General features: G+C 36.5%; 1 protein-coding gene across 1 annotated transcript; it reads right to left on the bottom strand.

Annotated features, from left to right (window-relative positions):
* Positions 1-18,107: 18,107 nt before the first annotated feature.
* BCHE (butyrylcholinesterase) lies at positions 18,108-68,331 on the bottom strand. The gene is made up of 4 exons (XM_081329515.1): positions 68,231-68,331; positions 59,407-60,934; positions 24,528-24,694; positions 18,108-22,125 (listed from the first exon to the last, which is right to left on the bottom strand). The coding sequence occupies exons 2-4, from the start codon at positions 60,927-60,929 to the stop codon at positions 22,001-22,003; spliced, it is 1,815 nt and encodes a 604-aa protein (XP_081185641.1). The 5' UTR covers positions 60,930-60,934; positions 68,231-68,331; the 3' UTR covers positions 18,108-22,000.
* Between the last annotated feature and the right edge of the window lie 3,758 nt (positions 68,332-72,089).

The raw sequence follows: 72,089 nt of genomic DNA, 5'->3' as shown, positions 1-72,089 counted from the left end.
GAGCCATTCCCCTCTTTCAGACCTTCTCTCTTTTTCCAGTATCTTGGATATTAGATTGCTGGAGACTGAATACTGGGGCAAACTGTCAATCTTTGGAATTTTCTGAAAGGCTAATAAGGTCAGAACTATCTGTATCTCCACAGAGATTTTATTCCACAAGGCAGACTCTACCACAGAGAAGGCATGGACATGGGTTTAACAAGATGATACTATTTAATGGAAGTGTTCTGAAATATGCTCTTTGCTAGGCTTGGTGAGGCAGCTGGAGAAAGATGGTCCCACATGCAGCCTGCCTTATAACATAGAGCAGGGGTCTTCAAACCTGGCCCTTTTGTGACTTGTGCATGGCTGAGGAATTCTGGGAGTTGAAGTCCACAAGTCATAAAAGGGTCAGGTTTGAAGACCCCTGACATAGAGGGTTTTAAAAGTAACAGCCAGCATCTTGAATTACATTCAGAAGCCTACTGATAGCCAATGCAGCTTGTGAAACAGTAATGCTACATAGGCAAAATGCTGATGCATGTTGGATTAGCTGCAACTTTTAAGCAGTCTTCAAGGGGAGTCCAATGTACAGCATGTAATAGTAATTCAAATAAGCTCCTTGGTATTTGCTAGTTTGGTTGTTTTCTTGCAGACATTTCATTATCAATCTTGATAACATCATCAGTGCTAGTAGAAATTGGAGTTTTGTTTCATTTTATATATTAATGGCTTGCTTTGTCAGTGTTGCTGGGAATAGTCTTGGTGGTTCTTTCATTGGGCTATTCTTTACTGTTAGCTTGTTTGTCAGTTTCTTGATTGGGGTATTGTTTGCTTCTTGATTGTTGGTCTAATGTTACTCTTGGTATTAATCTCTGTCATCTGGATATTGCTATTGAAATGTTTTGGTGTTTTTGTTTCGTTTTTTGCTTTTTGATTGTCTCAATGGAATGGTATGTGAATATTATTCATCTCTATGTGCCTGTTGTTGGCTGATTTGATCAGTCATCTAATCCAACCTTGCACAAGGCAAGCTATGTAATAACACTATGTAGACAAGCACAAACACACTGCAGCAACCCTGAACAGCAGAAAAAGGAAACAGATCATTTTCCAACAAAATGCAAATCCACGCAATTTCATAAAAAAGTGCCTGACCACTCAACCCATTATAGTACAACCAACACAAGCTGTGAAAAGATAACATTGCCATACATAGAAAACAACTCAGAAACCACAGACTATTGCAACCACATGACATTACCATAGCATATAAACCATCCTAACTAAACCAAAAGACCCAGCAACCCCAGAATAAAAAACAGGAGGCACTCACAATGTATAGTGTTTCACAATATATAGTGTTAAGGTGTGCCACTGTCACTATACAGGACTAATAGGCAGAATGCCTATATAATCACCGACCAGCAGTCAGAAGACCTAATGAAAACTACTTAATTTCAGAAGACAAGGACAGACATAATCATATTCTATTCTGTTCTGTTCTGTTCTGTTAATTTTCAGATGAGAAACTATGAGCATCCTAGACCAAGCCAAGTCCAAAAGCTCTAGAGAATTGCTCAAACCACAAACAATCTAACAATGAACAACAGCCCAAGGAACAACCAAGATCACTTCCACCAACACTAACAGGGCAAGCCACTAATATGTAAAATGAGAGCAAACCCCACTCCCTACTTGCACTGATGTTAACTAGTTTGGTAATGAAACATCTGCAAGAAAGCCATCAAGAACACAAAGGACCCACAGTTCACCCCTAAGCTACAAATATTCTCTTCTATTAGTTATTCTAACAGAAGGTGAATAAGACAAAATCACCATGATTAAGGCTCCCAAGTCCAATATCAAATGCAGTTGGTACTGTGACCTGACTTCACACACACACACACACACACACACACACACACACATACACGAGCACACACACACAGAGAGAGATGCACACAGCAAGAGGGAGTGAGTGTGTGTGTGAGAGAGAAATCAAACAACTATAGCATTTTCTACCTGCCTCCATAAGCTTACTTTTCAAAGGAGCTGATTATCTCTTATTAGTATGTAGGGTTTTACAGAAAAGTAAATGTCTCAAGGTTGGCAAGAGAGTAGAATTTACTCTTAATTTGTGTGATGAATTGTCTCTCAGTTCAACTTAATAGTCAGGAGAGTTAATTATAGGCTTTCATACTTATCAAGAGCATGCTGTTTCTTTTTAAAGTCAAATAGTAAACTTTCATTTGTTTAAAGGGTATATAGAAAGCATGACATGAGTTGATTTGCTATTATTTCTTCAACAAATAATATTTATTTTAACAAATACCTCTCAGTTATTATAATTATATTACAATTATATATGGAGGAAAAAACTATATTTCTTTTGTCTTCATTATTCAGGACATTTTATACCTGAACTTCAGAAATACAAGACACCATATAGCAGACATGCCAAACTCGCAACGTGACGTGACGTCATGTGACATATTGGAACCTTTCCCCATTGCCAGCAATGGGGTGGGCACAGTTTCCTTGTGACATGTCCAGTTTGACACCCCTTCCATATAGGATATAGATAGATAGATGATAGATAGATAGATAGATAGATAGATAGATAGATAGATAGATAGATAGACAGACAGACAGACAGACAGACAGACAGACAGACAGACAGACAGATAGATTAGATGAGTCTGATAAAAAGCAATGAGTCTTCTTGAAGAAATAGGGATGATAGCAGTTATGGTAAGAAATTTACCAGAAGAAAATAACTTTTAATAAATCACATTTTTCTTCAGATACAGTTGGCTTATTGAACTGGAGCAAAAGCAGTTTTTTCTGCTTCAGGTTGTCAAATGCAAAGGATCAGGACCGTACATCATGATGCAATTAAAAAAAAGATTTATTTCTCAAACCTATACACAGGAATCTAGTTATTAAACTTCAATAATAAATTGGCACCAAATAAGGGTCAATAGAATTAGAATAGAATAGAGCTGGAAGTGATCTTGGAGGTCTTCTACTCCAGCCCCCTGCTCAAGCAAGAGAACCGATACCATTTCAGATAAGTGACTGTCTAGCCCAGTGATGGCGAACCTTTTAGAGACCAAGTGCTCAAACTGCAACCCAAAACCCACTTATGTATCATCAGGTGTCGGGTGGGCATGGCCATTTGGTGGCCGTGGCCAATTGGGTGGGTGTGGCTGCAGTGGTAACGGCAGACTGGGTGAGACTACAAAGTTCAATCAATCAATTTGAACTTTGCGAGATCTTTTTTTCCCCACGAGAAGTTGAAATTGATTGATTGAAGTTTTCTTTTTTTTTTGCATACGGCAGCGGAGGCCTAAAGTGAAAAGGTTTTATAAAACCCAGCTGAAGGCCTAGGACTGGGGCGATGGTGCACGTGCCCACAGAGAGGGCTCTGCATGCCACCTCTGGCACACGTGCCATAGGTTCACCACCAGGGGTCTAGCCTCTTCTTTAAAATATCCAGTGATGGAATACCCATGATTTCTGAAGGCAAACTGTTCCACTGTTTAATTGAACTTACTGTTAGGAAGTTTATCCTTAATTCCAGGTTGCTTCTCTCTTTGATCAGTTTCCAACCATTGTTTCTTGTCCTGCCCTCTGGTGCTTTAGAGAATAATTTGACCCCCTCTTCTTTGTGACAGCCCCTCAAATACTGGAATACTGCTATCATGTCACCCCTATTTCCTCTTTTCTTTGGACTAGCCAAACCCAAGTCCTGCAGCCGTTCTTCATATGTTTTAGTCTCCAGGCTTTTGATCATCTTAGTTGGAATTCAAGAGGAATTGGAGTTGGACCGCAAAGTAATGACTCTAAACTGAGACATGCTTTACACTGCTCTCCAACTTTGCCAGCACTTGTCCTTCACATGTTTTTTTATTATTATTATTATTTCAACATCATCAACTTGCTCCTCTGTCCTAGTCCTATTAGACCTCTCAGTGGCTTTTGATACCATCGACCATGGTATCTTACTGCGGCGCCTCAGGGGGTTGGGAGTGGGTGGCACTGTTTTACAGTGGTTCTCCTCCTACCTTCTGGGTCGTTCGCAGTCGGTGTTGACAGGGGGACAGAGGTCGGCCTCGAGGCCTCTCGTTTGTGGAGTCCCTCAGGGGTCAGTCCTCTCGCCTCTCCTGTTCAACATCTATATGAAGCCGCTGGGCAAGATCATTTGTGGTTTTAGGGTGGGGTATCATCAGTACGCTGATGACACCCAGCTTTTTATTTCCACCCCAGATCAACTCAGTGATGCCCTCTCCGTGATGTCCCGTTGCCTGGAGGCGGTGAGGATCTGGATGGGGAGGAACAGGCTTCGTCTAAATCCCGACAAGACCGAGTGGCTGTGCGTACCGGCATCTCGGGTTGTCCATTCTATTCCATCTTTATCTATAGGGGGTGAGGTGTTACCCCCTGTAGATAGGGCTCACAACTTGGGCGTCCTCCTTGATTCACAGCTCAATTTTGAAGATCATATAGGAGCTGTGACCAGGGGGGCTTTTGCCCAGGTTCGCCTGGTGCGCCAGTTGCGGCCCTATTTGGACCGGGACGCCTTACGCACAGTCACTCATGCGCTTGTGACCTCACGGATAGACTACTGCAACGCTCTCTACATGGGGCTGCCCTTGAATACCACTCGGAGGCTCCAGCTGGTGCAGAATGCAGCCGTGCGAGTTGTGATGGGGGTTTCCTGATACTCCCATGTAACACCTCTGCTCTGCGAGCTGCATTGGCTTCCAGTTGTCTTCCGAGTGAGATTCAAGGTGCTGGTGATGACCTATAAAGCCCTAAATGGCATGGGTCCGGGTTATTTACGGGAGCACCTTTTGCCGGTGTTAACCTCCCATCGTCCTGTGCGCTCCCACAGAGAGGGCCTCCTCAGGGTGCCATTGGTCAAGGAATGTCGACTGGTGGCCCCCAGGGGAAGAGCATTCTCTGTGGGCGCGCCTGCCCTCTGGAATCAGCTGCCGGTTGAGCTCCGGATGGCTCCCGACCTTCGCTCATTTCTCCGCGACCTGAAGACTTGGTTGTTTGAACAGGCCGGCCTGGACTGAGGGATTGGATTTTAGTGTTTAAATTTAAAAAAAAAATAAATTTTAGATTGTATTTATTACTTAGGGCTATTGATTTAATCTTATTTTAATTTTTATACCTTGCGTGTTGTTAGCGTTTTAATTGCCCTGTACACCACCCCGAGTCCTTGGAGAGGGGCGGTATATAAATCCAATAAAATAAATAAATAAATAAACTCATGTGGATAAACCTCTTTGTGGATGAGCTGACCTCACCTTTTCATAGGTTTTCATTTTCATGTGATTTTGATTAAAAATGTGAGAGTTGACATATCTACAGACGGGTTTATCCACAGGTATATGTGGGTACTTTTAAAAAAAATACTAATTCATATATTCAAATATACTGTAAGCCCATCTTCAAATAAACTGAAACTGATTTTTTTTTAGTATGTTGTGAATCTAAAATTCTTGACTTAGCCGTGAGTATATACAGCAATTAAAAGAAAGATGGCACCTGGGATGGTTTGATCTAAGCTCCACCTTTTTAATGGATGGAGCTTCACAATATTGTGGGGTTTTTTTTAACCATACCCTGCAAAGCACCATGAACTTGGTGGAGCAGTGGGCTAATGCCTCCTTAAGTAACACCAGCTGCCTGCAATTAGTGCAGGTTCGAGTCCCACCAGGCTCAAGGTTGACTCAGCCTTCCATCCTTCCGAGGTAGGTAAAATGAGGACCCAGATTGTTGGGGGCAATAAGCTGACTTTGTAATAATGCCGCTTGGGGGGGGCGAAAGCCCTAATAAGCAGGCATATACATAGAATGAATGCTACTGCTAAGCTTGTAAGCCGCCCTGAGTCTTCGGAGAAGGGCGGGATATAAATGGAATTAAAATAAAATAAATAAAAAAATAAACTGAAATTTATTTTCCCTTATATCTGCTTAGACTTGTCACCAAAGAAAGAAATGAAATGATTTTAATAGCCAATCTGAAAGAAAACTAACCATTGTTTCTTCCTCCCAAAAGGCATTCAGTAGGTTTTTGCTCAATTCTGACTCATTGAAACAAATGCTTGAGTAGCCATGTAGATACACAGGCTGTCCAACCAGCCATGAGCATAAAATGTATAATTTTTCAATTAAGGATTGTGAGAAGGTTTAATATGTCAGAAATATCATTTTGGATGTTTAATTTTAATGGTTCCCTGCATTATTGGATTTTTAAAAATCTGTATGAATTAGTTTCTAAACAATATCTGATAGTCACATTTCTCAGTGACTAGGTTAATCTCTACTGTTCTTCTGAGTTCAGATAATATAATCAGATCATTCTAGGCCTCCCCTGGTATATTCTATTTATTTTTGAACCAAAAGGGGGAGTGGGTTGGAGTGGGAGAAGGGCGATAATGAGAAAGAGAGAATTGATAATAAAGACATGGATGATGAGGTGCTCTAAAAATGATTAGGCATGCAGCAAGAATAGATTTAATTTGGAAGATTGAGAACGGTGGATATATTTGCTTTCTGCCTACACACTTTCACTATTGCTCAGTATAACTAAAGCCTTCAAATACTTTATAAATTGAAGAAATTAACCACAAAATGCCTGATCTGAAGGAACCACCTAGTATACATAATTTGTATATTTCATCTATTAATGGAAGAAAAGTCTCACACCTTTGCTTTTCAAACAATTGAATAAATGAGAAGAGAGGTTTTTTTTAAAAAAAACAGTACTGGTCTACTTATACTTTTCTGAATGGTAAATCAGAAAGACAAAAGATAGGATAGATTGAGTACTGACACCTATTTTTTCTTTCATCTTTCTGATTTACCAACCCACCCACCCATCCACCCACACAAACAAACTAAGATCAAGTTTGCTTCTTTCCTTCTGAATTTCAAAACAGTTAAGTTCTGTGCATCAAGTGCAGGAGGAGGGCATGTTGTATATGAAGAACTGAATTTGAGGATGCATGTTTTTGTACATTTTTGTGTGATTTTGATACTCTAGTCCAGCGTTTCCCAACCTTAGGAACTTGAAGATGCGTGGACTTCAACTCCCAGAATTCCTATGCTATGCTGGCTGGGGAATTCTGGGAGTTGAAGTCCACGCATCTTCAAGTTCCTAAAGGTTGGGAAACGCTGCTCTAGTCTATATCATTTATTTATAGGAAAAAAATATTATTTCCTTTTGTTACTGCTTAGAGCCTTCAAGAATGTGTAGCATACAAATAAAGTAAGTAAATAAATAAATGAAATAAACTAGATTCATCAGTCAATTAAAAAGGAATGTTTAAACAAAATCTGTGACTTAATGAAATAAAAAAAAACTTTTCATCCAAAATTGGAAAGATAAAATGGATTAAGTGCAAGATAGTGAAAAATACTTTGTTCAAAATATATCTTATTTAAACCAAACTAAATTTATAGGCTACTCACTAGGAACTGAATGTTGCTAAAATGAAATCTGAATGGATAAAAAAATTGCAAACTTTATACTGGTAAAAGTATAAAGCATATTTGTCATAAAATGTTTTGGATGGGTAAATTAAGAGGAGGGAAAATATTGGCATTTCATAATCTGGTTATAAATTTAAGAAATGCTGCTTAATAGTTATCCATATCAATCAAATATTCCTTAATATATTTGCCTGAAAAAATTTGGTCTTCTACCTGAAGACAATGTTCAGTGAATGACTCCAGTGGCTCCAGATAAAGAATGCTTAAATTGCCTATTTAGCTAAAATGATAAAAAGTAAAAAAAAAATTGTAGAAACTCAATTTTTAGTTAGATCAATATTCTGCCTTCTTTCTGTGTTGCCAGTTTAAAGTGACGTTCATTGAATTCCCAGGCAACTTCCAAGCCAAGTTCAAATCTGCTTACTTTCAGCAAAACTGCCCTTAGCTTTTTGCTTTTCTGGAAACAAATAAAAGCTGAGCAATTTGGGATTATTGATATTGTATTTTCTAGTTCATTGGCAGCCCAGCCTCTTGGAATTGCAGGATTCCTGTGGAGATGAAATTGCAGTTAAATTCATTTGAGGTAGCACAAGAAAGACACATTCTTTACAGCTGGAATGGTAATAACCAATTATCAAGCAAAAAGAAAAAGAAAGATTGAAGAAAAGTAATGCAAGTCACAGGTAAAACTGGGTTTTATTCGTTTTTATCAGCAGTTAAGAACAACTATAGCCTATTCTTTCCCAAAGTACAAGAATACATGTTAAGGATTTAATAGACTTTTATTTTATTTTTTAGAAAAGATCTTGCATAAAAGAAGATATGTGCTGAAAGGAAGGGAAGAGGAAAGATAGCAAGCATTTCCTTTAATGGATTAATGTTCCCAGTCTTCCCATCACAAATCTATTATCATATGCCCTTTACTATCAATAGATCTCTCTTACTAAATATATCTAAGTGTAAATACCAAAAGTGTTTGATTTTGTAACTAAACACAATTTGGTCAGGGAAGATTTATTGGCTATTTGGCTGCTATTCATCAGACATGTAATGGCAACATGTTAGTAGAAATTGACATATCTTCCTGCTTGACATGAGTATCTCTATATCAGACATGTCAAACTTGTGATGTCACGTGTATTGGGACAGTTTTGCCATTGCTGGCAATGGGGTGGGTGCGGCCGGCAGTTTGACACCCCTGCTCTATATCAAAGGTGGGGAAAAATGGCCCTTTCATGACTAGTGGACTTCAACTCCCAGAATTCCTAAGCCAGAATTCTGGGAGTTGAAGTCCACAAGTCATAAAAGGGCCATCGTTCCCCAACCCTGCTCTATATGTTGAGAAGGACTCTGTGTAGGTAAAAATGACCCCAGATAAAGCTCTGCAGACAGTACTTGAATTGGGTTTAATTAAACCTGGTAGGACCATATCAGCATCTTGGCAGAAAAGTTAGGGATAAATAATAAAACCATAGTTGTTAATAATAATAATGGTTCATATTTTATATTTCCACCAGTCAGGGAATATTAACATGTCTTACAGATACCAATCACCATGAAGTATGTAATGATGGTGCTGATGATGAAATTTATTTGCCACCTATCTTACCACGGGCTACTGTAACCAGCTCACAACCAAAAAAAATGACGAAATGGAAGTTTAAACAAAGTGAAAGTAAAATAGAACAATAAAATAAGCAAGGAAAAAGAAAACAAAGAAAATACATCAACATGAGAATGAGGAAAAAATGCAGAGTCATAAAATAAAATAAATAATAAATAAATAATAAATTTGCCCTTTTGAACTTTTGCTAGATACGCATGGGAAATGTAAGCTGGAAAAATCTGAAATAAAAGAAAAATGAATAGTTTCATTTCAATTATTATTCATCCTTGATTTTTTCTCACTTATATGCCTTTTATGCCTATTTTAGGAACTGTACTGCATTATTTTTTGTTTCTGTACTCAAAATGAGTAACTGATATTAAACTGCTATGGTACTGACATTCAGGTCTTCGTGGAACATCAACAGGTTTAAAATGTTTCTAAACTTGGAAAAAAACTATATGTGTGTATGTATATATATATATATATATAGATGCAGATGGGGACTGTAGCCAAGAAATTAAAAGACGCTTGCTCCTGGGGAGGAAAGCCATGGCAAATCTAGACAGCACACTAAAAAGCAGAGACATCACCCTGTCAACAAAAGTGCGTATAGTCAAGGCTATGGTCTTCCCAGTTGCAATGTATGGCAGTGAAAGCTGGACCATAAGAAAGGCTGAGCGCCAAAGAATTGAAGCCTTTGAACTATGGTGCTGGAGAAGACTCCTGCGAGTCCCTTGGACTGCAAGGCAATCAAACGGTCAGTCCTAGAGGAGATCAACCCTGACTGCTCTTTAGAAGGTGAGATCCTGAAGCTAAAACTCAAATACTTTGGCCATCTAATGAGAAGGAAGGACTCACTGGAGAAGAGCCTAATTCTGGGAAAGATTGAGGGCAATAGAAGAAGGGGAAGACAGAGAATGAGGTGGCTGGATGGAGTCACTGAAGCAGTAGGCGTGAGCTTAAATGGACTCCAGAAGATGGTAGAGGACAGGAAGGCCTGGAGGAACATTGTCCATAGGGTCGCGATGGGTCGGACACGACTTTGCAACTAACAACAACAATATATATATATATATATATATATATATATATATATATATATATATATATATATATATATATATATATATATATATATATATATATATATATATGTGTGTGTGTGTGTGTGTGTGTGTGTGTGTGTGTGTGTGTGTGTGTATATATATATTGTGACCTTGATATCAAAATATGTATAATTGAAGAGTTTCAATCTAAGTTAAAAGCAAAATGAAGTTTTCTTTTAATGACCTTGGAATAGAGCCATGGTGGCGAACCTATGGCACGTGTGCCACAGGTGGCACACAAAGCCCTCTCTGTGGGCATGCGTGCTGTCACCCCAGTCCTAGCTGGGTTTTATAAAACCCTTTTGCTTTAGGTCTCCACCGCCATGTGCAAAAAAGAAGTTTCAATCAATCAATTTGAAGTTCTCGTGGTGAAAAAAAGATCTTGCAAAGTTGGAATTGATTGATTGAACTTTTTAGTCCCACTCAGTCTGCCGTTAACACCGTAGATACAAATAATAATAATAATAATAATAATAATAATAATAATAATAATAATAATAATAATAATAATAATAATAATAATAATAATAATAAAGTTGGAAGGGACCTTGGAGGTCATCTAGTCCAACCCCCTGCTCAGGTAGGAAACCCTATACCATTTTGGACAAATGGCTGTCCAGTTTCTTCTTAAAAACTTCCAGTGTTGGAGCATTCACAGCTTCTGGAGGCAGGTTTTTCCACTGATTAATTGTTCTAACTGTCAGGTAGTTTCTCCTTAGTTCTAGGTTGCTTCTCTCCTTGATTAGTTTTTATCCATTGTTTCTTGTCCTGCCTTTGGGCGCTTTGGAGAATAGCTTGAGTCCCTCCTCTTTGTGGCAGCCCCTGAGATATTGGAACACTGCTATCATGTCCCCCCTCGTCCTTCTCTTCATTAAACTAGACATACCCAATTCCAGCAGCCGTTCCTTATATGTTTTTGTCTCCAGTCACCTAATCATCTTTGTTGCTCTTCTCTGTACTCTTTCTAGAGTCTCAACATCTTTTTTACATCGTGGTGACCAAAACTGGATGCAGTATTCCAAGTGTGGCCTTACCAAGGCATTGTAAAGTGATATTAATACTTCAGGTGATCTTGATTCTATTCCTCTGTTAATGCAGCCTAGCACTGTGTTGGCTTTTTTGGCAGCTGCAGCATATTGCTGGCTCATATTTAAGCAATTGTCCACTAGGACTTCGAGATCCCTCTCACAGTTACTACTATTGAGCAAGGTACCCCCTATACTATACCTGTACATTTGGTTTTTCTTGCCTAAATGTAGAACCTTAATTTTTCACCATTGAATTTCATTTTGTTAGATAGCGCCCAGTGTTCAAGTCTGTCCAGATCCTCCTGTATCTGAAGCCTGTCTTCTGGAGTGTTGGCTGTTCCTGCCAGCTTGGTGTCGTCTGCAAATTTGATGAGTTCCCCATTTATCCCTTCATCCAAATCGTTGATGAAGATGTTGTAGAGCACTGGGCCCAGAACAGAGCCCTGGGGCACCCCACTACATACTTCCCTCCATGTATATGCAGTTCTATTGAGGACCACACGCTGAGTACGGCCGGTCAGCCAGCTACGAATCCATCTGTGGTGATGGGCCATGCCCATCTGGCACCCAACGATACATAGGTGGGTTTTGGGTTGCAGTTTGGGCACTTGGTCTCTAAAAGGTTTGCCATCACTGGAATAGAGCTTCGCTGTTTTAAGCGACGTCATTCCAAAATGTTCCAACTATTTTGAGAGATCTAACTGCAAAGCTTTGTTAGTTATGCTAAAATCCAGTTATACTTTCAATGGAGATGTTCCTCGGCAATATAGGAAGGTTAAATTTGATAGGACATCAGGACGAACAGATTTTTTTAAATATATACAAGCAGAGGGATATTGAAGTTACATAATTCACTGAAAAATAACATGATTATATTCTCTTTAAGAGCAAATTAGATAACTTGTCAGAACATTTAATGATCAGGACCGAACAAAACTTTTCCAGTGAGATAATATGGCTCTGCATGCACCCATGTAATTATAATAATAATAAAAAAACAGGTTCTGAAACAACCACCCAAATCTTATGAGAAGGGCAACAGCTTTAATGACTCAACTAGAGGTGCTTTATTTACAATTACACATGTTACAAAGCACCTTTTTGCAAAGTTTTGCAGAGCATAATTATTCATAGTCCTATGGACTTATAGAGAGAAAGATTGAAGGTCAAATTGCAAAACAAATGCAAATATAGTCCTCAATAGTCAATGTATGACTATTCATTTAATGACTATTTGAAGTTACCAGGCACTGAAAAAAAATGACTTACAACCGGTCTTTATATTTATGAAATCACAGCATCGGTTGCCGGTTGAGCTCCGGATGGCGCCCGACCTTCGCTCCTTCCGACGCAATCTGAAGACATTTGTTCAAACAAGCCGGCCTGGCCTGATGGGGGATGGGTTGGGATTTTATTGTTGTTTTAAATATATTTAACTTATTGTTGTAGCTTGGGCATTTCGTTTAATTCTTTTTTAACTTTTGTATTTTTGTACTTTTATATGTTTGCCCTGTTCACCGCCCTGAGTCCTTCGGGAGAAATTATTATTATTATTATTATTATTATTATTATTATTATTATTATTATTATTATTATTATTATTATTATTATTATTATCCCTGCAGTTGGTTGCTTGGCAACAAGCATGTATTTATGAAGGTTGTAGTGTCTTGGGGTCATGTGATTGCTATATGTGACCTTCCCAGGATGTTTTCAACAATCAAAATTAATGGATAAATTCAGAGTCATTTAAGCTTGTAAAATTGGGTGTTATTCACTTAACGACCATATTTAGTTTAGCAATAGAAGTTTTGGTCTCAATTGTATTGTGTTGAGGATGACCTTTAAAAGAGGAATAGCAGCAGTAATAGCACTTAGACTTATATATCATTCCATAGCACTTTACGGCACTCTCTGAACAGTTTACAAAGTCACCATATTGTCCCCAACAATCTGGGTCCTCGTTTTACCTATCTCAGAAGGATGAAATGCTGAATCAACCTCAGCCCATCAGGATCAAATTCCAGACTGTGGGCAGAATTAGCCTACAATACTGTATTCTAACCACTTTGCCATCAAGGCTCTTGAAAGAAAATAATAAATGAAATGAAGGGAAAGAGTGGGAAAATCACAATTAGATGGAGTTGATAAGATCACCAGAAAGGAAAAAAAAGTGAGATGTTTGAAGAAAAGGCAGTGTTTGACGTGGTATATTGATGTAGTGGAAGGAAGGATAATTTACAATATTAGAAAGCTGTGGAGAAATATGAGAGTTGGTGTCATCTCCATGTAATTACATTTCCTTTTCTTTTTGTTATTTAATAACTTTTTAAAAAATCTAACTAGTTCTTTTTTCCTGAGCTTTATCCTAATACTGTTTACCTCAAAAAGAAATAACTTGATGGGCTGATATGAATGACCATTCAATAAACTTACTCTGATAGTCTATTTTATTACTCAATAGGCTGAAGTTCAAAACACTGGATATTTTAAAATTTAGGAACACAGATTCCACTTTAAGGAGTCTCTGCGGATTTTGGTCTGCTAGTCATTGCCAACTATGGTGGGGGGGCTCATTTCCACTTCAAGGCCATTAAGCCAGCACTGTCTGAAGACATTTTCATGCTCATGCAGACAGCACGATGTTCTGGAGCACTATTACCTTTCCACTGGAGTGGTACCTATTTATCTCCTTGCAGTATCTATTTATCTCCTATTTATCTCCATCCCATTTCAAATTGCTAGGTAAGCAGGCGCTGAGGCAAGGACAGGAGGTCACCCCATTGCGTGGCACTCAGCTCTTGAACCTGGGCTGCTGGCTTTCCAGCTGACAAGCCCAATGTCTCAACCACTGAACTACCCCAATTCCAACTAAATTTTGCAAGAAAAAAATAAAAATTGGATCACTATAATGTGATCCAATTCCTTAGAGGATAATTAATTGCCTAGGGCAGTGATGGGGTCGTTCTTCACTGGAGGTGTTATCGAACCCTTTGGGGAGCTTTAATTTGGATTTCTGTACTTAGCAGATTGTTAGACATGATGGTCTATGATTATATGTCTCTTACTGAACTAGAAGCCATCTGAGAGAGATTGTGGAGAGTCTTGGAAAATAATGGAAGGGAGCTTAAACATCATTAATAACATAATTATAAGTGAAGCCACAACTGAATTCATTGATAGCTTCTCTTATAAAATACTGATGTTGCTCAGATGGTAAGAAACTAAGAAGCAAAAAAAACCCCCAACCCTAAAAAGAAGCATTTCAAACAATTCAGACTCCATCTGAATAAACTCATATATGAGGCTTAGAAATTATTTTTTATTTGCCCTATCATTGGCATTAACAATCTTTCTGAAATCTGTGTAAATGTTGGTTCTTTGATCTTGCCCAGCTGTGTGAACTTGGTACCAAGATGTGCCTGCAACAGACTATTTGTATTATTATTTTGTATACCTTGCACATTTTTTATTCTAGCATCAATGTTGACTCATACATTTTTAAAGGACAACTAAGAAGTTAAAGGTATAAATTAAAATTAATTCTAAAGTTAATGCTAATATTAATTAGCAATTAAAAGCCTGGCCAATAAATTCATACCTCTTAAATGCTAAGGCAGTATGATGTCATTCTAACTATAGTCTGGGAACAATCCAGAATATCTTTCACTTGCCAGAAAGGTAATGTCCCCAAATAGAGAATTTTAACAGAAAAACAAAATAACAGACTTGGAAGGGACCTTAGAGACCTTCTAGGCCCTATATACCATTCCAGACAAATGGCTGCCCAGTCTCTTCTTAAAAGCCTCTAGTGTTGGAGTACCCACAACTTCTGAAGGCAAGTTGTTGATTGTTCTTACTGTCAGGAAATTTCTCCTGAGGTCTAGGTTGCCTCTTTATTTGTTCAGTTTCCATTGAAGAATCCATTGCTTCTTGTACTACCATCTGGTGTTTTGGAAAATAGGTTGATTCCCTCTTCTCTGTGGCAGCCTCACAAAAAATGGAACATTGCTATCATGTTACTCCTAGTAAAACTCTAGTAAAACTCTAGACAAACCCAGTTCCTGCAATCTTTCTTCATATGTTTTAACCTTCAGCCCCGCAATCATCTTTGTAGCTCTTCTCTGCACATATTTATATTATGTATTCCTATTAAACTACCATGACAAACTAGCCTTAATTTATTAAAATATTTTATTTGACTGCTACTTATGCTTTCTTTCCTTTACCTTGCTTTCCTATCAACTATTTAAAATAAGACTTCTCTGTAAGGATAAACCAAATAAAATTATGCTACAAATAAACAAGATTTTCTCTCTTTTTTAAGAACATCATTTCCCAATGCTAGACCTTTTCTTCTACCTAGACTGATTACACATCAATATTTCAGATGAGTAGGTTCACATTGAATTTTATTGTAATGATTTATTTTTTGTATCTATAGTGAATACTTTTGTGATATATATATATTTTAACAGCACCATGCTTAAAAGAAATATTTCACCTCTTTTAGTTTCAGGAGAAGAGTGAAATAAAAGTACACAGGATGTTTAGGTTATTTAACTGAAGAAATTTGTCCACCAAAAGCATTGCAAAAGTGCTTGGGGATTGAAATAAAACTCATGTTTTAATCCTGAACACAGGAAAGAGATGGATTTAAATGAGTACACAATAAAATTTAAGAGTCATCTCTAAATATGCAGTCAGAAATGCCACATGCTCTGTAAGAATGAAAATACCATGTGAAGTACTAATATGCTTTATACTGCACAGATCCAACCTAGAATTAAGGAGACATTTCCTGTCAATGAAAACAATTAAGTGGACAGGCTGACTTCCAAAAGTTGTGAGTGCTCTATCACTGGAGTTTTTTTAAGATGCTACTTGACATGGTTTTGGTCTCCTGCTTGAGCAGGGAGTTGGACTAGAAGACCTCCAAGGTCCTTTCCAACTCTGTTAGTAACTCTGTTATTCTGCACATACAGGTTTCCATGAGCGTCACCAGGGCTGAAAGACTTCCATTTAAACCTTAACGATGCTGACCCTCTTTCCGAGACTGAGGGAAGTCACAGGAGGTACAACATAGATCCCTATTTAAAAGTACAAAACTATCTATTTTATTATTGGTGCTTTCTAACCCATTTCTGACAAAACCTAACACACAATGACTAATTAGGTCTAACAGATCTGCACTGCAAAGGTTTAGATGACAGCCAAGAGATACAAAAAAACTGGTGCTACCTAGTTGTTGTATGGATTTGTGCCTTGATATCATAACTGAACCATCATTTATTCATTTTTCTTATTTCATATGACACAATGAGATATTAGCTAAGAGTTAGGCACAATGTAAACAACTAAAATGTGTTTGGTCAGATCTCTGTATTTCATGAACATGGCTACAAATATGAGCTGTCACTGTTGTGACTACTGCCTGTGGATGGCCTTGGGTTAGGCTGAAACAAGGTATTCCAAATACTTAACAAACACTTGACATATGTGTGTGTGTGTATATATATATATATATATATATATATATATATATATATATATATATATATATATATATATATATATATATATATATATATATGTAAAGGTAAAGGTTCCCCCGCACATGTGTGCTAGTCGTTTCTGACTCTAGGGGCCGGTGCTCATCTCCGTTTCAAAGCTGAAGAGCCAGCACTTGTCCGAGGACATCTCCATGGTCATGTGGCCGGCATGACTAGACGCCAAAGGCGCACGGAACGCTGTTACCTTCCCACCATAGTGGTCCCTATTTTTCTACTTGCATTTTTACGTGCTTTTGAACTGCTAGGTGGGCAGAAGCTGGGACGAGTAACAGGCACTCACTCTGTTACGCGGCACTCGGGATTCGACCCGCCAAACTGCCGACCTTCTGATCGACAGGCTCAGCGTCCTAACCCACTGAGCCACTGCGTCCCATACAGGTAAGTTAAGTGGGTTTTGCCCCACTTTATGACTTTTCTTGCAGCTGTCATAACTATGATTTATTTGCTAACCATCTGAATTGTATCATGTGACCATGGGTATGCTGCAACAGTCATAAGTAATTTTTTTCAGTGTCCTTGTAACTTCAAACAGTCACTAAATAAACTGTTGTAAGACAAGGACTACCGATAATATGGTGGAAAATATTCATGAAAGGACAATATACTTAATGATCAGTTAAGAAAATGGTAGTGGCCACCTTTTGTCAGGATTCCTTCTGCATCATTTCTGGGATTTGTATAATATTTTTACTCCCTTTTTAAAATGTTTTCATTTTTGCCAGGTATTGGAAACTCCCACTATCATCCAGTTTTAGATTAGCATCATCAGATCGTCTCCTTTGTTCGGATTGTGAGTTGATATTATTCAAAGTTGCTCAAAACTGAAGTCTCATGTTGAAAGCAGATATGAAAATTGGCAGCCATGTTATGTTTTTGTATCATGTACAACCCCTAAAGTTCACTAAGCTTCCGCAGCCAAACAATGACAGCATAATTTCCTGCCAATTTTCAGCAGGAAATAAAAGGAAATACTACTTTAAGTTCTCATAGACTTAACACTCCATAGGAAACAAAAGTAAGATTAATATGAGCTGACAATGTTGGACAATCATGACGTTATAATATCACAGCCTCATGGACTATGACCGTTTCAGTAAAATAAAAAGTATAACTATGACCATCACCACCCTCTCCAGGCTGTCTCTGTTATAGACCGTGTAAAGACATAGACATGTTGAAGACTCACCAGAACTTAGCTCAAGAATCTGCTTGGAATAAAGATCACCATCTGAGCATGATTATAATATCTTTTTATTACCATTAATAGACAATATTTGATAATAAGAAAAAAGAGTTTTAGAGATTAGAACCTCTAGATAATAAACTAGTGCAAAAGAAACTAATGGAATGCTGACATACAGCTTGATGCATTGAGTATCTGTTATCTGTCATCTATCCTTTATCATCTAAGCTTTGGCTTGCAAAATATAAAAAATAATTGTATTCACTCTGATTAAAAGCACCTGTCAACATCCTAGAAACCATAATATCCTGGTAGTCCTCAACTTAACAACCAGAATTGAGCCCAAAATTTCTCTTGCTAAGTGAGAAATTTGTTAAATGAGTTTTGCCCTATTTTAAAACCTTTGTTGCCACATTTGTTAAGTGAATCGTTGCAATGGTTAAGTTAGTAACATGGTTGTTACGTGAATCTGACTTCTCCATTGACTTTGCTTGTAAGGAGGTCGCAAAAGGGGATCACATGACCCCAGGACACTGCAACCCTCATAAATATGAGTCAGTTGCCAAGCATCCAAATTTTGATCATATGATCATGAGGTCATAAGTGTGAGAAATGGTCATAAGTCACTTTTTTTCAGAGTCATAACTTCAAATGGTCACTAAATGAACTGTTGTAAGTTGAGGACTACCTGTAATTCTCTAAATTATTCTGATGATAAATTTGTTAAAGCCAGCAAAGAACCCAAAAAGAACAAAAGACAAAAAAAAAAATCCTTGACAGATTGTAGCACCTGGCTAACCTTGACTAGGATTAGAAGCTAAACAGGATTGAGCCAGGTTAGTATTTGGATCGGATACCTTAAATAATAACCAGCACCATAAGCTAAACAGGGAAGCCAAAAAATAACCTGGAAGAAGGCAATAACAAGCAAATTTTATTCTATTGTCAAGAAAGCTCTTGGACAGGTGCATGAAAATCACCAGAAGTTTGACCTGAAAAATAAATTTGTAGTCACCCTTGATCATATGTGAATTATGTAATCATATCTATTTGATATAGGTCTTGAATCCAATTCAGAAAAAAATGTGGGTTTGTGAATACTCAAGCATGCTTTAAACCAGAGGTCCCCAATCTTTTGGGCACCAGGGACCAGTTCCGTGGAAAAGGTTTTTCCACGGACCAGAGAGTGTGATTTTGTGTGGTGCCTGCATCCTATGGATGAGGCTTTGCTTGTTTGTGCAGACCAGTTGCTGGCATGCTGTGGCCCAGTACTGGTCCATGGATAAGGGGTTGGGGACCCCTGCCTTAAGCCACTAAATTGGTTCAAAAGCATCCAACTCAATTTCAAATGTCAAATTGATTCTAAAATTAGAATTGACAATTTCATTTAAAGGGATAATTCAATCAGACACTCTTTGCACTGGATTTTCAAATTATATATTTTTACTGGAGGTGTGTGTGTGTGTGTGTGTGTGTGTGCGTGTGTGTGTGTGTGTGTGTGTTTGTGTGTGTGCAGTAAAATATTTAATTTAAAAACCACAGTTTGTTTGTGTTTTTAAACCATCTTCTCTTTCAGCACTGTTTCCCAACCAAAACTGTTAATTCCTTTTACACAGCACAACTCATGTACCCATAGAGCAAGTGGCAATTTAAAAATCCCAAGGAGAAGCCAGTTCTAAAGTTTATTTGTCACATGTCTGATTAATGTGTTTGGGAATAAGTCTCTTTGTACTCAGAAGGATAAATCTGTGAACAAACCTGTACAAGAGTGTGCTGTTAATAAATTGCATACTAGGAACAATGCTGAACTGCTAGACAGGGATGTTACATGAACAAATAAATTGGAGAATTGCAAAGCATTCTGCAAATGAGAACTATAGATAAACATTTTCATCACATGCCCAGGAGAAATGGGATTACAGAGAAAAAAAAAATGTTTCACATTGTAGTATGGCACTTGATCCACCTCAAGGAAACCATTCTGTTCTTTTCTAACTCCTATAGGGAAAACTAGTGTAATTTGTGAATGAAGGTTTGATCTTTGGAATGTTTCTTTCATTGAAGCAAGATATTTAGCAACTCTTAAACTCCCTTTGATGTCAAAGCTTTTTTTTCTTGTAAAGTTGGTGATACTTCCTAACAACATTTCCTAGTAACTACTTGTGGGAAGCATGTTTGGAGATGCAGAAGCCAAAGGTTACCTGATCCAGAGAAAATCCATGCTTGAATGGAGCATCACATCTTTACAAGCACACTCAGCACTCATCTTTTCCAGTGACCAGGAAAATAATCAGGGTAATGATCTATGAGACATACAATCCATTTGGAAGCATGATTTTTATAGACAAAAAGTGATAAAGTACAACATCATGCAGGATACCAAAGGTTTTATATATGTTGGAAGGAATCAAATATGGCTGATTAATAAAAATAATACCCTAAATAAGGATCTAAAGTTTCATGTTGAGGACTTGTCCCCAAACAAATGGACCCCACAAACCTCCTTCTAAATTTTAATAAGATACCATGACAAGACTTATAGAAAAGCCAGCATCTAACCCTTCGGGTTAAAAAGTAGAAAAGAGGGCCTAGGTCTATGTGATGGTGTGTCAATGTGTTAGTTTGAGCATTTCTTAATTCTGCAGCTTACTATCCTGTTTGTTATCATTTGCTGCTATTCCTCTCGACACCTTTTTCATATTGGAAAATCTTTTGGGATCAATATGGTAAAAGACAGCTTCAGGTAGCTATCTGATTATTGATTTAGACTTTTAGATTAGTAATCTCTGCTTAAATTAGTCAGGAAAACACTGTTGATCAGCAGAGCATACTGCTAATTAGTTGTATGGGAACTGAGAAATATATTAAAGGACCAAGTGTATTGAAGCTTTGAGTGAGTAAACATTTGTAATTATTCTACCACATATTGTTGTCTTCTGTGATTACTGTCATTATGGAGGACAAAAGTCCTGGAAGGACTTTTTCTTCCTCATAATATTATACTAAAACTAAAGCAAGATTAAAATCCCATGACGCTGTGTTGGAAATGAAGCCATTTGGGTTTGCTATTATGCTGCTGGTATTTCTGTGTTGTGCTAAAGGAAAAAACAAGCAGTTGTGATTGTCATTGCACTGAAAATTCTTCTTTGAACAGTATTACACCAATCTGGTTAATTATAGTTGCATAATTATATTGCAGCATACGTGAGGTGTGCATTCAGCTACATATCTGAATTCAGGCCTAAATGAGGATGTAGTCTAGTAATACGGAACCTGATAGCTTTTATATGTTTCAGGTGTCCGCTTCCATTAGTGACAGTCATCTTGGGCAAATGGAAAGATTGTGAAAGCTGTCAAATGAAGCAAAAATTTTTTTGCAAGCATTTGGAAAAGCTTGTTATGGTGGAGCGATGGGTCAATGGGTTATGGTTCCTCTACCTATCTTTCTGTGTTGAAGCAAGTGTTTGTAAAGATTTTCAGTGCTCTCCATATTCTGAAGCCTGTGTCTTGACTACATTCTTACCACATTCAGTCAAAGCTTATTTTCAGATATTTCTGAAAATAAGTGGGTATAGAACGGGCTAGTATGCATCTTCCTTGAAGGTACACAATTCCATTTGCCAAAGAAGATTTAACCTTTGAAGCTTCTTCTTAAGTGAGTTGCATATTCCAACATGTAACAATATCACTGCTCATAGCTAGCACAACTAGCTTGATTTAAAAGAAAAAGGTGTAATTTACTATTGGATTGGGGCCATTATATCAACATCAATCATCCTCTGGCTTTAATTGCTTCAAGCTTATTTTACATTTCCTGATGCCTCAAAAGGTGGAAGTGCTTTCATAATAGTTATTGATATAAATAGAAATGGGCCTGGAAGAATGGTATATTTGTAATGGGTCACTGAGCCTGCCTAATATGCCTTATTGCTAGATATGCTACATTAACTATCTCCATGTTTGCTTTGATCTTTGACAGTACAAGCATTCCAGAAAAGCTGAAACTTTTAATTAAAGACCTGTGCAGCTTTGCCTGTTACTAGTGTAATCATTAAATTGATTTTTCCAGTCCATCATGTAATTGTTCCAGCGAAGGAATCCTGCTTTCCACTTTCGTTCTGCTTCATCAATATTTTCTGTAAAACATGAAATGGGTGGCATTAATCTAAATTTAAATCTCTTTGTACATTAATTGAAAAATAATCCTGATTACCAATCTGTTTTCCCCTAAATACACCACACACCATTTTGCCCTCCTTTTTGTTACCTGATTTATTGCAAATTCAAAGGGCAAAGTTTTAACTCTGGATTATAACATAATCAGTTAAAATGAAGAATTATTCTTCTGGCCCAGTATGCCACATCATTTGCATTTTCAACTTTCACACCCACTAATGACATTTAACAAGGAGCTTACAATTTACTATTTGATGGCTGAGGTCCAGATGCAGACTTCCAGTTAAAGGATGCAATAAATTTCCATAAATTTATTTTCTTGGCACAATCAATTATCCATATTACCAATTGATGAAGAGTATTTAAAATATAGCAACATGGTTTTGAATATTATAGTAGATCAGCAAAATAAGAAAGATTTATATACCCAGCTGTTAAGAATTAGAGAGGATACACTAAGAAATGGCTAGAGCTCAACACATACTGTACTGCTTTTCTTTTTAATTTAATTTAATTTTTAATCTACTAAATTGCTAGATGTGTTAATAACAAGGAAGGAGAAACTATCATCATCACACCAGTGACATGTTTATTTAATTGTATGATATAAGGATATGGCATGTCCTTTGTGAAATGGCGTTATATTTTACAGGTCTTCATTTATTCTCACCTTATGCTTCCTAAGGACGTATCATATCCTTACATCCTGGACATAAACTATTTCAGCTCCTCCCCTCAGGATGCCACTATAGGGCATTGCATGCCAAAACATTATATGGAAAGACAGGTTTTCCCCTCATGCCATCACTCTGCTGAACACTTAATTACCACAGTACTGTCTTACGTCTAAGAATATCTATAATCATGTAGTGTGGCTGTATTACTATTATCCTTCTCATTATTTTCTATTACCTTCTCCTATTGGTATCTCATGATTATATTAATTTGTTGTTTGTGTGTGCACTGAGAGCTTATGCACTAGAGACAAATCCCTTGTGTGTCCAATCACACTTGGCCAATAAACGTATTGTATTGTATTGTATTGTATTGTATTGTATTGTATTGTATTGTATTGTATTGTATTGTATTGTATTGTATTGTATTGTATTGTATTGTATTGCATTGCATTGCATTGCATTGCATTGCATTGCATTGCATTGCATTGTATTGTATTGTATTGTATTGTATTGTATTGTATTGTATTGTATTGTATTGTATTCCATTACACTCCACTCCACTCCACTCTTCTCTATTCTATTCTAGTCTGAAAGCAAAATATCTCCTTAATGTTAATAATAGCATCATTGTTTAAAAAAAAGGGGGGGGCAAGTTGAAGGACTGTTCTCATGTGATTTTCCTTGGAATTTATTGAAATAATAAATTCTTCCAATTTAGACAGGACATTCACCCATATCTTGGGCAACATGATAATTAAATAATGCAAGGGCAAATCTCCAATTTTAATGGAACTATAACTATAACTAGGGATATTTTATATGAGCTACAATCTGAAACAAGTAGTACTATGGTGTTATCATGCTGCTGACAGAATAAATGGCCTAAACATGATATGTCACTTTTCCACTGAGATTTTTTAAAGAAATAAATAGGAGGAACAAGAATTCTACTGAATCCACCTTGTACATGACTACTAATCTCAAGGTGCCCTTGAACTATTTTTAGTATTCTATCTCAGTCATTGGTTCATGCAATTTTATTAAACTATATTGCTTTGCAAAGTAGCTTTAAAGGGATTTGAAGCTTTGCACAGTGTTTGTACAAATGTGATTTTAGAAATAATGGGTCAAATTTAGATCTAATTATACTAAAGGTAGACCAAATAAAATCACTAGAACTTAAGAAACCTTACCTAACATGAATCCCCATTCTTTTCAGCGTGTCTAATTATAACTACTGCAAATGCATTCATCATGTTATACTCTTTTGTGCTGCTGCTATTTTTGTATTACTGTTATAATCTTTACATGAGCATAGTTGCTTGCTTTGCTTTTTTCATACTACTGTATCATATTCACTGAGTTTGAGCAACAATGAGTTGCTATATGCTAGTGGAAGCACTATCCAGATTATAGCATTAAAAGATATTCCTCATTGCATGCAAAAAAATTCAAGCGTACAAAATAGGATTGGTGTGGGGAGATAGAAGTGGGGAACCTATCTGAAATTAATGGAGATTTATTTTAGTGAATACTATCTTTTTAAAATAAACGCTGTATTTGGTTTTACAAAAAATAATTATTTACCCACAAAGTCTTAAAATTGAAATTAAAATGTAGTAGAAGCAAGATGAACTTGAATTAACCAATTTACCGAATACAAATATATTTAGCAAGAAAATTACCTGTCATCTCCAGAACCTTAGGAAAAAGGATGTTCCAGAATCTACACGTCTGAGCACGCAATTTTGTTTGAATCTTTGCAGCATTTGTGCTTAATGCTAAGTAGTTTTGTTCAGTGGTTGTGAAGATTGGCCATCTTATCCCATTAATCTGACTTCCATTGGGTGTTCTGTAATATTAAAGAAAAGTATTAGAGTCCTCATGGGAAATTAGCTGGGCATATCAGCCATAAAAAAATCCTGTTGATCATTCCAAACCTTAGAAATTTTGCATAATTCTATATGTAAATATCAACATTCCTGGGGCCCTGGTGGTGCAATGGTTAGAATTCAATATTGCAGGTTAACTCTGCCCATAGTCTGGAGTTCAATCCTGACAGGGCTCAAGGTTGATTTAGCCTTCCACCCTTCTGAGGTCAGAAACATAAGGACCCAGATGGTTTGGGGCAATATGCTTTGTAAAGCACTATGGGATAGTATATAGTATTGCTAACACTAATAGTAATAGCAAGATTGACAATATGCATTTGGAATGGATTGGATTTTTCTTGATGCATTATATATAATTAAGTAGTCAAGTTATAAGTTTTGAAGATAAGCTCAAATTTTCAAGGGTAAAAAGAAATGTCTTGGATAACAATAACAAAAACAAATCCACTAAATGCTTAATGAGATTGCTAATGTCTCATTTGCATATGTGAATGACATTGCATTGTTTTGTTTCCTTTTAGGCAGAAATTTCTGCAACTATGTACAGTGATGTAGGTAAAATGAATAATATACTGATTAAAGTATTTTTTTTAAAAAAAGTTTCATAATGGAAGAAAGCATCTTTTACCTGTTGAAAGTAGATAAAGTGGGGAAAATGTCTCAGAAGTATTGCTATTAACAAAATTCCATACTGGAGTTTTATTAATGCAAGTTTATACATTAAAGATCACTTACTATGCCTTGCCATTTACAGTAGTATAATGGTGGCTCAGTGGGTTAGGACGCTGAGCTTGTCGATCAGAAGGTTGGCAGTTTGGTGGGTCGAATCCCGAGTGCACGTAACAGAGTGAGCACCTGTTACTCGTCCCAGCTTCTGCCAACCTAGTAGTTTGAAAGCACTTAAAAATGCAAGTAGAAAAATAGGGACCACTAAGGTGGGAAGGTAACAGCGTTCCATGCGCCTTTGGTGTCTAGTCATGCTGGCCACATGACCACGGAGACGTCCTCGGACAAGCGCTGGCTCTTCGGCTTTGAAACGGAGATGAGCACCGCCCCCTAGAGTTGGAAACGACTAGCACGCATGTGCGGGGGAACCTTTACCTATAACTAATGGAATAAATCTGTGTGGATACGAATTGTGAGAGAAAAATTCACATGAAGAATGTTACGTAGAACAGTTACAGAAATTGGGTATGTCTAGTCTAATGAAAAGAAGGACTAGGGAAGACATGATAGCAGTGTTCCAATATTTAAGAGGTTCCTACAAAGACAAGGGTGTCAAACTATTTTCTAAAGCACCAAAAGGCAAGATGAGAAACAATGGATGGAAACTAACCAAGGAGAGAAGCAATCAATCAATGGAACAACTTGCCTTCAGAAGTTGTGGATGCTCAATCACTGGAGGCTTTCAAAAAGAGACAACCATTTATCTGAAATGTTATAGGGTCTCCTTCTTGAACAGAGGGTTGGACTAGTTTCTTTAGGAAGAGATAATGGACGAAAGGAAAGGGGCAGGATCATAGAAACAGAATAACAGAGTTAGAAGGGACATTGGAGGTCTTCATTCTGATTTAATAACTGACCCTTTAATCCAATATAGACTGTTGAGGTTGAATTGCATACATTATTTGAAGCTTCAAGCAGAATTTCAGGCAGATACCAGCCGTTTAAGAATGCAATTCATCATTGTTTTATGGTAATTCCACTTCTTGCCTTGACCTATGCAATATGTTTTGATTTCTCTTGCAGGGTCTAAATCTTCACAGAATGTGCACAGATAGACTTTTCATAACAGAAGGATTGGCAATGTAATCCAGTTAACATCTAAGTAGTATAAGGAGCTGCTCTCATGACCTTGTTTTTCCCCTAATAATGAACATAGTGGAAACACTTTACATACCTGAAGAACCATTTCATTCCAACAACAATGCCCTGCCCATTTGTTTTGGCAGAATGGGATGCTGTGGACCCTGTCAGTCAAGGAACTCTGGCTGGTGGGGTCCAGAAGAAGGGCCTTTTCTGCCATTGTTCCTGTCCTTTGGAACATTGTGCCCTTCAAGGTGAAATCACACACCTCCCCATCTTCCTGAGGTGTCTCAAAACCTATTTATTTACTTATAAATTTATAGGCTGCCCATCATACCTCAAGGTAACTCTAGTTTTGTCTACTGGCCTGGACACCCAATGGGGGCAATCCACACTGGCAGTGATTAGTGGACTGGGAAGAAAAGCCCATCCCCTCGCCCTACTGTATTCTGATTTCTAAGTTATTTGATTTAGGCTAATTCTATATTTGCTGTTTTAATGTTATAATGTTTGTATTTTTCTTTTTACAATAGTGGTAAGGCATCCAGAGTCACCAGACTGTCAGATGAAAGATATATAAATTTAATAAATAAGTAATAGCAACAACAACAGTAAAATGTGTGTCTGAATTGCATACTCCAGGAGCAATCCTGGACATCTCCAGTTAAGAAAGAATTAGTAGAATGCATATCAGTGATGACAGAGACATAGAAGAGATGCTTCTAGTTTGGTTGTGTATAAATAAAACAAATGAGGAAAATTAAAATTCCATTTTAAAACTTGACATCCATTTTTCAGCAGGACACTTTGCAAAAAGCTGGTGCACAATCAAATCACAAAATAAAGGCCTAAAAAACAGCAACAAAAGCTTCCGTTAATGTGGCTGGCAGAACCTTATAAATGCTATCTAATGACATTCAGAGAGGGCAATGCAATAAAAAGGCTTGAATGTGCAGAATTGAACCTAGTAATTTGGTATTCTTCTCCATGGTATAGAGCCAGGAAAGCTGGCAAAGAAAAACTACCTCTTTCTGAGGACAGGGAAGGTTTAAGCTTGTTTACCTACCTAAAAGGGAAAGATAAAGATTGGCCATTTGAAGAAAATTTGGAGAATTGTAAATGTTTACTTCAGAGATTTTTCTCCCCCTCATCTTGAAAAGGCAGAGTTGTTAATGAATGCTACCTTTCCTTGCTGGAAGGCCTTGATAAAAAGGGATTGGATTTGAAGTCCACGTTGAGCTGAAGAAAAGAAGCCCATTCAGGAGGTAAATTGTTTGATTTATACAAGGGCTGGATTGTCATACTACTATTTCAAAAGAACAAAGATGCTATAATTACATGGTGTGACACTGGTAAATACCCAGTGATGTTTGTTTTACAAAAGACACCCACTGTTTTTGTTACAGCCACAGGCAGGACACCTGTAAATTCTCCACAGCAAGTATTCAGATATAACAGTGGAAAGTAACTATCTAATTCTACATATGGTTTCATTTAACATTTTTGCTGAATTTCAAACATAGGCTAGGGATGGAACGAAGAAAATGCAAAATATGCCTCATATAAATTTTGTCTGCCCCAGAGCTTATTCTCACCAATGTTCCATGTTTGGATGAATTTCCCCTATGAAAACCTTCCCTACCACTATCATCTGTGCAGCTGTGATGTTGATGAGGCCTCCATTATGTTCTGCAAAAATGGCACAGTATAATTTTGAGGGGAGCTGTGAAAAGAGCTACTGGAAGCATCACAAAGGGTTTCTTTCCAATGCACCCTCTGAAGCCTCTGAAAAGCTTTTATGACTGCTGGAGAAGGCTAAGAAGAGGCTTAAAGTGATGTGAATGACCTTGAAGCCTTCAGAGCACAAAATGCCTCCTAGTCAAAGCCTCTTCTCACAGCCTACTGAATATCATATTTTATTCTACTTGGCTGAGACTGTACAAGAAACAAACAAAAAGGCCACAATATGCAGCTAGTGATGTGTTTTATGGGCAATTGATGCATTGGAATCTTCCTGTGTAGGGCACAGAAGCAGGGAATGCTTTGCTAATCACAGAAATAGAAAAATGTTGCATCATATGTGTAATGTATTGGGCCTTGTTTATCTGAGTGTACCATGTGGGTTTTGAATGCTGGAAGGTTGATTAAGCTAGAAGCCAGCTAATGGCTCCTAGCTTCTCAGACAACCCATCTCTGGAGTTGCCATTGGCTGCCTCTAGGGTGGCAATAGGTTGCTTTAAACCTATTGGCCGCCATCTAGAGGCCAGTGTATAAATAGCTGCATCGCAGCCCTGTTTTCTCAGTTCAGTTCCTGCTCTACAATAAAAGCATGTTCCTGCCTGAACTCAGTACACAACAATATGATTAAACCATGCTCAAGCTAGGAGTGGGCGAACATTTCAGAGAATGCACTCTAGTTCTTGAAGCTGATCTAGCTACTAGTTGGCCTCTAGTGCAATTCAAGATGCTCGTTACCAAGTTTAAATCTCTGCATAACTCAGGGACAGTTATCTCCAAGAAATAAATATATCTATCTTATAAGATCATGACAGATAATCTGCTGATGGCCCTGTTCCCTGTGGAGTTGCATCTGCAAGGACCCTGTAGTCAGGACTTCATAAGAGAGGCTCCCTTCGTATGAAATAGCTTGTTCTCATATACACAAAGTACCATCAACCTGATGAGTTTCTGCAGAAAGATGAAATTTGGCTCTAGGAAAGGTAGAATTTGGGGGGTGATAAGGTTGGGTATATCGTAACAGGGTTATTTTTAATCTTTATGTTGTAGTCTGCTCAGATCTAGACAGACTGGGTGTTGTGTATTCACACGTTAATTGTTATGTTACACACACAAGTTTATATACAAGTTCAATGGGGCTGAGGTAAAAGCCGCGGCAGCTTTTGACAGCTGTCAAAAGCTGCCGGAGAACGACTACGTAAGCGCGAGCCGGCTGACAGCTCTCGGCTGTCAGAGTCTGCCGGCTACCGCGCAAGCGCAACCAGTTTGACAGCTCCGAGCTGTCAAACCAGCAAGACACCAATTGGCTCTAACTAACAAGCGGGAAACCGGCACAGCCCCGATTGGCTGATGGTCAGACAGCTGTAGTATAAATAGAAGCGCTGTTAACTTGTTCCTTGCCTGGTTCCTGAATAAAGGGTTTTTCTGATAGCCTGCTGTCCTGCCTGCTTCTTACAATAGAGCACTGGATGACATAGAAATCTTAGTAATAATAATTTAAAAATCATGTATTAGATAGAAAACAACAAATAAATTAGGAAGACATGTCAGAAAACAAGTGACTTGAGACTTCTATTAAAGCTGGGATTTTTTTTAAAAAAAACATGGCTTTGAAAAGGGTTTCATACCTTTGCATTCCACTCTTGTTCTGACAGTGATTAAGAGTGCAACCTCTGTCTTTTTCCTCATAAGATGATCAACTTTTTCAGGTAAATACTAAGCAGATAAAATAAAGTCTTCTCCATGTAGCACTTGCTAATTTGGTGAATGAATGACTGAGTATGGAGGAGGCCCATAAATCTAGTATCAATCACTGAAATCAATTATCTGCTTACTGTTGCTCTCTTTGCTGAAAAGGAATTATGAAGAGTGCAACTGAGTCCCAAGCATGAAATGAATAGGATGGTTCAAGCTCCTTTGTCCCAGTCTTTCTTACAACATTATTTTTCCTCACAAAGACTTCTCTAGAGATAGTCTCTTTTGTGTAGTTCAAGACTGAAAAATAAATTGAAGCCTGGGGAAGAAGCCTCTGAATAATTAGAGCTCTTCATGACATCAATCTTAGAAACAAAATGGTAATACAAATAGACGTGTGCACAATATTCCAAATTCAAAATGTTTTGAACTTGAAATACTCTATTTCAAGTTCAAAACAACTGTATTTCAAATGGAAGGAAGGAAGGAAGATGACTTTAAGGATGGATATCATAGGCATAATAGTATATTAGCATATAATCTTGTTTTATGGATGAAGTCTCAAAAGTATTTACCTACCATATACAATTTGATTTTCAATTTGAATTTTATAAAGCTTTATTTTGAGGCACAAATAATCTCAAATCACATCTCAGTGTAATATTGATAGACAGTGCTTTTTTTGTAAAAGAAAAAGGTGCCGGAACTCACACATGTCATACAACCCGCCTTGCCTACCCTACAAGGTTCCATCCAAAAAAGGTGCCGGAACTCCGTTCTGAGCGTTCTATGAGAAAAAAGCCCTGTTTATAGAAATTGCACAGTTGAGGTCAGAAGCTGTTCAAACAGGCTTAATACTAAAACATATATTTACATTTACAGTGCTTCTTGTCCATGAAAGTATGCTTCCAATCAACAGGTAAGTATCTTATTCTTTTAACAGAAAACATTTTAGTTAATGAAATTAATCTGAAAATGCTTTACAATGCAATACATATATGAGGATCTTGAAAAGTTGCATCTCTCTCTGTGTCTTTCCCTCTCCATATATACATAGCTATATGTATATAATTATTAATCACTGATTTCATTAAAAAAGTATTTATTACCTTTGTGACATTGTTGCAAATAGTTAAATAGTTATTGTCAAATCAATCAAATTTATCAGAAATCTGCACTTCTATGGGAAATTTTCATAACTAAATAAATATATTGCTCATTGTGGTTTCCTACTACTATGACTGTCACAGCTTCAAGGCACAATCCTGTATCAGATTCTTTTATCAACTGCAACATTATATTTGAGATGGTTTCTCAAATATAAATAGAAAGTTATGAACATTAATTTTAAATCTCGGTATATATTTATTTATTTATTTATTTATTTATTTATTTATTTATTCGTTTTTATAAACCGCCCTTCTCCCGAGGGACTCGGGGCGGTGTACAGAATAAGGTAGGCATACAGAATGAACAATAGTGAAAAACAAACAATAGCAAAATACAAACTGGGACCCCAATTAGAGCTATCAGGCCAGGCCGGACTGCTGGAACAGGTAAGTTTTTAATTCGCGCCGGAAGGTGCGGAGGTCAGGGGCCATCCGGATTTCGGTTGGCAAGCTGTTCCAGAGGGCTGGCGCACCCACTGAGAATGCCCTCCCCCTGGGGGCCACCAGCCGACATTCCTTGAGCGGTGGCACCCTGAGGAGGCCCTCTCTGTGGGAGCGCACAGGACGGTGGGGTGCTGACATTGGCAGAAGGTGCTCCCGTAGGTAGTCCGGACCCATGCCATAATAATAATAATATTTAGTCATCATTATTTCTTAACTGCAATTTTGAAAAGAAGTGTTACCTAAGAAATTATGTTAACCATTCAGTAAGAAGCTGTATAAACTTCCTGTATTTATTTTTATTTACTGGTTGAAACTACATCACAATCCTAGCAAACTGATCGTCTAATATTAGCAGACAACTACAATCTTCCAGCGAAAAACCAATCCCAAAGAAACTGAGCTTTATGGCTTCCCCAGTGATGTCATCTTAAACTTAGAGTTAGATCAAACCCAGATCAATACTAATAAAAAGGATCTTAGATATGGAAGTCAAATGCAAATTGTTGATTTCCCTCACAATATAATTGGAAATAACCAAATGTTGATGGTTAAGCCAACTTCATATTTATATCATGTCACAGCTCAAGTTTTGGAGAGCTTTATGTTTAATCATGAATGAAGGCAAATATACATGGCCCATGATAATATTGCAGGATCTAATCTGGGTCTGTCACCGAGACCAGAGGTTTTGTCTTCCAAACTTTTGAACTATTGCTGGAACCCCAGAGAACTTCTCTCTACCAGAATGTGTGCTTTGGACTATTCTATGCATAGAATTTGTATGCTGCCTGGTTGTGTGTGGTTTTTTATTTGTTGATTAGGGTGTGGATTGGCAGCTATTAAGTTATTGGCTGTTGTTTCCTTGTGCTGCCAAATCCTCTGCTCCTAAGTACCTGATAAGCTGGTGGTAAATCAGCACTCCTTTGACTGACAAGGGGCCCATTTTCCAGGCTTCAATCATTTCACTGGCTATCTTTGTACCTGCTCAGCCAACAATCTTAGTGGCTGCAAAACTGAATGTATGTCCTCGTTCATTGCAATGTGAGGCTATGTTTAATGCATCCCCCCCCACCAATCCTGGAGGGGAAATATAGAAAAACCGTACATGAAATCCCTGTGATATATGTGCCATAGAAATCATATCCCATGTTCTTCTGAATTGCCAATTTTACAACAACGCTCACTACAATTTGATGACACCCATTTTACTTAAACTTCCTGGCACATCTTTTATCTGCACTATCTATTAAATAATAGGGATAAATTTATTTCTCTGTTTCTGAATTTATTATGCATAAGCTTTGCCCACAAATGTTTGTTAATAGTTCTTGTTAGAGGACAGTTTTATGTTGTTAATTTTATTGATTATGGGTTTTTTTGGGGGGGTTGATCAATGAGCAAAATAATATTTTATCTATCTGTTACCTGTATCTATCATTTAAAAGAAATTGTATTTTTAATGTTTAACGCATTTGAGTCTATTTAGAAAATTATATTATCTTTCTGGTGTCATGCATACAAGTAGAACACTTGTCTATTTATAGATCAGATACCTCCACAGATACATATCCTTTACTATACAATCTTGAAGGTCTTTAAGTGATTTTTTCTTTGATTTCTCCTAGAAACTATGATTTTGTTTTGATGCAGTACAGAAACCTAACTTCAATGCTTTTGAAAAGTTCTAGCTGCTGTCATGTCTTAGCTGTATTTATAGTTATACCATCTCTCAACCCACTGCAACTGATTGATTCCAGTAGGCATCAGTAACCATTGCTTTTGATTCTGGTGCTGGTAGTAAAATCCAGCGCCCCAAATGCAACTATTCTTTATGAGCAAATTATTAAGACTGTTAAAAATAACTTCACCCAACAGGTCTTTTTAAAAATATGATTTGCAGTGGGCCAAAAGTCAATATTAGCAGACAGGTCACCTTAACATATATATAACATTGGTTTCAGATAAACCATAGCTCTACATCTCATCCAAACTGATAAAGTAGAATATGTGGTTGTTTAGTAAATCAACATTAAGAATTGAGGCTTAGGTTAGGTTCTCAGATTTAGGCCTCCATTACCAATATGGTTTGTGCCAAACCAGGACCAATATATGTTTCTGTTCCCATGACATCTGCAGATAAGCCAATTTCATGCTCAATACTCCTTACTTAAACTAATGGTTTTGTATTATAGAATAGTTTCATTTACTTTTAAATAATTGAAACTTTCCTGATCTTTTGAGAGTTGAAACAAATGGAATTAAATATATAGAAAGAAGGCTTTGCCTCTAACAATTGCCTCTATAATTGATGTTAAAAACAGACAAGTAATCTGTATTTCCTATGTATCACAGTCCTTTTATTGTCTGTTGGCATTTTTCTACATGATATGATTACAATCACCAGATTCCTGATATCTACACATTGAGCACAATTTTTATGAAATAGGCCCAATAGTTATAATGCCATGACTGAGTAATTCAGCCTGCTCCTATGCAGTGAAGGAAGTTTGCCATTGTAGTGAAAATTGTTCTGGAAGGGATAGAGATTCTTTCATGCTACTCTACAAGACGTAGATAGTACAAAGCTAGTTTTGGAGGACAGTAGCCCATAGTAGGGAGGCGGTGGCTCAGTGGGTTAGGATGCTGAGCTTCTCGATCAGAAGGTTGGAAATTTGGTGGGTCGAATCCCGAGTGCCACGTAACAGAGTGAGCACCTGTTACTCGTCCCAGCTTCTGCCAACCTAGCAGTTCGAAAGCACGTAAAAATGCAAGTAGAAAAATAGGGACCACTACAGTGGGAAAGTAACAGCGTTCCATGTGCCTATGGCGTCTAGTCATGCTGGCCACATGACCACGGAGTCGTCCTCAGACAAGTGCTGGCTCTTTGGCTTTGAAACAGAGATGAGCATCGGCCCCTAGAGTTGGAAACGACTAGCACGCATGTGCAGGGGAACCTTTACCTTTACCTAGCCCATAGTAATAAGGTTTTCAATACTCTAGAAGATCACCTTGTCCCAGCTGAAACCTACAGTATGATGTCTTTGTTCTTTTTCTTATCTGTTACTGTACAGTATATGATCACACAGACATTTTTTTAAAATAAATACCTTTAAAGAAGAATTTTACCAAAAAGTCTTCTCTAGGTCTTCCACATTGCAGTATGACAATATAAGAGTAACTGTAAATGTAATGTAACTCCTAGTTACAGTTCAAGGTGTTGGCTGCCATTAGTTCTACAAAAGTCTTCGTATATAGGACCTGATTGTTTGAGGAACTTCTTTCTAATGATATCTAACCATCATTTTTACCAATGCCTTCCAAAACATTTTCTTGTAAATAATATTGCTAAGCTTGTAAGCCGCCCTGAGTCTTCGGAGAAGGGCGGGATATAAATGGAATTAAAATAAATTAAAATAAATAAAAAATATCTGCTGAATGCTTGCATGATTGAGTTGTATTTTTTGGGGGGGTGGGGGAGAGGGAGGAGAAGGATCAGAAAAATCCTGTCTCTCTAGGAGCTATACAGAATCTAGATTTTCATTAAGTGTGAAATAAATATTTAAGGTAGGGGATTTTTAGTAGAGCTTAAGAACATGTTTGGAAACAGCACTGAAATAACAGGCTGTCTAATTTCAATTCATGCCCACCTTAAAGTCTGCTCTCCACTCCCATTGTTGAAAATTGCAAGTGTGTGGTGGGCGTCCACCCTAGGACTTAAGGGCAGTGGAGCTGGGAGAGAAATCTTAAAACAGAGTTGACATTTTGAGATATTGCTACAATTGTTCTCCCTAGGTCTTAACAGAAAAGGTGTGTCGATAAGCCACTACAAACCCATCATTTCTAATGCACAATTAGTTCATTGGACCAGACAATGAGGGCACCATATTACATATTCTATTCTCCTACATGCTGGTATAACACTCTATAGCCAGAACAGCTCTTCCCGTCTTTTCTAAACAATGACATGCAGCTATTTGCGGAGTCTCTGCTAAATTCTAACTATAGAACAAAGTGCTTCCAATTCTGTAACACTGGTAGGACTTTCACTTTTAAGGGGACTTAAGAGTTGAGCCACCAACATAAAAAGATGTTTCTAGTGTTTTGTTTCCCCCCCCCCTTAATTTATGGCTGCTGGAGTGGAAAGAGCTTGATGTGTCTAGCATTCTAATGAAAGTATACTTCACAAGGTACTGAGAGGAATTGGACATACTGAGCATTGGATGAATGTCTGTAATAAAGCTTCCATTCTTCGGTATCTTATTCAAGCTAAGAAGAAGTGGGCTGACATTCTTAGTGTTTAGTAAAAGAGTGCTTGTCAAGAAAACAGAATAATCTAACCCTAGGGCTTTAGAAACTCTGGATGTCTGGCAGCTAGTAGTAAGTTCCCCCTTTAAGCAAAAGTTCACTAAGAGTTCTGCAGAGTATATTCATTCATCATTGCACAGACATAGAATAATAGAGCTGGGAGATCTTCTAGTTCAACCCCTGTCCAAAGCAATAATCTTTTTTTATATTTATGTTGCAACTGTATTGTAAACCTCCCAGAATTGCTTTAGATGGTGAGGTGGGCAGCATATAAATTAAATAAATTATTAATTCCTCAAATCATCCCAGACAAACGAGAGGTTGAATATTGGTTTGAAAACTCCCAGTGATTGAGCATGTATGACTCCAGCAAACAGCCTGTTCCCCTGCTTAATAATGCTCACAATCAGGAAATTCTACCTTTTTCAAGTTTGTGCAGTTTCCACCAAAGTTCCCTTGGACATCATGAAGAATAAATCTGTACCCTGAAAGTGCAGCACAGAGAGTAAGGAAGATGATTTTATTGGATACGCTTTGGCCCCCTTAGACCAGGGCTTTTCAACCTTTTCACCCATTGTACCACTTTTAGGATATGGCAACATCCAAGTATCACCAGTCGCCTAGCAAGGTGTCAAAAACTTGATGACCAAAAAAAAAGGAAAAAAGTGATAAAGTACAGGTAGTCCTCAACTTACAACAGTTCACTTAGTGACTGTTTGAAGTTACAATGGCACTGAAAAAGTGTCCCCCAAGCCACAGCCTAGCAAGACACCTGCCTGCCTGCCCAGCGGTGCTCTTCCTCCTGTCCGAGGTTTTCATTGTTATGAGCATTTCTGTTGAGGATTGGCAGTGGGGGTGGGGTGGGGTGGTTGGATTTTATTCCCCCCCCCCATCTGCTGGGTGGTTGCAGCAGGTTTTGGTCACTTCACATGACTCTGGGACACTGTGACCATCATAAATATGAATCAGTTGCCAAGCATCTGAATGTAAATCACAAGACCCTGGAGATGCTGCAACATTCCAGCTGATTGGCACTTCTTCTAGGCTCAGCAGAAGCACCAAGATCAGCACCAAGCTCCAGCTGGAGCCTGGCGCTGATCCTGGTGCTTCCACTGAGCCCTGACTGCCCTGCAGCTCCAGCCATCTCTTGCTCAGGCTTCTGCGGTGCTGCCGCTGGTTCAGCTCATTCCCCTCCCCGGCTACCACTTTTCTGGGATGGTCGCGTACCATCTGCCAGGTGCCAATGTACCACAGGTGGTACCCGTACCACTGGTTGAAAAGTCCTGCCTTAGACTATGCAAAAGGGGCTAAATCATTTCTTTAAGTCCAGAATGTCTAAACAACTTTCAGAACAGCTTGGACCACCACAACCCTAATTCACTGAGCTGTAGGAAGGTGGAGAAGGACATAGAGCATTATCAGACTTTTAACATTCTGTTGTTATATCCTCTCAATAAAACTAATTTTAACTACCCTTTAGAGTTGATTTCATAGTCTGGTTTTATCTAGTTGGCCAATAGGCAGCCTTCACATATTGGAAGATTGCTATCAAGTCACTCCTCAGTCAATTTTTCTGAAGGCTAAATATGCCCTGTTCTTTAACGGTCCTTCACAGGATTTAGCTTCATATCTCTGAATCATCTTTGATGTTCTTCTCTACATTCTTTCCTCACTTGCCACCTAATCCTTCATGTCGGCCTGGCCATGCCCATCCAGTCATGCCCACCTGGCAAAGCTCAGATGGCCGTGCCTGCCCAGTCACGCCCACCTGGCTGCAGTGAGTTATCATAGACCCCATTCAATTATTGTCTTTTAGGGTTGGGGGTGTTATTTAGATTGTGATCAGAACAGACTTTCTCCAGTTGTTCTAACTGAAAAGAGATTCAAAGGTTGATCATATCAGATATGAAGCAGGGTGAGCTATAAATCTGTGGAATAAGTTTTTTACATCAGTTTTCTAAGTAAAATTAGCAAACTTTACTTTAGCTACCTTTCTTGGAACAGTCTACTTGACTGAAGATAAGATTTTGACTGAGAAGCAAATTGGATTTAATCCAGGCAATTCAAATCTCACCACTGCATAATAGTATACTATTTACTGGAAAAATATTTTAATTGTCTAAGAGACAATGCCGCCTTCATTGATTTAAAGTCAGGATTCAGTTTAATTCACAGAGACAGGCTTTGGATGAAGCTGGGAGCTTTTTTATTGATTGAACACTCCTACTTTTGATCATGAAATTGTGTTAAAATACTTTTATGCTAGCTATATATAACCCTGAATTTCTTTCCATGCCAATCTCCATCCAAAAAGGAGTGAAACAAAGTTGTATATCAGATCCCTTCATTTTAAACTTTTATATTATTAACTTTTATACTCAAAATGTAGACCAAACTTTGAAAATCAATCCATTCTATCCTCCTAAATGGCCAATAAATCCATCTTAGTTCCTCTTTATGCTGATAACACAATAATCCTCTCCATAATGCAAGTACACTTGGAGTGAAGTCTTCAATTCTCTTCTTTATATTATATAACAGAAAGGCTCATTGTCAGTTATTCTAAGACACAGGTAGTGGCCTTCTCCAAAAGGCTTAACAGCTGCATCCATTTCTGTAGATCTAAGATCTCTGTAGAACAAGCTAAAGTCCTGGGACTTATATTTAATCCTTTGCTACCTGGAGAGAATAAATAAAAGCTGTCACTCATTGGGTCCATAAGCCCACTAATGCAATTTTGTCTTTTTCCATACAGCAGAACAATTACTTATGAACCTGCTCTTATAAACATCTATAAAGGTGAAGTGATTAGCATTTTCATTTACAGTTTCCGGATTTGTATTTACAAAGATTCAAGACTTCTTAAAATGATCCAATCCTTTTTTTTTAAAAAAGGATCTTTACTCAAAGTTCTTTTGAACTCAAACTATTTATCTTGCTCTTTGGAATCTGAATTGGATTTCTGAGTTTGTTTTGAGGTTATGTCACCTTCCCCTTTTGCCATAATTGATTCTCAATGAGATCTCTGTCCTTCTTTACCCTTTTGGATAGTTTTCAGTCATCTCGGGAAAGTGTTATAAGATCTGATTTTCTTAAATTCAATATTAAAAATTTTAACTTGGAATTGAAACTTCTTATCTTCAGATTGGAGCACAATTTCCCTTCTTACCTGAATAAACACTGTATGGAAGAGGATTTATGCCTGCTAAGTAGCTAAATGGCATCTCATGCAAGCTGGGCTGGACAGCCTTCTCTCTGTTGAGATTGTTGTTTGCCGTCTAAACTAGTTGGTGGAAGATACAACAACATCTTGCCAAAGGATCCATTATCTTCATAAACTAGAGACAATGATGCATTCTTATTGCTCTGCCCTTTTTACATGTCTTGGCATTCTGTTTTGATAAGCACCTTGCTGCTAACTCATCTTGGACATTCTGATAAGGAGAAAGTTCACCTCCTGGCAGATGGGCCTGCACAAATATCTTGAAAGATAGCCAAGTTCTGTGTAAATGTTATTGCAGATCAAGCTTAGGATTTCCATTTAAAAAAAATATTTACATTTGTCTAATCCTCTGATGCCATGGAACAAAATTAATCACTTTTTCTACATCTTTGTACATTTTAATTCTGTAAATTGTTTTCTTTCATATTATTTCTTTTTCTGTTGTATATATTAATTCTTGGCAGCTGGCATTTGACCACAAATAAGCTTAACCCGAAGGTAATCCAGAGTTAAAACAAAGTAAAGCATAACAAAAGTTGGAAAAGCTTTGAATCTGACTCCTAATTTTCTGTCTGAATAGCTTCTGTTGATGTTGGATAATTCAATAGTGTCACTCAGAATAGGTAATAATGCTACCAAAATCTTAATTGTCAGAATAAATTCCATATATTTAGGCTTACTTAGCTTAAGCCACCCAAAGTTTCTTTCTGAAGTGAGATGGGCAACATATTAATTTCATAAATAAATACATTTACTTCCATAGAACAAGCACATACATGTCCTATTACTTGCATCTAAGTCCATTAATATTAATGGGTGTTAGATAAGTCCTTTTTTACAGTTATTTCAATGTAATCTGACCCATTGACTTTATGGAAAAAAAATAAAAAATGAAAAAAGTTATATAGTTTTTGATTTCCTCAAATTAGCAAATGATACTATTTGGGGGATGAGAGTGGGGAAGAACAGGCTTATGGTACTTTTTTATTGAATAAAATTAGGAATTCAGGACACTCACAATTTATGAATGCTCAGATTACTTCTGAAGTCAGTCTTCCTATCATCAAGGACTATTGGTATGTGCTTTGGCATAATGAGTTGTCTCTCCAGATTTTATTTTGAAATCCAAAACATTTCTCTTTTTCATCTAATCATTTATCATTTCATAAAATGATATCAAGGATTCCCTGTGCAGGTCTGTATCACTTTATATTTAATTCATGCACATAAGTCATGTCTCTCCAGAGTTTTCATATCAATAAGTTTTTAAAAAAGTCAGAGGATAGAAATATTTTATTCTGCAATTATGGTTACCATTCACAACTATTTTGTGTACTAAATCTCTAAGGATGTTTCATTTGGAAATATGGAAGCTGTTGCTGATTAGTCTCTTTGTCATATCTTATTTGTCCTTAGTCCATGCATGGAAACATATTCCTTCTAAAGGAAGAATAAGCTGAGGCTGTAAAGCAATGTGAAATTATGTGAGATATGCTACAGGTCCCTTCTGCTAAGGAGCTACAATTGGTGGCACCCAGGAAATGTATACTGCTCAAAAAATAAAGGGAACACTTAAACAACACAATGTACTGTATTTAATAGTAGGATGTCTTATTTTCTGTTCCCTTTATTTTTTTGAGCAGTATACTTTTTCTGCCAGGATGTTTACCTTGGGGAATACATTCGCCCCTGAGGTGAGACTGGCCCCATCCTTGATGTCCTTCCAGAAGTCCCTCAAAACATGACAGTGTCAACAGGCTTGGTTTTCAGGGACTTATGGAAGGACATTAAGGATGGAGCCAGTCTCACCTCAGAGGTTCCACAGGGCAGATGTCATAGCAGAAAAGATATATCTCTGGGCTTTCAAGGAATTGGTGATTTATTGAAAAAGCTACATTGTTTGACACATCTAATACTCTTTCCTAGAGTATTTCCAATAATAATAATAATAATAATAATAATAATAATAATAATAATAATAATAATAATAATAATAATAATTTTCATTGTGGTTTTTTAAAAAAAACATTGTTCATTTTATGGGTTTTTTTGTATATTGTATGCTGCTCAGAGTCATGTTTTGTGAGATGGTGTAATGACACTAGGCAGCCTTAAAAATATGATGAGTAAATAAATATAAAATCTGTAATTATGTATAAACACAGGTACTTTAAGCACTGACAAATAGATGCTTTAGCCAGGATGAAGCACAAATTACCAAGAAAATAGCAAAAATGAAAGCAAAACAAAGCAACGCCCTCAACTTATAAATGGTGCCACAACATATAAATTGCAATGAACAATGGAGATAATGTTGGGGAAGCTAGGCAAAGCACCCATGATTACACTAGCCACACCTCCATTTCAGTAAGCTGTGTGATCCTAATTGCTGAAATTTGTAAATCCTGATTTATGATATAATGCTATGCAAAGTCAAATCTGATTTATTATACAATATATTGTTAAACAGGTTGAGTAAATCATAAGCCACACCAATCAAATCAAAGGCTAAAGAATAAATAAGTTGTCAGAGGGGCATTCCTGAAGGGGAATGTCAAAAAAGTAAAAGTGGTCATATTTGCACAAATAAAGTGTCACATGTAAATCTAGAAACCCTTACTGCTACTAAGTAGTACAAGTCTCACACGTAAAAGAGGAAAGGAACTTTAACTATCATATTTTGACTTTTTAAAATTCCTGGATGGACCTGGATTATTACATGTTCAATATTCTATTGTATTGTAAATTTTATTGTCTTAGAGATATATATCTTTTATGATTTTAATGTTTTCTTCAACTTCTTCTTCAACCTATAGGTTGCTCAGTTAGCCTGGATCAATAAACCTAAAAGCAGAAATGATAAGGATTGGAGAAAGTTATTTTCAGCCTACTCTGCTTTCCACTAATTGCTGTCCTATATCATTCTTACAGTGTAACTTGTATTGGGGCATAACAATTCTATTCATATTAATTTATCAAGTTTAAAGTTGGTTTTTTTCCTCTGTTGGGTGACTTACGATACTGAAAAAAATCAGAAGAGTGCTCACTAATAAGAATAAGATGACATCTATCTCGTCTCTGATTACCTGGACATTTCATTCCCCTGAAAACAAGCTTCTACTTTATTATTTCTTTCTCAAGTTCCACCTGAATTTATTTAGAGTTTTAGTTAATTATGAAGTTTTTCCCCCCACATTTTTATTGCTGCCAAGAGATGCAGGATGTGACTATAGAATCCCTGTTGCTAAGCATTTAGTCAAATAAATTTTCATAGATACGTTTCTACCTGCTGCAATGTTTTCCTCTCTTCTCTCCTATGTATGTCAAAAATATTTTTCTGTCCCTTTTGCATTAACTAAATCTATGATACAATTTGTGTGAAGCTGACATGGTATGATTCTCATTAATAGGTTGGAGGCTTTGCAATTTCCTCCTGGACAAAGTAGATAAAAAACATGTGTTGATGTCATTTTCTTTTGTATAACATTGAATGTTTCTCCATTGGTGCTAAATTTTAAATAAATTCCTGAAGATATGAATCTGGGAATTTTTCAGACTGGGAAGCTTCTGAGAATTGGAACAAGGTTTGACATGCCTGCTCTAGAGCCATAGCAATGATATGTTGTCAAGTTACTTCAACTGTGTTTTTTTTCCTTGCATATGATTTTTCCATTCCTTTGTCAGGGCATTTTAAAAATGAAAATTAATTTTACTTACATGTGGAAAATGGTGCTGAATAATTATGACTAAAGTAATGTAAAGGGCATAACCTAGGCAACTTTTGAAACTGACTGACAAATATTTTCTTCATGATAAATAAAGTGTCCCCCTTACAAGGGTTTTGCTGAGTGTATCAGTGACAGTGATTGATAGTGCCCGTTACTATCACTCATGCACTTCCAAAGGCTTTTTGAAGAACACCAAAAGTCAAGAAGAAAAATGAGGATAAAATTATGCTTTAAAAAAGGAACCAAGTAATGAACCAAGCCGTCATCCTGGCTCTCTGAATTTAAAATAAATCATAAAGAAAACAGAGCCAAAAGAAGAAAACATGCTTTGATTAATACGCATAATAACATCTACCAAAACCAAAATGGGCTTTGAATCAAAGTCAAAGAAAAATACTAAGAAACTTTCATCTGGCTAACATACTGTAGCTTTATTAGTCTCCAAAAGTGAACTGTTGTTGACACTTACATGAACATGTGCAAACTTTTCATAATTATTAATGATAATGTTTATTTTCTTTATATATATATATATATATATATATATATATATATATATATATATATATATATATATATATATATATATATATATATATATATATAGTTTTCTGATATAAGTTTTTATAGGGTTAGGGATGAGGTGGGATTGGAATTAGGGTTGGGATTTGGGTTAGGGTTAGGGTTAGGGTTGGGGTTGGGTTTTTTCCAACCAACATTTTCAATATTTAGCAAACAGCATAATGTCTGGGTACATGTATTTAACTAACAATAATAGAATAGCTAATTATCATAAACAATATGTCAATTAATCACTTAATATCTTTCTTCTTGCTATTATATATTCATAATTACATATCATGTTCCTTTCTATCTGACTCGTTTTCTAGCCATTGATAGAAATTATCCCATGTTCTAAAGTACACTGAGTCTTCTTTCTCTTTAATCTTTAAAGTCACTCTATCCATTTCTGCACACTCTAGAATTTTCTTAATTAGTACTTCTTCAGCTGGTAAGTTTTCATTTTTCCAATTTTGGGCAAATACAATTCTTGCTGCCGTTAATATGTGTAGTATTAGATATCTGCAATCTTTCTCATAATTAGCTCTTATTATTCCTAACAAAAATAATTCTGGTTTAAAGTCTATTTGTTTTTTAGTCATTTTTTCTAACCATAAATGTATTTTAACTCATAATCTTTTTGCTTTGGGTCATGTCCAACAGATATGATAATAAGTACCTGGTCTTTGTTTGCATTTCCAACAGTTGTTTGAAGTATTTTTAAACATTTTTGCTAATCTCACTGGTGCCATCTGTAAAACATTTTATATAAGTTTTTTTTATACGACACTGCTTTAGTTAATGTAATATTTCTTTCCTATAAGTTTTGCCAATCTTCACACAGGGAGGACCTCCTCAGGGTGCCGTCGGCCAGACAATGTCGACTGATGACCCCCTGGGGGAGGGCCTTCTCTGTGGGGGCACCTGCCCTTTGGAATCAACTCCCCTTGGAGCTCCGGATGGATCTCCATTCCTTTCGTCGTGACCTTAAAACATGGCTTTTTCAACAGGCCGACCTGGACTGATGGAAGGGAGGTTTTCTTAATTTTGTTTTATTGTGTTTTTAATTGGACTGTTTATGGGATAATTTGATTTAATACCTTTTAATGTTTGTATTTTGTGTTTTTATCGTTGTTAGCCGCCTTGAGTCCTTTGGGAGATAGGGCGGCATACAAACCCCATAAATAAATAAACAAATAAACAAACAAACAAACAAACAGATATTATATCCAAAATTCTTTACCCATGTTATCATTGTTTCTTTTACTTGTTCTTCCTCTTTAACAGAAATGTATAGTTTCTTAATCAACTTTTCATCTGTTTTTAGTAGTATCTGATCAAATTCTGCCTGTTCTTTATAAAATCCCGTTGTTTTACCATCTTTTTCATATCTCATTTGAATTTCCAGATATGGCCACCATGCTAGATCAATACCTTGTTCTTGTAAATCTTGTCTGTGTTTCAATTTTCCTTCATTATCCAAAATATCTTTATAAGTCACAACTTTATCGTAGTTAATTAAATTTGGGTAAGCAAAAGCTTCCATTGTTGAAAGCCATTCAGCTATCTTAATATATATATTTTTCTTTTATTTTTTCCCATTCTGAAAGAAGTGCATTCCTTATGAAGTGGTTTTGAAAATATCTATGTATTTTATTCTTTCCATACCACAGAAAGACATGCCAACTAATTTGTAGCTCATGCCCCTCTAGGTACAATAGTCCTTTATCTCTCAGCATTATCCATTCTTTAGGCCAGGTTAGAATGGTTGCTTGGTAGCATAACCTCCAGTCTGGCAGTACAAATCCTCCACTGTCTTTTGCTTCTTGTAGCATTTTCACTTTAATTCTAGATTTATTTTCCTTGCCAGATGAATTTCAATATTATTGTATTCAGTTCATGAAAAAAGGTGTTTCCCAGCCTTACAGGGATCTTTTGAAATAAAAAGAGTATTTTTGGTAAGATATTCATTTTCACTGTTGCTATTCTCCCCAACATTGAAAGTTGGACGTTTTTCCACTTTTCCAAATACAATTTTATTTGTTTTAGCAGTCTTACATAGTTATCTTCTTTTACTGTTACACATCTTGCTGTTAGATAGATTCCCAAGTTATTAACTTTTTAACTATTTGAAGATTTGTTTTTTTGTTAGTTGATTTTTTTGTTTTTCTGTTAAATTCTTTGTTAGCACTTTAGTCTTCTCTTTTTATTGTCAACCCTGCCATTTCTCCAAATTTTTCTATGTTCTAGAAGTTTAGTGCTTGTTTCCAATGGATCTTCCAGTATTAAAACCAAGTCATCTACAAATGCTTGTAATTTATATTTTTTATCTTTTGTCTCCAGTCTTTTAATTTTTATATCTCGTCTAATGTTTCTATTCAGTACTTCCAATGTTAGTATAAATAATAATGGAGATCGTGGGCATCCCTGTCTTGTGCCCTCTTTAATATTGAAGTTTTCTGTAAGATCTCCATTTACAATTATTTAGGCAGTTTGTTTACAATAAATTGTTTTTATTGCATTTATAAAGTTTTTCTCAAAGTCCATTTCTGCAAATTGCTGAAACATAAATTGCCAGTTTATGTTGTCAGTTTCTGTGCATCAAGGAATTAAAGCCATCTGTTTCCCTGAATGAATTTCATAATACTCTAACACATCAAGAATCATTCTTAGATTATTTTTTATCTGACTTTTGGGTAAGAAACCATTTTGATCTGTGTGTATAAATTCAATCAAAAATTTCTTTCTGCCATTATTGAAGCAAATATTTTGTAATCTACATTTAATAATGATATTGGTCTATATATTTTTTTATTTGTGTTAAATTAGAGTCTTGTTTAGGTATTAAAGTAATATTAGCTTCAGTCCATGTATTTGGTATTTTAGCCTCCAGGAGAATTTCATTATACAGTTCTTTCAGAATCGGACTTTACACATTTTGTAGTGATTTATAAAACTCTGCAGGTAATCCATCTGGGCCACGAGTCTTATCCTTTTTTTGCATTTTTATAGCCTCTGTAATCTCCATCATTGATATTTTTCCATTTAATATGTTTCCAATATTCTCCGGAATTTTTGGTAAGTCTGTTTTTTTTAAGTACTGCTGTATTTTTTCTTTTGGAATTTCCTCTGTCTTATAGAGTAGTAATCTTTAATAAAAAAAAATTATTGTATCATTTTTAAACTGTAATTCACCTTTTGGATCTTACAGCTAGTTTATCAATTTTTTCTCTTTTTCTTTTTCAGTCTATATGCTAACCATCTCCCTGGCTTGTTGGCATTTTCAAAGAAATTCTTTTTAGCCCTTTTAATCTGTTGACCCATTATTTCCATCTCAGCTAAATTTAATTTATGTTTTATTATCTCCATTTGTTTCTTAAGTATTTTCTTTTTCTTTCAATATAGATTTATTCAAGGACACCTTAATTTTTTCTTAGTTTCTCTCCATGTCATCTTTATTGGGTTATGGTCTGCCCAAACATTAGTTTCTGTCTCAACTTCTTGTATCATCATTTTAAGTTCCAATGATGTCCATATCATATCAATTCTAGACCATGCTTTATGTTTATTTGAGTAAAATGTATATTATGATTTCTTTGGATTTTTTTTCTCTATATATATCTTGGATACAGAGTTCTTCTGTCATTTTAAAAAAAACATTTTAGGTAATATATTCCCTCCTTTTCTCCCTTGTTTGGCGCTTTTGTAGTCCAAAGTTCCATCTAAAGTCTTCCATTATACAAAGATTTTGATAGTTTAAATCTAGTATTTTTTTATATAGTTTTTGATAAAATTGTTCTTGTTTATCATTTGGTGTGTATATTGCTACCATCAGTATCTGTTTTTGATCCATTATTATTTCCACCATTAATATTCTCCCCTCTTCATCTGCGTAAATTTGTTTGGCATTCATTGTTTCTTTAAGAGCTATTCCTCTTTTCTTTTGAAGTGCTAATGCAAAGTAAAGTTTACCGATTTTCAGTTGTTCTAACAACTTATAATGTTGTCTCTTAACGTGTGTTTCTTTTTTTTTTATTAAAAAGTTTTACAATACATTTTATCTTTAGCAAACCAAAAAAAAACCTCCCAACCCCCTCCCCCCACCCTCTTCCCCCTCCCCAACCCTCCCCAACCCCTCCCTCCCTTTCCCCTCCCCCCCTCCCCCCCCCGGCTTCCCAGAACAAAATACAGGGTATAAAAATACAAACAATCATAATCTAAGTTACGCAAACAATCCTAAACTATTTAAACTACCAAACTTTAACTCATATAAGAAAACTCCAAACATATATATATATATCATATCAATAATTATACAAATACAAAATAATACTTTCCAATCTAATACCAAAACACAGGGTATAAAAATACAAACAAACAATCATGATCTAACTTACGCAAACAATCCTAAGCTATTCAAACTATCAAACTTTAACTCATATAGGTAAATTCCAAACATACATATATATATCATATCAATGATTATTCAAATACAAAATAATACCTTCACATCATTCTTATATTCTTATATTCTATTACCTACTCAAATATTGCCCATAAAAGTATTACGAATTAATTTCAATCACACATAAAACAATTTATATCAGTTTTATAAAACTACTCTTCAGATCGTATAAATCTTTCGCCTTTTATTAACGTGTGTTTCTTGAAGACAAATTATATCCATTTTTAATTTTTGTAATCGCATAAAGATTTTTCTCCTTTTTTGAAGGAGAATTTAGTCCATTTATATTCATTGACAAAATTCCACTCTCCTCCATCTCTTTCAGTTATATCTAGATCTTAATCTTCTAGTCAATTTTACCTGTCTCTGATCTCTTGGTTTTGCTCCTTCTTCTGTATATGTGTTTTCAATTTCTTCCTCCTCTCTTTGTTTGACTGCTCCTTCTACTGCCATTTCTTCCTGTTTCTTTGTTTCTCTCTTTATCCAAGATTCAGGGTCACCTCTTTCCAAGAATGTTCTGTGGTTCTCGAAGAATTCCATTGCTTTAAGTGGTGTGTCCAGGCTATATCTTTTCGTATCCCAGTAAATTAAAATCCTTTCTGGAATCAGTCATCTGAAATTCATTTCTTTTTCAATTAATTTCCTGGTTAGAAACTGATATTCTCTTCAGGATTGTTTTATTCCCCTAGGAATTTGTTTAAGGACTACAATTTCCTTTTCTTTGTATTTCAAAGGTTCATCTCTTACTTTTCTCAAAATCTCGTGTCTTGTAGATCTTTTAAGAAATCTAACATGCACTTCCCTGGGGACTTTATTTCTTCTAGCATAGTTTGAGTTGACTGGATAGATCTGGTCTAATTCTCCTTCCATTTGCTGTTTCCCAGTTCCTAATGCATCTGCCAATAATTCAGTTATCAAACCTAGGAGATCCTCTTTCTTATTTTCCATTATATTTTGAAATCTTAAAAAGTGTGAGGCATTTTCCATCTCTATCCCCACTATCGAGTTTTCTAGTTCTTTAATTATTTGGATCAAATTTTGATTTTCATCTTTTAAAACTTCTAGTTTCTGGTCAACCTCAGTTGATTTACCTTCTATTTTTTGAATTCTTTGTTGATTATCTGTGATCATCTCTTTAAAATTTTCGAATTGAGAATCCATATTGTTATTTTTTTTATTCATTTTATCAAAATCAGTTTTCATGGTTTTTTGATGTGACCGCCGTGTGAGTAGCGATTGCCTCTTGAATTGCTTGTAGAGTCACCTGAGTGTTCTTTTGGAAGGTATCACTCTTTTCTTGTTGAAGCATTGTAGCAACTGATCTCTGATGGACTGGACTTCCAGAAGCCGAAGAGAGAAGATCTTTTTTTTCCCCCAACTTTAGATAAGTTAGGAGTGCTCATCTTTAAGTCATAGATTGCAATCCACCAAGTAAGTCAAAATTTATAATCCAATAAACTCCTAACAAATAGGAGAGGTAAACAATAAAAATAGTAAATAGTAAAAAAGAGCAGAAGGGCAAAACAAAAAAAATAGAAAAAAAGAAAAAAAAATACCAAAATTTGTGATCCAAAGTATTCTGTTCAGAGGGGTTTCTTGTTATTCACTCTTTCAAAACAGTTTGTAAAGATTCCAGGTCAAGCTATATTTGTAATCCAGGGAAGTCCGATGACTTCAAACACAGTTTTTATTTATAATTGTAATCCATCCTGTAAGACAGGGCAATCCAAAAAGAGTCTTTCTTTCCCAGCTACAATCTTCAGGACTTCAAATTCCAAGGACACCAAGATGTTTAAAATATAAGCAATGTCTGGGCATATAGCCAAGTTGTACTCCAATCAGAACAAACTGCATGTAATTCTCAGTTTTGCCAATAGATGTCATTAGATGTCCATTCCCACCACACTTTGAAAAAGTTTAAGAAGTTAAAAACCCAATGACTTTCAAGCAAGAAATAAACAAAAAGGATCTATAAAATCAAAAGTTTTCCAAGTTATCCTTGTTTTATACGTCAGTCAGCTTCACAGTATTGTTATAAGTCAGTTTTAATTTCCCCAAAGCTTAAACCGCTGCTTATAGTTCAGGAGGGAGGGGTAAGGGGGAAAAAACCCCTCCTTAGACCTGGGGGCTTTGTTTTGGAATGCTGTTTGAATGCTGTTTCACAGAACTGGTATTCACTTGTAGAGAGATAAGAAAAGTAGTCTCATCCAGATCAGGTGTTTGCCTTCCACTTTAAAATTTGTTGTCTCCGACGATCAGCTGCTTGTGGCAGACCGCATGGGTGTGGTCAGCCTTTCTTCCTGCTGTTCCTGAGGGCTCCTTTGGATCAAGAGGGCCAGCTATTGCTGGCCTGCGATCTGCAAAGTTTTACCCTTTGGCCAGTCACCTCTATGGGGTGACTTTCAGTCCTATTGGACTCCCCAGCTGGTAGAACTCGGACTTGGGGAAGGGAGATTCATTCCCCAGCGCCCATCTTGTAGTGATGTCACCAGAAACTCTGATAATGATTACTTCTGATACCACTGGTGGAGAAGTTGATATTTTTTATAGTTTTATATTATATAGTTTTATATTTTTATAGTTTTTTTATAGTTCAGGAATTTTTTGTTAAAACTCCTTTATCCTTCCTTTTTGAAATCAAATCTCTGATAAATCATTTGGTCTTTAGAATAGTATATTATTGTACATTCTAGAGTTAGAGAATTTTGGAAAGGTCATTCAAGTTTGATAGAGAACATTTTTTTTCATTGCCATAGTTGAACCTTACTTTGTCAACCATTTGGATTGCCCATTTTATACTTCCAATTATCACCATTGTTATCATAATAAATTGCATCAATCATTTGATGTTGACATTGTATGCTCACTCATTGGCAAAAGAAAGTCTTGTAGGACAAATAAGATATTTAACAAAACTTGACAAGGGCTATGAAAAGCTTTGTTGGGGTGAGTAGAATAACGTTTTGAATAGAAGCAGAGCCACAATGATTATTTCCAGACCTTGAGCAGCTATGCTGATTCTGTTCCCTTGCTTCTCTAGAATGGTCTTGTCTGGGTGGGAAGCACATATGAAACAAAATAGTCAATTAAGGTGACATGTTCTTCTTCTTACATGAGGTGTACAATGTTCAATCAGTTCAAACATTGAGGAAGATAATGTCAACTTCAAAACTAAAATAAAAGTCTAATACATGGGTGTCAAACTCGATCACATCACATGATGTATCATGATGCATTACAAAGTTTTTGCCTTTGCGGAGCTGAGGTGGGCATGGCCTTGCATGTGATGCATCTGGCTGTCAGGCTGCCAATTTGACACCCCTGGCCTAACACATATTCTAGCACAAAGGTCCCCAACCTTTTGGACACCAAGGACCAGTTACAGGGGGAGAGGTTTTTCCACAGACCGGAAGGGACATGGTTTTGTGTTCTACCTGCATCCTGTGGATAGGGCTTTCCTTGTTTGTGCAGACCAGTTACTGGCATGCCGCGGCCCGGTACTGGTCCACAGACTGGGGATTGGGGACCCCCGGTCTCACACATAAATGATGGTGTTATTAAATACTTGCCTTGCCTTAAAGGAAAAGCAATTATTTTGTGAGTGAATCATCCTGCCTTAGTTTATTTTAGCCACATAAATTGGAAAACAAATGTAAGAAGTACTATTTATTTACATACGCTAGGTACCACTGTAGCATAAATCCCAAATGCTGAATGGAGACAAATGATGTGACATGCTGTTTTCAAACTCTCTTAAAGTGGGATGTGTTTCTCGAGCTTATTAATTCAAAATCCCACTTAACTTCTATCTCTGAGAATTAATTTGGGTGCACAATTATTTACTTGTGTTGCTGTTGGTGCTTTTTATTACTATTTCTAAAAGAAATATTTACACTGCAAACAACCTATAGTCATGAGATTGGAGTAGCATACAACAGCTGTAAATGAATAAACAAATTACAATGTGTTTGATGGGAAGAATTCCATCAGCAAAATAAGCAAACAAATAAACAAATCATAAATAAGTGTACAAATGTTTAAAAATAAAATTATTTCTTCACGCTTCATAGCAGTTTAAAACTCCTTGAGAAGAAGGAAAAGAAAAATCTCAAACCAGAAAAATCCTTGTCATCAAACAAAATTTTGTCATGTGGCAAAAGTTTCAAATGTCGGATAGAAAGAGGTTCAGAGAGTTTAACTATGTGCTCAGCATATTCCAATTTTTAAAAGTTGTATTATCTATGTTTTAATTTGTTTTATGATCTCTCCAATAATTGACAGTATAGCATCTCTCTTTTCTGCTGCAAAAAAGGTCAAAAAAGGGAGTTTAACAGATTTTAAGGGTATATACTTCAGAATTTCTGGGCTCAGTTCAATGAAAACTGGCATTTTCATTCATAATGTTTTATAATGGATAATGTTATAATGAATCTTGAACATCCCATACCATTAGAAAAATCTCATTTCCTGAGTGTTTATGATTTTCTCATAGCAGAACAATGGAAAAACAGGACCCAATTTTTTCTCCTGATTTATTCTCGACGATTTGGATATGTTACAGCACCACAAGACAGATCAGGTTAATTTTTTGAGCTAAAGATAGTAGATGATGTTAAGACATAGTTTTCCTAAGTAAAATAAATAGAGCACATTTTAAAATGACACTGTTTTATGAAGATTTCAGACTTAATCATAGCAGCAATGTTTGGGAAATTATGTTCAAACAATAATAAATGTTAGTTATTAAAACTTGTTTTGATAAGTAATAAGTCATAAGTAAATGGTTCAGGAGATGCAAACAACCTCTTCTTTGTGTCCATAAGTAGGATTTTCCATAAATAGTTATGATTTTTCAATGTTCACAGACAATGCAGTTTCTCAGCGTTTGCTTGAAATCAATACTACCTGTTAACTAATTTAACTATAATTCAAAGAAGAATTGGATTGACTTCATGGGTGAGACAATTTATGTGTTGTTTTTGAAATGTGTTTGTGTGGGGAGTCTTTTCTCAGCCAAAGTGTATCAGGCGTGCAAAAAGTAAAGCTAAAAATAAGATTTGCAGCAAAATGTATAGCATGGTTAGTGACTGACTTACAATTGCAATACTACTGTTCTTTATTTTCCTTGCATTTTTACATAAAACTCAGGTGTAAGATATCTGAGATTTCCAAGCTCTACCAAGCCTCCCACTGGCTGAATTATTTTTCTCTTCCAACTCTCTCCCCATTTATTTTTTACAGTTATCACCTGGTTTGAATTGACTAGCAATTGGAATGAAAACTCAAGTCATTCTCAGAATAAACTTGGTTTACCTTGGCCATTAATATCAAATAGAACACTATTTTATCTTTGATCCAAATAAGATTTCATTTTAGTTAATGGGATGATTTTCACATTTCTCATATTTTTTTACATATATGTGGAAGATCATGCATTTCTTTTATTATCTGGAATCATAAAAATCAGATAGTTGATGAGGGCTGCATTTTTAGATAGTCTTTCTTGCTGTGAATATTGTGTATGTTTTTAAAACCAAGACTCCATATGTCTGCAACAGTATAGGGTCTTCTGTCAATGCTGCAAACATTCACATGGTTTTGCACTGACAATATAAGAGGCAGCCTTTTGCTTTAATTGTTTGGTTTTGAATCACTAAAGCATAGGAGGAATGCAACCCGGATGTTTTGACAAGATAAGGGATAGTTGCTTCAGAAGTGAAGTGAAACTCTGTGTGTTAAATTAATTGGTAAATGTGATTCATGATGTGTAAATAAGGGAGGGAAATTCTGTATGATGTGATGTGTCAAGGGGAGGAGAATTCAGATTCTGGCATCCACCCATGAGTGCCGATGCTCCGTTTTCATTATTATAGACTTTTTGAAATAAACAATCATGCAGTGTACTTTGATCTGTCTTATTAATTGGAACCATGATGCATCTACTTGATCAGGGGATTGGACTAGTTGACCTCCAAGATTCCTTCCAACTTTATTATTTTGTATACTGAAACAGAAAAAAAATACTTCCTGTCCAGTTACTGGAACTACATGACTTTTACTGGAATTTTTTTTTTCAATCAGAGAGGTTCCCCCCCCTTCTTTTTCATCCCTATATCTTCCATCAGTTTTCTTTTTTCTTTTTTTTTAAATACATGGTTTTTCTCTCTCTTGTAATTTTTCAGGGTTGCTCAGAGCAACAGAAAAAAGATCTGGGATCTATATTTTAGGACTCCAAGTGAATGGATATCTGTCTTGTTCTACAACATTAGCAGATGAAAGCAATATCAGTCAACCAAAAAGTCAATTCTGAGTCAAGGACATATAAGAATCCAAAAGCATATTGAAATCCAATGGACAGAATTTGGGAAATAAGACAAGGGTTTTTTGTTTTGTTTTGTTTTGTTTTGTTTTAAAAACCAGATTCATCTTAAAGCACATCTGGAAAATTATCAGGCACCATAACACCCATCCTTTTCCAACTGTTGTTCATTTGGAGCTATACAAGACTAGGGATTTAGTTATAAGTAGACATGCTATTCTTGAAAAGCTCTCTTTGCACACAAGCAATTTCTTTGGCTTTGCATCTCCTGCAGTTATGAGATCTCACCTGGACTTCACCTTCTTAGTTTGTCAGTCAGGTTCCTCAGATTGACCAAACTGATGAAGCAGGACAAGTAATCTTCGACTTACAATCATTGTTGGGTCATTAAATGAGTCACACCCAATTTAATGACAATTTTTGCCAGGGTCATTAAAAATCACCACAGTTGTTAAATGAATCCAGATTCTCCCATTGATTTTGTTTGTTGGAAACTGTCTGGAAGGTTGTAAGTGGCAATTTCATGACCCCGGGATGCTGCAACTGTTGTATATGTTAGCCAGTTGTCAAGTGACCAAATTATGATCACCTATCCATAGGGATCCTGTGAGGGTCATAAGTGTGGAAATTAATCTTAAGTCACTTTTCAGAGCCATCATAATTTCAAATGGTCATTCAAATGAATGTTCATAAGGACTTCCTCCTCTGCAGCAGCCCCCAGCCTTTTGGGCATCAGGGTCCAGGTTTGTGGAGATAATTTTTTTCACAGACTGGAGCGGGCATGACTTTGCGTGTTGCCTGCATCCCATGGATGGGTCTTTGCTTGTTTGTGCAACCTTTTTTCTGGCATGCTGTGGACCAGTGCTGATCCACGGACTGGGATTGAGGACCCCTGCTGTACAATATGCGATGGTGTCTGGGGAAGGAATGACACACTTTGACAGTTCTTTTTTTTAAAAAAAATGTTTTTTTAGCATTTGACAAGCAAATCTCACACATTTGTTGGGGAGATGATTATGATTAATGATAATAGGGAAAATGATAATGGGGAGCATTTATTCACCCTTATGTGTGTTTATTGTCTAGGTGCCTGATGATCATAGGGATAATAATGTAAGTGGTATGCCAAAAAATGTACAAACATCTCCTTTAAAATTTCTCAAGTTCTAAACATCTGAAAAAAAGGATTTTGTTTTTCTGCCTTTTCCCCAGGGTACTTCATAATTTCTTCATAATTTCTTCATAATTTTCTTCTCTTTGTGACATTATGAGATTTTTTTATGATGGCAGACTGTTGCAGGGTTTTAATGGTGCTGAGGGTTTGGTCACACATATTTCCCTCAAATTGAAGCCTCTTTGCCTTCCAGTACTTCCTAGTCTGAAAAACAAAGTATGTCAGGTTTCTTTCAGATTTAATTGAAATAGGGGAATCCAGGAAGGAGGCCATGAACCGGAGAGAGAATTCTGATAAAGTTCTGAATTTTGAATTCTGAAAACAAAGTAATGTATTGGCAGATGAGACGTTATTATTTAGAGGCTTAGTACAAAATACTTTGCTTTCCTCTCTGTCACTGTTGTTTTGGTACAAACTAATATAATTTGATATCTCTAAAAATGATGTGCTACAACTCACTATGCTTTAAAATACTGATTTACTGTGTGTAAGACAATCTCTGATCTAAAACTTTTCTCTTCCCTAACTAAAGATCTGAACTTTGATAATTGTACAAGGAGAAACTGTGCTTGCAAAGAAAGCTAAAACCTCTTCCTAAATTAGGTTGTGTGGTTGTGTGTTGGTGCAATCTTGATTTCGATACAATGAGGTGCTCTGTGAATGCTGTTTGCATTCACAGAGCACCTCATTTTATCAAAATCAAGATTGTACCAACAATATATAGATAGATAGATAGATAGATAGATAGATAGATAGATAGATAGATAGATAGATAGATAGATAGATAGATAGATAGATAGATAGATAGATAGGGAGCTCAGACTTATTTAAAGATAAAAAGGTATTAACTGTAGGGCTCAATAGTTCTATATTTTTCCAGCATTGGTATTTCTCCAAAAGCTATAAGTGCTCTAAGTGCTATGAGTACTTTTGTTTGAAAATTTGAAGTCAAGAACCTTCACACAATTTCAAATGCAAGCTACAGCTGTATGTGCCGAGAGTATCCCATTAGCAGGGTATGGTGAATATCAAAGTCCTACTAGTTTTGCATCCTAAGAAAATAGATAAATACTATCATTCAGTTGCCATTACACATAACCTAACATTTGTGGCAAATAGGAAAAATACTGTTGGCTTTCAAGGCACAGTCTACACCACTTGAATTTTTGCATATTTGATGCCACTTATTTTGGCATCACAATAAGAGATTTTCATTTGATTTGCATGGGTGAAAATGGGTAACCCACAAAGCAGTTATTCTTTGACAGTCCTATTTTCTTTAATATTGCAACATATTTATTTTGGTGGGAAAATGCACATTTTTGGAATACAATAAGACATTATATGAAATATGTGTACAGGTAGTCCTTGACGTATGACCACAATTGAGCCCAACATTTATGTTGTTAAGTGAGACATTTGTTAAGTGGGTTTTGCCCAATTTAATGACCTTTCTTGCCACAATTGTTAGGTAAGTCAGTAGCTTGGTTGTTAAGTGAATTTGGTTACCCCATTGGCTTTGCTTGTCATAAAGTTCCAAAACAGCAATGGTCTTAAGCATGAACAAGTTGCCAAGCACCTGAAGTTTGATTATATGATCATGGGGATGCTTCAAAGGTCATAACTGTGAAAAATGGTAATGAGTCGCTTTTTTCAGTGTCTCTGTAAATTTGAATGGTCACTAAAGGAACAGTTGTAGGTCAAGAACTATCTGCACTAGGAAATAAATGTACAAATTCAAAGAAATGCACACAAAGGTGCATACCATATTTACCATATTTATTCTTCCCAGCCTAGCATAATATGGTAAATAAAAAGGTTGGATGTTGGTCCATCAGCAGGATCTCTTTGTTTCTTTTTTTATTTGATTTTGATATCACCCAAATCCAATTGACACTGGGCACCTCACAGCTTAAAAAGAAACATCAAAATAATAAAGCATATAAGAATAAATAATTTGGTGAATCCCATCAGCAACAAACACAGCATGCATCCAAAAACCATCTTAGCCTAAGACATAGAAGAACCAGCAGATCTTTAAGGCCATTTGGAATGGCAACAGGGTGGGAGAAATCTAGAACTCTGGGGGAAACCTCATTTCAGAAGACAGTCACCATGATAGAGAAGCATGTTTCTGGGATCCTGATAGATAGCATTGCTTAATAAAAAGAACACAGAGTGTTCCAACTTTGCTGAACAAGCCCTGCTAATAGCACAGGAGACAGGGCTTTATAGATCATAACCAGAACCTTGAATCAAGCCCAGAAGCAAACTGGGAAACAGTGCAGCTTTCAAAACAGTGATATTGCATGAGTTACTGAGGTAGGCCTTACATGTTCTGGACCAGTTGAATTTTTCCAGCTGATGTTCAAGTGCAAGCCCATGTAAAACATGTTGCAATAATTGACTGGTAGGGCTTGAGTGATGGTCTAAAAGACCTTCTTTTTCTAGGAAACTGTGCAAATGACACATCAGATGAAACTGCAAAAGCCTTTCCGGCATTAGCTGTTATCTTGTTGAAGAGTAGGACCTGTGAGATTAGAAAGACCCCCTTTTCAAATGGGGAACTGCTACTCCATCTCTGAAAACTACTCCAGATTTCTGGGGTGCATGGAAGAGAGACTGGCAAAAGAAAGGCCAAATTTAAAAATGAGCTGTATTCAGCTGGGACTATAGGGAAAAAAAAGATTTCTGATAAATTTCTCAATGCATCCCAATAGAAGGGACAACCCCATTTTTCTTCTGGTCATATGACCCAGTACTGAGTATATACAGCCACACTGTACTTCCCAGTGCAATATAAACAGATACAACATGAGTTAAGAGCTGTAACACAGAGAGAGTGATCAACACATATGAATCTACCATGATAAAATATACTTCTTGCCTCCCTCCTTCTCTCGTTCCATCTCCCTCTCCCTTTCTTTCTTTTTCTCATGCACACATGTACAAATACACATACATACTTTATACAAGGTATGTGCAAACGTGAAATGCATATTATGGCCACTGTTTATCGAAGTTGATTGATATGCCAGCTTCTAGATGAATGTATCTACTCTGCATGAATTTTTATATAGGAAATAAAAGAGGTGGGAAATGCTAAGCAATTTTATTTGTTACATATAATTGACCTAGATACATTTCACTCCTACCATAGATGTTTCTGTGGTCTATCTTTTAAAAATGTGTACTCTGAAATTTGGATTGGCATTTTAGTCTTATTTTTATTTTGTACCATGCAAAAAGGTAACCTTAAGACAAATTAATAAGACTATCAATAACATACTGATTGAGAAAATGGTCAGGAGATATTTGTTGTAATAAATTCAGGAATTCATTCACTGATCTTTGGCTGTTTCTCAGATTGCCTCTTAAAGGCATATATTCACCATGATGCAAACTTTGTTACTACACACATGTTTGAAAACACGAAATATATGTGGATGAGTGAATGGATGTACAGACAAAAAGACAGTACATGCATGGGTTTTCTACTTTCTTATAGTTTCTTTCTTATGTTTAAAGTAGAATAATTTAATGTTCTGGTGCTAAAGGTCACTTTCTACAATTATTCCTTGCCTTTCAATTTTTTCTCTTTGTATGTTGAAGAACATGATGGAAGAAAAGCTAAGGACACATGGAATGTCATACTTTGCAACTTGAAACACTAGACTTCAAATGCACCAGCTGTTGTGATGACAAATGAAGGTTCAGTTCTCTTGAAAGATAGTAAATGACTAATAATACCAAAGCGTAATCCAACATTGTCATCTTTTGAAAGTATTGGGAAGTATCTTGTCTAGAGAAATAACTAGCAGATTTTCCATTGCAAATATTATACTCTATTACTGCTATCAATGTCAGTATCCCATATTATTTTTCACATCATTGCCAATATCTATGAACAATTGTATTAATATCAATAATAGAGCAGGAGTAGCCAGATGCCATTCTTATAAGCAGGCACTGAAAAAAAATACTTTCAATGTCTGAAGAGAAATAACAAGAAAAGTTGCCATATTGTAAAATAAAACAGCCCTTACCCTGTTTTTGCAAAATTTGCCCAGTACTTCAGTATAGATCTGCTCAATGCTTCCTCTGCTTTAGTATAATTAACTCTTCGCTCTAGAGGTAATCCAAATACAAACTCAATTTCATAACCATGTGGAACTCCCATCCAGTCTGGCCAAGCAAGTTTTGAAGATCTGTGTTCAAAGAAGTAAAAAAAAGCGTTGTTCCCTGCCAAGGCAAACTGTTTTATGAACTCTACTGCAGGGCATATGAAATAGTAATCCCCAACGATATCATCCATAGCATCACGATAATTGAAAATATTCTTCTCATCTTCCCAGTCTGTGTAGTGAAAAGCAATAGATTCCAATCCAATTTCATTTAATTGTGGAAAGGCAACTTTCAAACCTGCCTGGAATTCTGTTTCATTGATAACACTGTTGTTATCTTTGCTGAAGCCAGGAGCACCATACACAAGAATAGTTGTCCCTTCATCTTTGTTTACTCCAATCAAGATCTGTGTTTGTTTAAAGTGTCCATTTTTCAACAATATTTCTGGCATATCAGCAAGAAAGTCACCATCAACTATGGGACAAAAATGCAGATTTATGAGACCAGTGTATATTAAAATACCTCCTCCTTTCTCCAAAATAATTTGGGGATCTTTATTTTGAAGACAAAAAATGATCTCAGTTTCATTTTTGCCAGCGCAGTGGAGGAGTTCAGCTAGAATTAGAGTTCTTCTTCTTGCTTCAGATGGTACAATTGTACCCCAAGGAGTATTCCCAGATCCACTTTGCATGATTGCCCTAGTGAAGAGAGGATAGCTTTGAGGAGAAAGAAGATGGAAACTTACAGACCCTGCTCCAGCACTTTCTCCAAACAAGGTCACACTTTTAGAATTACCTCCAAAGGCTCCTATGTTGTCATGGATCCATTGAAGTGCTAGCCTTTGATCAAACAAACCTACATTTCCTGGTGCGTCTTTATTTCCTGGCAAAGCCAAGAATCCAAAAGGCCCTAATCTATAGTTCATTGACACAACAATGACTCTTTCCACTCGAGCTAGAAACTTGCCATCATAAACAGAGAGTGAAGATGTCCCACTGTGGAAGCCACCTCCATAAATCCATACCATGACTGATGCATTTTTAGGCTTGGGAGAAGGAACCCATACATTGAGATAAAGGCAGTCTTCACTAAGGTTTGTATTTGGATTCCACATCTCTGATCCTTCAAAGCCAGGGAATGTATTATCTGGGAGTTGAAAACAAGAATTGGCATACCTAGTGGCATCCCAAATTCCTCTCCATTGTTCTCGAGGTTGTGGCTTTTTGAAACGTAGACTACCAATTGGTGGTGTTGCAAAAGGAATCCCAAGAAATGCAGTTACTGTTCCACCAAGCACAGGTAATTGGATACCTTTGACCATTCCATTCTTAGTAGCAATGATGGTGTCATCTCCATCAGGGAACACCTTCTTGACAAACATACAGAACAGCAGAAGCCACATGGTAACTTTTGTGAGGCTGCACATCTCACTGGTATGCATCATGAATTCTGAAATAAAAGAAAAAGAAAGAGTTTAAGCAGAACTTTCAGATGCAGAAATGCAGTGAGCCACTGCATTGGGGAGCTGTCTTGTACAGCCTCAAAAGACTAAATGGAAGCTGTACTCAAAGTAAATGCACCTTAAAGACAGACCAGTTGGGAAACTGTCCCAATTTCATTATTTACAAAGTATAACCAGATGGAAGTGAAGAAAAGATAGTAGGGATGGTATAAGGACTCCTGCTTTGGACAGTGGGTTGGACTCCAAGGTCCCTTCCAGCCCTATAATGCTATGATTCTATGAAAATTAATTAATAAAAATAGTGATAGATTGGAAAGGATTCAGGATTGGTACAGGACTTTGTTGAAACAAGTGACTTTATAAAGGGTGAAATCATCATGGACATTTTATGAGGCCAAGGTTATGCAGAACAGAACAGATAGAAAAAAACAAGGTTTATCACAACAACTTGTTTGCCTAGGAATGATTGTCTCTGTATGTGTGTTTTTGTGTACATGTAGAAGTAAATACATGAATATGTACTTCCTATTGACTGCGCTTAGTAATGTATAAAATTTTGGTTTGGAAATTAATACTTGAACAACAGTAAAAAAAGTCATATTTTTATATTCTTAATAAATATAAAAAGGGGAAAAGCTTCATAATAATATGCAGTAACTTGGAAATTTTGAGTAATTTCCTCTTGAAAGAAAGATATGGGAAAGAGAAAAAAAGTATTCTATCTCCTCATTACTGTCACTTTAAACAATCTGTTCTCAAGTCATATGAGTAATGCTTCTATCCTTAAAAGGAGCAGAGTTGATTTCTGTGGAAAATACAGCTGTTGAACTCTTGAAGGGCTGTTTTGCTGGTTGCCAGCTAAGATTATGAAAGCTGAGACTAGAAAATAGGAATGTTTTTTTTTTCCTTTAAGTGCTTCCTAAGTGTATGGTAGTATCAAAGGAAGTGAAGGTCAGAGAAGAGTTATCAGAGACAATATTTCACTGATTCAGTTGAATGCAAGACCAAATGAAAAGCCACACTATAGGAGCCAAGTACTGAGGAAAGGAACAGGAAGGAACAGTAAATGTTCTGCATTCCATAAAGAAATATGAAACTTTATCTTTAAACTTTTCTCATTGAGGATCTTACAGGAACAACATGTGCATGGATGAATGTTATGCTTTAATAGAGGGATAGAATCATGATCATGTGAAGCTCAAGTACTGCTTTACACAGTCTTAGTAAGACCACAGTTGGAATACTGCATCCAGTTCTGGTCACCACAATACAAAGAGGATGTTGAGACTCTGGAATGAGTGCAGAGAAGAGCAACAAAAATGATTAGGGGCTGGAGGCTAAAATATACGAAGAATGATGACAAAAAATGGGTATGTCTAGTCTAATGAAAGGGTTGCGGTGGCTCAGTGGGTTAGGACGCTGAGCTTGTAACAGAGTGAGCACCTTGTTACTCGTCCCAGCTGCTGCCAACCTAGCAGTTCGAAAGCACATAAAAATGCAAGTAGAAAAATAGGGACCACTACAGTGGGAAGGTAACAACATTCCATGCACCTTTGGCATCTAGTCATGCCGGCCACATGACCATGGAGACGTCCTCGGACAAGCGCTGGCTCTTCGGCTTTAAAACGGAGATGAGCACCAGCCCCTAGGGTCGGAAATGACTAGCACACATGTGTGGGGGAACCTTTACCTTTTACCTAGTCTAATGAAAAGGAAGACAAGGGGGGACATGATAGCACTGTTCCAATATTTGAGGGGATCCTACAAAGACAAAACTATTCTCCAAAGGCGAGACAAGAAACAATGGTTGGAATCTAACCAAGTAGAGAAGCAACCTAGAACTAAGGAGAAATTTGCTAATGGTAAGAGCAGTTAATCAATGGAACAGCTTGCCTACAGAAATTGTGGGTACTCCATCACAGAAGGATTTCAAAAAGGGACTGGACAATCATTTGTATGAAATGATATAGGGTCTCCTGCTTGAGCATAGGGTTGGACTAAAAGACTTCCAAGGTCCCTTCCAACACTATTATTCTATGTTTTATGTTATCTTCAGTCTGGTGTATAATAAAACTGCTCTAGAGAAATACTTAAATGTGATTTGAATGGACTCAGTCCTCAAACTTCAAGTTTAGGAACATGGATGCCTCTTGCCAGGAAGCAAGACTACAGAAGTGACAGGCTTTCTGCACCATTCCTAATTTCTCCAAGGTTTGGCCAAATCAAATAACTGCCCACCAAAGAATAAAGCAGATGATGATAGGTTGCTCCAATATGGCAGAAATTGGTTAAACAAGGGCTCTTGGGAACCAGCAAAATATCTGATAGATCTAACTTTCCCTGAGGTGGAAGATTTTTTTTTAAAAAAAACTAGATATAATATCTTACCATCTGTATTGCTGTAAGGTTTATCCTCAAGACCCCCTCTACCAAGTGCAGCTGCTACGTAGTGAGAAAAAGATTGCATCCATTTGTCATGTATAATTTCACTGCAAATTTTTACAGGGATATTAGGTCTATTGATATTTGGCAAAAGAAAGTTCAGGATTGTATTGGTTGGAAACATGCAGAAGAGGCCTTCATCCTGCAGTGGATAGACAATGGCTAAAATGATGATGAGGAGGAGGAGGAGGAGGAGGATAAGGATGATGATATAAATTGCCAAGAAGGCCAGACAACCTCTATGACAGGGGTGTCAAACTCAATTTCATGGAGGGCCACATCAGCATTGTGGCTGCCCTTGGGGGGCCAGGTGGGTATGGCCAGGGTGGGCGTGGCCTACTGGTTGGGCATGGCTAGAGTGCATATGGCCTACTGGGTGGGCATGGCCAGCTCTACATCATTGGCATCAAGGGTGCCTATGGGGGCCTGGGCAGGATTGGGACAGATCTGGGGGTCTCTGGCAGAAGGAGGGTCTCTGGGCCAGGGCCAAGGCAGCGGGGGCCGTTCCCTCTCTGTTTCCAGGATGGCTTCAGGGGCCACATGAAACTACTTTGCGGGCCGGATCCGGCCCCCGGGCCTTATGTTTGACATGTCTGCTCTATGTAAATGAAATTTCCCTTCATTATTTTTTCAATAGCCATTTTTTGTGTTGCAGCAATGAAAATAAGTCATAACTGGTGCCAGGCATAACCATTTATAATTTATGTATGAATTCTGATTTGTTATGCAAATTCTGCAATCATCCTACTTATTTTGTTTTAGGTGATGTGCATTTTTACTCCACCGACTATAGACATATACTTGCACAGTATGTTAATACACATTATTGTATTTGCCTATTTTGTTATTATTTTACAATAGAAATTCCTTACTGTGATTGTATTCTAACTCATCTATTTAATTTGATTTTTGTGTTGTATATTTTGTAAATTATTCAGCAGTAACTGAATAAACATTGCCATCCTTTTTAAATGTTTTTTCACTGGAGATGGAGTCAAACATCTATTTCAAGAATGCCAGATACAAAACTGATATCCAAGGTTCTTTTCTCATTATTAAATGCAAAGACATTTTGTTTTTCTTTTGCCATACTATTTAATAAGTGCAAGAGTGACCCATGTACAAATATGAAGGAATTCCAATGTCTGGAAAATTGTTTAATACTTGATTAGTTATATCTTGAGCTCTGCAAAATCAACAGCTCTGACTAATGAAACCAGTGTTTATTTTCAAGACTGAGAAAGAAGCCATGTGCATGTATGGATTCTTAATAGCCTAACCTGCCTTTTCCATTTCAAATAATATGTTTAAGGCATCTCAAATAACCATTATAAATCTACCATCATTAAAAAAAAACACCCTGATTGTAATCCTGATTCAGTGGTAAAGCACATTTCAGCAGGAAGGAATATTATCTGAGGTCTTAAAAAGTTGCCACTGTTGATCACGTAGTTGAACAAAGAGATTAAGCTGATATGAGACTTTGTGTGTTCTTTACAATAAGGAGGAAGATGGGATTTATTTAGCAAGTCCAGAGAAAGACTATGTCAACTTTCATTAGCTAGAGAACCAAGTCTCTATTAGGTAGAGAGTAAGGAAGCTGACCTTGATGGAAATGTGCAGAAACTGTAACTTAGGCAAAAAAAAAGGTTAAAACATTTTTAAAGTCTAGAACAATCAGATAACATTGGAAAGTGATTTGGGTTTGCAGTTTACTAATTCACTAGAGTATAAAAAGAAAGAGGTAGTAACTGTGAGAGGGATCTTGGAGTCCTAGTAGACAATCACTTCAATATGAGCCAGCAGTGTGCTGCAGCTGCCAAAAAAGCCAACACAGTGCTAGGCTGCATTAACAGAGGGATAGAATCAAGATCAAGTGAAGTACTAATACCACTTTACAATGCCTTGGTAAGGCCACACCTGGAATATTGCATCCAGTTTTGGTCACCACGATGTAAAAAAGATGTCGAGACTCTAGAGGGTACAGAGAAGAGCAACAAAGATGATTGCGGGACTGGAGGCTAAAACATATAGGGAACGGTTGCTGGAATTGGGTATGTGTACTTTAACGAAGAGAAGAGTGAGGGGTGACATGATAGCAGTGTTCCAATATCTCAGGGGCTGACACAAAGAAGAGGGAGTCAAGCTATTCTCCAAAGCACCTGAAAGCAGGACAAGAAGCAACGGATGGAAACTAGTCAAGGAGAGAAGCAACCTAGAACTAAGGAGAAACTTCCTGACAGTTAGAACAATTAACCAGTGGAACAACCTGCCTCCAGAGGTGGTGAATGCTCCAACACTGGAAGTTTTTAAGAAGAGACTGGACAGCCATTTGCCTGAAATGGTATAGGGTTTCCTGCCTGAGCAGGGGGTTGGACTAGATGACCTCCAAGGTCCCTTCCAACTTTATTATTATTATTATTATTATTATTATTATTATTATTATTATTATTATTATTATTATTATTAGACTTTCAACATTCTATTATTATAGCCAATCTCAATAAAAATGCTGTTAGACTTCATATGGAGTTGATTCCTGGTTTAGTATACTGAGCAGGGCTGAACAATTGGTATGGAGTGGCAAGTTTACAAATAACTGTAACTGTTCAAGATTAAATTATATGAAAGCTTTTGCGGAGATCCTATATTTGCTAGTCACTCTATTACCAATCAGTTTAAGTATTTTTATTTCTCTCGTATATGTACTAGTACCCTTTAAGGCATAGCTCTTTTCAATTATAGCTAGCCATAGATATTCAGTGGACGGAGCTACTGGGGAATAATCCTGTGATATCTAAAGAATGGACTTCCTTTTTTCTCTTAGATGCACATCTGTTAAATAGGACAATAATTCACTCTTTTCCCAATCATTGCATGCAGACATGACAGTTAGAGCATTCATTTGGACAACTACTAAACCAAAATTTCTCAACCTGGGAAACTTAAAATGTGTGAACATGTGGACACCTTTAAGATGTACAGTATGGACAACTTCCAGAATTCTTCAATTCAAGAGTCCACTCAACTCTCAGAATTCAAGTCTTCAATTCCCGTGTTGGAATTTTGGGAGATGTGGTCCACATATCTTCAAATTCCCAGATTGAGAAAAATTGTGCTAAGCATTTAGATAATAATAAAAACTGGGTAGGAGAATGATGTTATCAAAAAAAGAAAAAAAGAATACATTTTTTTAAAAGAGTTAAAACAGAGTCCTATGTATATCTATTCAGAAGTACGTACATCTCTTTGCATTTTGATAGTAATTATTCTTAGATATGCTACAAATAATGCAAAACCAAAAAAAACCAAAAATCAAGGCTACCTATTTCTATCAATAATAAATTGAGTTCAGTGTTATAGTAAACTACACAAGCTCTTATTTTCACAATTGAAAGATATTGATTTGAGTTGTACATGCGTAGATTTATTGAAAGTGTGATCCATTTTCTCCCTTGTAATAAAAACTGGAAAGGAAAAACATCAGATGAGCCTGAATATGTCTACTTTAAAGCAAGTCTTACTAAGTATATAATGTTAGTTGGATTGAAATCTAAACTACACATTTAATTACAAACTGTTTCATCCTATGAGACATTAATCAACATGATTTAACTTACTTAAGAAAGTGAGGGGAAACATGTTGAAATACTGGTCTTTATCTTTTCTTCATTACATTATATTCAAACCATACAGATTTCAAGGGAATTATTTACAAGTAAATATGTGGAGTACAGAACCTATATTTCATGCATATTGAAACAAAGACAAAACATCCCGTTCGCAAAAAAGTCAAACATTCAGTTAAGTGCAGCTATTTCCAACACCTAGAGAATGCTTCTTGTTTAGTTGCATAAGGAACTAAACAAGGAATTTACCAGGAATTTACAAACAAAAATATTTAGACCCCTATGCTTAAATAAAGGAATCAGCATTGAAAAGAAAAACAAAGGAAAAAAAAAATCAAACATCAATTTCCTTTTCCTTGGTTTATAAAGATATTTGTAGATTATACAAAGAAAGAAAACCAATCCAAATGTTTACCAGTCTCTATATCTGAAATGGTGCTCAAACAAAATGGTACATATCATAGGCTGCTGTTCTATTAATATGAACACAAGTACATACTGTATAGCAATGTGCTGGCTGGCAGCCAATGTTAGCTATTAACTATATATACTGGAACCTGTCATAATGTTAAACATACCAAATGGTCTATGTAACACTTTTTGAACTGTTCTAATTTTCCACCGATTAGCATTTTAGGAAGTCAAACATTTGGCAATAGGAAATTGATTCTTGTTAACCCAAAGCAATTCAAAACAAATCTATCTTGTTCTCATAAGATTAAAAGTGATTAGAAAGTTTGTTTCAGGAGATATGCAAATTGAGACGCAAGTTTAGATATGTTTATTTTTAAAGATATAGCCTTACTGCATGGCAGTTAAGCAGAATATACTTCACTATTCAATGCATTCAATGAAGCAACACAAATTGATCTCAGTGATTGCTTCCTCTCTTTGTAAATCTTTAGTCAACCAAAAATCTATATACAAGGCAATTTGACCTTAATTTAAATTCAGAAAGTGGTGAAATTAATAAATGATTTTTTAAAAGTTCAGTTTAATTTACTTAGCCCAGAATCCATTGAATAATGCTATGGTTCAATACACCTGCCTGCTTACTTGTTCCATCATTTCCATTTGCAGAATAAACTTTGTATTCTCAGCAGACCAACGCATGGACAAAACACAGCATTTTAGCAGAGTGCAATTCTGTACACATCAAGCTTAACTATAACTTATGCTGATAGAGATCAATGTAAATAGAGAATCTCTTACCCCAGTTCGTGTTATAGAGAAGCCAACTGAGAGGGGGGGAAGAGGGAGAGGGAGAGAGAAAGAGCACGCAACGTTATTTAATACTTCAGGAAACTGCAGTGTTCAGCATTTTCTATAAAGCTTCCAAATTGGACTGCTGACATTATAATCAACTGTTTAGGACAGCGATCGCGAGACTTGGCAACAGGAGTTTGATCTGAAGGGAGGCAGTCTTTATGTATGACATCTGTTCAAAATAGCTGAAAGACTTGAGAGTTAACAGAAGCAGGGGATTTGAACATTCCAACATCTTTGATTTCTTAGAAAATGGAAAATGAAAGAAGTACATTTTTAGTTTGAAAAAACTACCAACTTTACAGAAGAAAAAAGTCAGAGACAAGGTATCTGTACTCCCCCCTGCCCATGTTTGCTTTTGTTCTGTTCTATTCATGGATAAGAATAAATAAGGTATTGTACTATGTTCTTGGACATCAGAAAATCTGATGGCTCCTAAATGGAGATCACACCATTTTTTATATATTTTCAATTTTGTTTTGATTTTGTTTTGCTTCTTTTTTGTAAAGAGAAGTAAACAGGGGAGAAAACAGAAAATAAATATTCAAGGAAGAAAATAAGAATATTGAGAGGAAGGGAAGGAGAGAGGGGGCGGGAGAGAGGGAGGGAGGAAGCAAGCAAGCAAATAGTGCAGAATGCATATAAAATATGATATAGATGATATATCATCTATGATATAGATGATATAGAATGGGAAGTATAACAACTGGACCAAACATCACTATGGAGGAGGTTGAACATGCAATAAATATAGCAAAAACAAGAAAAGCCACAGGACCTGATGATATCCCAGTAGAATTTTTAAAATTGCTGCAAGACAATGGGACAAATTTTTTACTGCAGCTCTTCAATCGAATATATGAAACAGGAAAGATACCAAATGATTGGCTAAAATCAAACTTTGTGACAATCCCCCAAAAATAAATGCAAAGAAGTGTATCAAATACAGAACAATAAGCTTAATGAGTCATACCCTGAAAATATTCCTGAGAATAATTCACCCAAGAATATACAACAAAATTGAGAAGCGTCTAGGTAACACACAATTTGGTTTCAGAAACACTCTTGGTACACAAGATGCACTATTCAGCATTCAGGTTCTTGTACAGCATTATAGAGATGTCATTCACAGTGTTTACATGTGCTTCATTGATTTTGAAAAAAAAGATAAAATAAGACACAGCAAACTATTAGAAATCCTGAAACAAGGGGGACTAGATGACAAAGACATCCAAATCATAAAGAATCTATATTGGCATCAGACTAGGCCAAAAATACTCAGCTGATGCAGAAATACGAAGAGGGGTCAGACAGGGATGTATTCTGTCCCCACTGTTGTTCTATATCTACTCTGAGTCAATCTTCAACGAGGCACTGGAGAACATCAGTGCTGGCATCAAAGTAAATGGTGTTTGGATCAACAATTTAAGATATGCTGACAATACAGTTCTGCTTTGTAGGAAGCATGAAGACCTTCAGCTTCTCATCAACAGAGTCACAGAAATATCTGAAAAATACAGCTTGAAGCTTAACACCTCAAAAACCAAGATCATGGTCGTCAGCAAACAACCTGTTATTTTACCACCAATAAATTTGGAAAGAATACCATTAGAAAAAGTTGAAAGGATCACACACCTCGGTTCTAATTTACGTGAAAGCTGGGACATGACCACTAAAGTAAAGACAACGATAGAGAAAGCTTGAACAGCATTCTTCAAAATGAAAAAGGTCTTCTGCACTCACAAAATAAGCCTAAGATTGAAAATCAGGCTTGTCAGCTGTTATATTTTTTCTATCCTGTTCTATGGAGTAGAGAGTTGATCTCTGAGAGGCCACCTGAAGAGACTAGAAGCATTTGAAATGTGGTTTTACAGGCGGCTGTTACATATAAGCTGGGTTGACAAGATCAGAAATGAGGAGGTGGTAAACCACCTGGGAAAGCCAAGGGAAATCATCAAAACAATTAAAAAATGAAAGTTAGAATATTTTGGACATGTGATGCGAAAAATACGACATACTCCATTTAATCCTCCAGTGAAAGATTGAAGACAAAGGAGGTCCAGGTAGAAGAAGAACATCATGGCTTCAAAATCTAAGGGACTGGTTTGAACAAAACTCAGCAGCACTTTTTTGTGCGGCTGCTGATAAAAACAGGATTGCCAACATGATCGTCAACGTCCAATAAGGGATATGGCAGAAGAAGAAGAAGAAGTATAAAATATTAAACCTGTATTCACAACAGTTGAAAATGAGTACAAAGATAATGACAGAATCTCTATTGTTGGTTTATGAAAATAAGAAAAGGTATTGTTACATTTTTTTTTTGAAAATCCTCCATATCCACATACTCTTCACTAAATACTTTCAAAGGATAGCATTATTATTGTGAAATTGTAACAAAAAGTATAACCATTTCTGTTCCTTTCACTAGAACCTTGATTTTTTTCTTTTCTTTTCAGGATATATAATCCTTATATAATGCACTGAAAAACATACACTTAGCAAAACATGGTACCTATTTTTGGAGAGCAAAGAATTATCTGTGGTCTTTGATATCTTTTATGAATTTGGTCACTGCAGACTATTTTCAGATATATTATTGAATGATTATCTTCATGGAAAAGTGATGCCAAGGAATCACACAAAAAGGGTAAGTTGAAGGTTTGTTTTGACTTTTAATTAGCTCTGCAATGTTAGACTTTTCAAAAGTCTGGATCCACATTGCCTAGCATCTTACAGAGGACCAAAGAAGGTTATGTCTGCGTGTGTATATATGAATGTGTCTATAAAGGAATTATTTAGCATGCCCTAAATCTTTGGGGCATCACTGTTGGTGAACTTAATTGATTGGAATACCCCCCCCCTTGTTCTTTGGCAGTATCACAGTCCCTTCTATCCAGGGTTCTTTAAATAATCAGTTGTGGTCTTCCCCCCCCCCTTTTTATGTTTAACATTCTTCCCTTGAGTTCCTTGGATCATGGCTGGGTATTCCAATTAAGTTAACTTAAGTTAAGTTATTAAGTCAGGTTATAATATTAAAGTCTATCAGTGTTTTGTAGCCCTTAAGACAATCTATAGATAATATGTGATGGAATATCATATTAACACTGTCTTCTGGATACAGTTCAAGATGTTGATTATCACCTATAAAGGCATTTCCTGAATAACTTATGGAAACTCCTATATCTATATCTATAGATCCCTTACCTCCTGGACGTAAACTGTTTAAACTTTTTCCCTCAGGATGCTGTTATATGGCACTGCATGCCAAAATAATTCAAGACAGAGATGGCTTTTTCCCCATGCCATCACTTTGCTAAACACCTAATTTGCACAGAACTGTCTTATGACTAAAGATATTTACCCTTGTACTAGGGCTGCATTGCTATTATCCTCTCATCTTTCTCATTTTATCTCCTCATCTTTCTAATCTACCCCAATCTTTCCTACTACCTTGTCCTATTGGTATTTTATGATTATCCCTACTTTGCACCTTATGATTTATGATTGCCTCTTATGATTTATGATCTATGACTGACCACTTTGTTGTTGTATGTACACTTAGAATTTATGCACCAGAGACAAATTCCTTGTGTGTCCAATCACACTTGGTCAATAAAGAATATTCTAATATTCCAATTCAATCATACTGTTTCCTCTCATTCTATTAGAATCAGCATGGCTGGCATGCTTCTGGTACCTTCTTTGAAACAATATCACCTGGAGAGATGCAGATGAGCTGAAAATAGAATTCTCTGCTCGTGTAGGGAAGGGCAGTCACTGATGTCCCTCAAAACTTTCTGAA

Source organism: Vipera berus (genome assembly GCF_964194415.1).
Source record: "Vipera berus genome assembly, chromosome: 5".
Lineage (NCBI taxonomy): Eukaryota > Metazoa > Chordata > Lepidosauria > Squamata > Viperidae > Vipera > Vipera berus.
Note: the sequence above shows the minus strand (reverse complement) of the source record. Positions and strands in the feature narration are given on the sequence as shown.

What these genes read in the sequence shown, in the direction of transcription:
- BCHE (XM_081329515.1), bottom strand. Translation starts at nt 60,929, where the DNA reads ATGATGCATACCAGTGAGATGTGCAGCCTCACAAAAGTTACCATGTGG. An exon ending in GCAAATTTTGCAAAAACAGG is followed by an intron (nt 24,695 to 59,406) that starts GTAAGGGCTGTT and finishes TTAATATTACAG; the next exon opens with AACACCCAATGGAAGTCAGA. An exon ending in TAAGGTTCTGGAGATGACAG is followed by an intron (nt 22,126 to 24,527) that starts GTAATTTTCTTG and finishes CATGTTTTACAG; the next exon opens with AAAATATTGATGAAGCAGAA.